Raw genomic sequence first — 72089 nt, 5'->3', positions numbered from 1 at the left:
CACTGTGGCTGGGACCTGGCACGAGGCACACGGAAAGGGTACTATAAAATTTCCCACCTAAGCTAGGCGGAGTACTGCTGACCCGTAATAGACTACATAAGGCTTTAATCTACATATCGTGAATATTGAACCTAAAAAGAAAAGAAATTGGTATTATATACCTTTTTTTCTGCTTCGTAATCAACGAAGATATACATTCGAGGACTACATACAGAACGATACCCTCGCTATGAATGAATGAAGGGGAATTTTAACGGCTCGTTTGCGTTTGCTAGACACAACAATAATTAGAACTAACAGACAAGAAAGCCCAGGACAATATGATGTATATGTGAAGAAAGTAAAGTAGACGAAAAAGTAACTTGCCGCAGGCAGGGACCCAACCTGCGACCTTCGAATAATGCGTCCGATCCACTATTACTGAGCTACGGCGGCGGTCATCCCTCCCATCACCTTTATGGGGTTTATATGTACAGACGGGTCCACTGTTAAAGGGAACACTTGTGTGCAGGGCATGTTTGAATTTCGCTCTCTTGCAAAAACATAATGGCTTATATTTGCATAAGACTACTGGTGGTTGACAGTTCTGCCTCTTCTTGACAGACTAGTGCAGCGCATGAGCAATGTTTCCCTGTCCGCTTGCTGTTAGAGCGCCAGCAAAATGAAAGGTGCTCATTGGAGTGTTCCCTTTAACGGTGGACCGTACTGTACGCCACAAAGCTGTTGTAGGAGAGCGAAAACCATCCACTCGTCCACGTGGTCCGCAACCTGAAACACGTGGATTACGCAAAAACCAGGGTCAATGCTTCGTACAATAGTTCTGCCCAGAGCGCCAGGCCTCTCATCATTACCGGTGATTTCAACGTCGATTTATCAAGACCCAACAGCGTCTGGTCCTTATACTGCGTGAATGACGGTTTGGATGTGGACAGGGCATCAAAAGACATCGCTGTCACATCCAGGACAGGAGCCATCATAGATCACTTCATCGTAAGAGGCATTAAGGATTTCCACCATCTGTTCTATACCTCGCACTTCACTAGACTTACGCTCTTCGTAGCCGCGATCACGAACAGGTCCGATTACAAGTCCGGTGCAGCTGCTGGTGAACATTGATCATGATGACCTTGTTCAAGAACATTCAAGAACCCCTTCCAAACATGCACACGGGTTCGTGTAACGTGCGTGCGTTCTCCGTCATAACAGATAAGTGTAAGCATAACAACTGCAACTATGACTGCAACACACGTGCACTGCGCCCGCATGTGCCGCACGGCTGCGTATATATCGGGGGAAACTTTCCTGAATGAAGCTTATTTGCAAATTATGCCTGTTCTGTGCATCTGTGTTCCTTCGTTGTCCTGTTTGCATTCGCGCTGTCCAGTATTCAAGAATATAAGCACTACATATAAGCGTACCGCGTCTGGTGTTAGTAGCACCCATGTTGCTGTTGCCATCGTTACGTAACTCTAAACAACTGGTTACGTAATACCTATGTAACTGTTCAACATGTGACTGTGCGTATACCACTTCCACATTTCTCCAGCGTCATTCTGGTTCGCTTAATGTGAAAAATTACGCCCCTAACCATCCTGCGCATCCTTTGCATAACATCTATTCGCACGTACCGGAGGTCTGCGGAATTTTTTCTTTCTCTGGCGCCTTTAGACGTCGAAGCACGGTTTTCCCACACGCCAAGCGTCGCTGGCCTCCGTGTACTCAATAAGGCAGAAGCTCCTATAATGATTTTTTATCTCACGCCTTCCCTCTGGCGACGAATTTAAAACCGCCCCACAATAGTGTTTTAACATTTGGGCCCCGGACTGTGCATCGGTGCTTTTGGCAACCTGAACATCTCAGAAACAACAGAAGCCGAGCGGCTCTGTGACGCCACCTCTGCTGTTCACCTAAACCCCACACGCCGTTTTTGTAGCAAAGTGCCCCAATTCAGTAGCAACCCCATGCGGAAGCGGGCAGCGTTTGTAGTGGTAGTCGCGGCCTCGTCGCGCCAACTGCTCTCAACAATCAAACATTTGAAATAAGGTGTCGCGTTTCCCGCGGAAAATAGCCTCGTTGTTTGTCTAAGCCAAGCGGACTTTCAAATTAAACGCACAATCTGAGAAAAAAGGTTATCCAACAACCTTGCGCCACAGCTACTGATGAAATGGAAGACTAGCCTTTTGCCGCTTCCATTAATTCGGCTCCATTGACAGTGGATACCTCTCGTTCGTTGCTCACACAGATAAACTGGGACAGCTTACTGCTCTCTCAATGTTGAGCATGCAGTCAGGCTAGTGAAAGAAACCCACGTGACCGGCATGGCAAATTCACGCGCCATCTATTGACTGGGATCAGAGTTAAAATCTGCGTTCCGTATCTTTCCTCCCAACTCTCTTCAACCCCCTCTCTGGTGGGATCAATTCCCTTTCCTGCGGGAGGCGCGCTTTCCGCCGCCTTGCTGGCGCCGCCGACTTTAAAATCCGTTAGAAAGTTTCGTGTCTGGCGTTGGTAAGGCATGTGTTAGCCGTCGCGCGTCCGTTTCATGGCGCTCGCTCGCTGTGTGCTTGTGCGACGCGATGTTTTACGACTCGCGCTGTTCGTGCATAGTGATTTGTTGCTCGAATACTTCCAGAACAAGTCCCGGAATATTTGTGCCGGCCCCCAAAAGAACGACAGGTGAGCGTGCCCTTTGAGTCGCGGTCTTCATTGTGTCAATTTGAATTCACGTACCGTTCACGTACTGTTCTCTGCAGCTACTCGGTAGTAGCTGCAGAGAACAGCTACTACCGAGTAGCTGTTCTCTGCAGTGGGGCTTCAGTTAATGTTTTGAAAAATGACTGATTTGAAATGGGCACGATGCTGCGTTTAAATCGTTATACGAACAAGCTGCGTGCATGAAGCCCATGCGACGTAACTATAGTCACAGGTTCACAAGTCTCACAGAACCGCGTGTTTGAGTGTGTGCTTTGCATTTGTCTCCGGTTAATTACTCGCCATCGCCTATAACCACGTTTGTGAGACATTAGGTAGATGTATGAAAACTTGTGCTGCTCTGAGACTAACAAACGATTTCACTTTTGCACGAGTCGACGGCGCTCTTTATCTGATTGAAACTTGCCCTTTCCTTCAGGGTGTATTTCGGAACGCAACACGGCTGATCGGTGCGCCCAGAGAAAAGCTGAAGAATTACAGAATCGGCGCACTTCAAGAAGAGATGCCATGAATCATCCGATATCAGTCGTTCGTTTTCTCGGCGTTTATCATCACCATAGTTATATGAAAATCAACGTTTTTGGAAATGTAGTCAATAAAGTGCGGCCAATATTGTTGTGTTTATGTGGAGTTCATTTTGACATCTTTAAAATGATATTTATATTATTATTCTATTTTTAGATCAAGAAGGGAGCCGACGGATGGATACACGTTATAGATTTCAAAACAGGAGAAGGTGCCTCAGATCAGGCTGGCCGACGTTTCGATAGGGGACCTATCTTTGTCAAAGGGGCCTTGTCATCCCTGGCGTGTTAGTTTTATGGGGTTAGTGATGACGTCATGTCCAGCGGCGGCGTGTCTGTTGCTGTTGGTAATTGATGCCTGGAAAGAGAGAAACTCGAAAGCAGAAGAGTAAAGCCCTTGCCCCATTTCAAGAGAGTTTGCAAACACGTTCGGGTCTGCCATGTCAGAGTTAAAGGTAGCTGCAAAGAAAGAAAAAAAAAGAGAAAAAAAGGGGGGGGGGGGTACAACCAAGCGAGAGGGCGAGTGCAGCCATCACAAAGAGCTGCAGAAGGTGCTGAGGAAGGGAACTACAGGCGGGGAGAAAAACCGGGCGGCTTACGTTTAAATGTCCGCCAAGGAGCTGCAGAAGGTGGTGGGGAAGGCAGCTACAGACGACCAAAAAAAAAAAAGGAAGGTACTCGGGCGGCGTACGTTTAAAATGCCGCCTGCCTGCTTTAAGTGATATTGAAAGGGTTGCCTGAAAACCAAGCTCCTGCTTAATGGGTGAAGTAATTGGCTGGCATATGCATCCAGTGTCATCGGTGGCTTCCAAAAATTGGGCGCCCGTCAACTAAGAGGGTGAAGTAATTGGCTGGCATATGCATCCAGTGTCGTCGGTGGCTTCCAAAAATTGGGCGCCCGTCAACTAAGAGGAAAAAAAAAAAAGTTGGAAGGTACGAGGGGCGGCCGGGGGGGAACAATCGGAATAAGACTCGTAGAACTTCCTGAGAAAGCGAGGGCTGTGACAATGCTGGCCAGAAGCGGCCTTTGGAGCGCGGAAAGGGAAAGGGGGAAGGAAACCGTGGCTCGGATTCACTAGAAAATGAAAACATCTTAAGAGAATAATATCTACACGTATGTGCACATTTATACATGCAAGGTTAAGAGATATTAAAAAAGAATATTGATAGCGTATTATGGGAGCTGGTCGGGATTTTATTTTGCGAATAGGTTAAGGTTTTTGAAAGCTGAGCGTACTTCATGTCTCTTAATATTATAGGAATCATGCTATGGCTTTTAACGATTCCAAATTACCACGAGCTAGATTTATTCCTGATGGGTGTAGGGATTGAAATTTGTGTATCAAATACGATTCCATGTATTTCCTCTCACGTGGTGACCGGAAGTTTGTTTGTAGAATGTAAAGTTTGGCTTGATCGAAATTGTGGTCTTGTTGATTGAAGTGGCTGGCTACTGCTTTTGGTAAGTTGTGCTTTGTGTCTGCGCGGTGGCCGTTCAGTCTTACATGAATTGGTTGTCCAGTTTCGCCTATGTACTGTTTTTTACAGGTGGCACACTCAATGCAGTAGATCAGGTTGTTTGAGGTGCACGTGAAGTTCGATGTTACCTTGTGAAGGTAATCGGATGCTGTGCTTTTTACGTTGGTGGCTGGCTGTATATGTTTGCACGTAGAACATCTTGGACGCCCACAGGGTCCAGACGTTGGTGTAGTTTTTGTTGCGAGTTTTGCATGTACGAGCATATCTTTAAAATTGGCGTTGCGTCTGTAGGCAACCTTAGGCGGTTCGGGGAAGATTTTTTTAAGTTTCTGGTTGGTTGTTAGAATCGGATAGTATTTTGCGAGGATGTTGTTTATGTTCGGAAGTGCGTTGGAAAATTTTGTAGTGAGAAGAGGCGTTGTTGTTGTTGTGGTTTTAGGGCGTGGTTTGAGTGTCTCAGTGCGATCTAGTTTTAGTGCGTCCGTGTAAGCCTTATGAAGGAACGCGTTTGGATGGCTTCTGTTTGCTAGTGTTTCTTTTAGGGTAGTAAGTCTGTTTACGTAATGCTGATCCTCTACGCATATGCGACGTAACCTTGTTGCTTGGCTCCTGAAAATGCCCTGCTTACAATGTTTTGGGTGATGGCTAGTGTAATCTAGGTATTGTTGCTTGTCAAATGGTTTCTTATACAGCGTAGTCTTTAATATACCATTCTCAAGATATATGGTTGTGTCAAGAAAGTTGATGCTCTCAGCTGAGGTCTCGGACGTGAACTTTATCGTTGGATGAAAGGAGTTTAGGAATGATGTAAATTTAGCTAGATTGTCCCTGCCGTGACCCCATATTATAAGTATGTCATCAATGTACCGAAGGTATGTGTGGGGTTTGTCTGCGCAGCGAGCCAGGAAGTCTGTTTCCAGAATTCCCATGAATATGTTTGCATACGTGGGTGCGAATGGGGTGCCCATGCTTGTTCCTTGTATTTGAAGGTAGTAATTTTCTTCAAATTCAAAATAGTTGTGTGATAGTACTAGTTCGAGTAATGATAAATATACTTCAGTAGAATGCTGTACATTATGTTGATTTAAAGTTTGCTTTATTGAGGTTAGGCCCTCTGGGATCGGGATATTCGTGTATAAAGCGGTAACGTCTAGTGTGACGAGGATGGCGTTTTGTGGTAGTGTGCCTTTGCTATTAATCTCTTCTATTATTCGCAGTAGGTGTGGGGTGTCGTGTCCTGTACAAATGACGGGAATGTCTTCGTAATGTCCCCGAGAAAGTGGTTAAGGAATTCGGAGAGGCTCTCGGTTGGGGTGTTGTTATTTGATACTATTGGGCGCCCTGGAATATTGGCAGTGTATAATTCGGTGGATGGTACTTTGTGAATTTTGGGGAGGAGGTAAAACCGCCCTGCTGCTTTGTTGTTTGGTTTCAGAAACTTGAATTCTGATGGAGTTATTAATTCATCAGCAAGGAGAGATCTAATTGTGTTAGTGATTGTGAGTGTGTATTGTTCTGTTGGATCGCTGTCTAGTTTGCGGTAGTGTTCTGGGTTATTGAGTTGTCTGTAAGCCTCGTGCTTGTACTTCTGTGTTGGCCAAATGACTATGCTTCCTCCCTTATCGGCTTCCTTGATGATAATGTCTTCGCGCGACTTGAGGTTAGAGATGATGCGACTCTCCGAATAAGTCACGTTCCTAGGCTTTTTAGATGATTTCGATTGATTAATGATTTCTGTAGTGATAGCTTTAAGATATAAGTCGAGTTCAATTGCCTGTTCTGGTTCGGGAGTCCAAGTAGACTGAGCCCTGAGCGTTGTAGTGCCTGTTTCTGCTCCATCGTTATCTGCAAAAAAGTGTCTAATGCGCATTCTTCGTGAAAATTCTGGGAGGTCTCTGTGGAGTTCGAATTCATCTATTGTGTTGTTGGTTGGACAAAAGTTTAGGCCCTTGCTAAGGACCCTTGTTTCCTCTAGGCTTAATGTACTTGAAATGTCTACAACATTGGACTGCTCTATTTGTGTGATGTTAGCTGTGCTTGGTATTTCTCTGTTTGTACTGTCAGTTGTTAGCGGGACTAGGGTGGTTGTTCGGGAGGGTGTTCCTTGATTGGAAATCATTTTCTTATTCTGCTTTTGCCTCAATTTTTTATTCTGTTTTTCTTTATATTGTTCTAGGTCCCTTTTTTCTTCGGTTGTTAGAATTATGTTCTCGAGTCCTCCACACTACCACCAGGAACCCGCCACAACCGAGACCGACGAAACAAAATCCGCAACCGAAGTTGTCACGCAGACGCCCACTCTCATACCTCCACACACGGACGCCCAGGCCGCAACAGTCGTCGAATCTAACGAACCAGAAGTTCAAACAGCTCCCAAACCGGAACGCGCGGACACACGCAGATCCACCCGCACTAAAACAAATAAGTGACAAACCCTTGAAATCACTGCTCCCCATACACGCCGCATTGAATTTTCACAAGCTAGAAAACTAACCCAAAAACTCACCAACTACACCTGCCACCTCAACACGTACAAGCACTGCATAAAGAACAACACAATTCCCAAAGGACTAAAACTGAAAGCGACACCCGCGTTAGGTACTCTCTCCACCCAATATGAAGATAACTGGCAAACAGCACTAGACAACGCTTCATTTTCTCTCTTAAATATACTCAAGAGCCACTGCATGGAGCAAATTGAAGAATTTTCCCAAAAACTCGAGAACATAATTCTAACAACCGAAGAAAAAAGGGACCTAGAACAATATAAAGAAAAACAGAATAAAAAATTGAGGCAAAAGCAGAATAAGAAAATGATTTCCAATCAAGGAACACCCTCCCGAACAACCACCCTAGTCCCGCTAACAACTGACAGTACAAACAGAGAAATACCAAGCACAGCTAACATCACACAAATAGAGCAGTCCAATGTTGTAGACATTTCAAGTACATTAAGCCTAGAGGAAACAAGGGTCCTTAGCAAGGGCCTAAACTTTTGTCCAACCAACAACACAATAGATGAATTCGAACTCCACAGAGACCTCCCAGAATTTTCACGAAGAATGCGCATTAGACACTTTTTTGCAGATAACGATGGAGCAGAAACAGGCACTACAACGCTCAGGGCTCAGTCTACTTGGACTCCCGAACCAGAACAGGCAATTGAACTCGACTTATATCTTAAAGCTATCACTACAGAAATCATTAATCAATCGAAATCATCTAAAAAGCCTAGGAACGTGACTTATTCGGAGAGTCGCATCATCTCTAACCTCAAGTCGCGCGAAGACATTATCATCAAGGAAGCCGATAAGGGAGGAAGCATAGTCATTTGGCCAACACAGAAGTACAAGCACGAGGCTTACAGACAACTCAATAACCCAGAACACTACCGCAAACTAGACAGCGATCCAACAGAACAATACACACTCACAATCACTAACACACTTAGATCCCTCCTTGCTGATGAATTAATAACTCCATCAGAATTCAAGTTTCTGAAACCAAACAACAAAGCAGCAGGGCGGTTTTACCTCCTCCCCAAAATTCACAAAGTACCATCCACCGAATTATACACTGCCAATATTCCAGGGCGCCCAATAGTATCAAATAACAACACCCCAACCGAGAGCCTCTCCGAATTCCTTAACCACTTTCTCGGGGACATTACGAAGACATTCCCGTCATTTGTACAGGACACGACACCCCACACCTACTGCGAATAATAGAAGAGATTAATAGCAAAGGCACACTACCACAAAACGCCATCCTCGTCACACTAGACGTTACCGCTTTATACACGAATATCCCGATCCCAGAGGGCCTAACCTCAATAAAGCAAACTTTAAATCAACATAATGTACAGCATTCTACTGAAGTATATTTATCATTACTCGAACTAGTACTATCACACAACTATTTTGAATTTGAAGAAAATTACTACCTTCAAATACAAGGAACAAGCATGGGCACCCCATTCGCACCCACGTATGCAAACATATTCATGGGAATTCTGGAAACAGACTTCCTGGCTCGCTGCGCAGACAAACCCCACACATACCTTCGGTACATTGATGACATACTTATAATATGGGGTCACGGCAGGGACAATCTAGCTAAATTTACATCATTCCTAAACTCCTTTCATCCAACGATAAAGTTCACGTCCGAGACCTCAGCTGAGAGCATCAACTTTCTTGACACAACCATATATCTTGAGAATGGTATATTAAAGACTACGCTGTATAAGAAACCATTTGACAAGCAACAATACCTAGATTACACTAGCCATCACCCAAAACATTGTAAGCAGGGCATTTTCAGGAGCCAAGCAACAAGGTTACGTCGCATATGCGTAGAGGATCAGCATTACGTAAACAGACTTACTACCCTAAAAGAAACACTAGCAAACAGAAGCCATCCAAACGCGTTCCTTCATAAGGCTTACACGGACGCACTAAAACTAGATCGCACTGAGACACTCAAACCACGCCCTAAAACCACAACAACAACAACGCCTCTTCTCACTACAAAATTTTCCAACGCACTTCCGAACATAAACAACATCCTCGCAAAATACTATCCGATTCTAACAACCAACCAGAAACTTAAAAAAATCTTCCCCGAACCGCCTAAGGTTGCCTACAGACGCAACGCCAATTTTAAAGATATGCTCGTACATGCAAAACTCGCAACAAAAACTACACCAACGTCTGGACCCTGTGGGCGTCCAAGATGTTCTACGTGCAAACATATACAGCCAGCCACCAACGTAAAAAGCACAGCATCCGATTACCTTCACAAGGTAACATCGAACTTCACGTGCACCTCAAACAACCTGATCTACTGCATTGAGTGTGCCACCTGTAAAAAACAGTACATAGGCGAAACTGGACAACCAATTCATGTAAGACTGAACGGCCACCGCGCAGACACAAAGCACAACTTACCAAAAGCAGTAGCCAGCCACTTCAATCAACAAGACCACAATTTCGATCAAGCCAAACTTTACATTCTACAAACAAACTTCCGGTCACCACGTGAGAGGAAATACATGGAATCGTATTTGATACACAAATTTCAATCCCTACACCCATCAGGAATAAATCTAGCTCGTGGTAATTTGGAATCGTTAAAAGCCATAGCATGATTCCTATAATATTAAGAGACATGAAGTACGCTCAGCTTTCAAAAACCTTAACCTATTCGCAAAATAAAATCCCGACCAGCTCCCATAATACGCTATCAATATTCTTTTTTTATTATCTCTTAACCTTGCATGTATAAATGTGCACATACGTGTAGATATTATTCTCTTGAGATGTTTTCATTTTCTAGTGAATCCGAGCCACGGTTTCCTTCCCCCTTTCCGCGCTCCAAAGGCCGCTTCTGGCCAGCATTGTCACAGCCCTCGCTTTCTCAGGAAGTTCTACGAGTCTTATTCCGATTGTTCCCCCCCGGCCGCCCCTCGTTCCTTTCAACCTTTTTTTTTTTCCTCTTAGTTGACGGGCGCCCAATTTTTGGAAGCCACCGACGACACTGGATGCATATGCCAGCCAATTACTTCACCCTCTTAGTTGACGGGCGCCCAATTTTTGGAAGCCACCGACGACACTGGATGCATATGCCAGCCAATTACTTCACCCATTAAGCAGGAGCTTGCTTTTCAGGCAACCCTTTCAATATCACTTAAAGTAGGCAGGCGGCATTTTAAACGTACGCCGCCCGAGTACCTTCCTTCTTTTTTTTTTTTTTGGTCGTCTGTAGTTGCCTTCCCCACCACCTTCTGCAGCTCCTTGGCGGACATTTAAACGTAAGCCGCCCGGTTTTTCTCCCCGCCTGTAGTTCCCTTCCTCAGCACCTTCTGCAGCTCTTTGTGATGGCTGCACTCGCCCTCTCGCTTGGTTGTACCCCCCCTCCTTTTTTTTCTCTTTTTTTTTTCTTTCTTTGCAGCTACCTTTAACTCTGACATGGCAGACCCGAACGTGTTTGCAAACTCTCTTGAAATGGGGCAAGGGCTTTACTCTTCTGCTTTCGAGTTTCTCTCTTTCCAGGCATCAATTACCGACAGCAACAGACACGCCGCCGCTGGACATGACGTCATCACTAACCCCATAAAACTAACACGCCAGGGATGACAAGGCGCCTTTGACAAAGATAGGTCCCCTATCGAAACGTCGGCCAGCCTGATCTGAGGCACTTTCTCCTGTTTTGAAATCTATATTCTATTTTTAGGTATTTCAACTGCTTTCATTGTTTTGCATTCCACGAATGTTCAATTTTGTTAGTTATGATAATTTTGTGGAATATTGTGCGCATATATCAGAAGTTGTTCTGCACTTTTGTCAGCATAAAAATTGTGTTTTTGAATATGTGCACTATAGTGTTATGTTCTGTTTTTTATTCCACTGTTCTTTAAGTTCTTTGCCGAGAACTTTCGTGTTGTTTAGTGATCATGAACACGTGTATGTTAATCTCCTGTTGATAACTTCTGTTAATCTCCTGAGCCTGTATCGCACCACATTTGATGAAAATGATGATTTTCGGAAACGAGGACAATAAAACGAGACCAAAGATATTTTGTGTTGTGAGTGCAATTCATTCTTTTGCGTTCTGGCACATGCTGCACGACTGCAGTGTTTGCAGAAGGCCTGATTGCAAATTGCGCACATTCAAACGAGCAACAAACGTGCGGCGCAGTACGCGCAGCGGGTGCAAAAAAAAAGCGCCCGGTGCGCTGCGCGGCGCAGCACGCGAAAAAAAAAGGATAAAAGAAAGGGATAGGGCGATAAAAGAAAGAGAGAGGGCGCCCGCGCACGCAAACAAAACAAAAAGAAAAAAACCCGGCGCGCGCGAGGGAGCTAGGGGAGGAGGCGCGGCTGGTGTTAGTGTTGCCATGACGACGCATACCGTGTGCGCCGCCATTCTGCCGTTCGAGTCTCTGAATCCCAGCCGCCAGGATATTAACTGAAGGGACGTTTGGCGCTGCCAGCGCTGACGTCATGAATTAAGGCGTCCTACGGGAGGTATACGGAGTAACCTCCCCCTGATGCAGTTCTCATAATCGAGAAGAATTTTCGTAAAAAAACAATTAGGGCACATTCGCACTAATTGTGCTAAGACAGAAGAAAGTGCGGAGCTGGCCGTCTTTGTTTCTCTTTAGTTTTCCATTTCTTTCGCATACTTTCATTCCATTTTTTTCGGTCTTTTTTTCTTTCTCTCTCTCGATATGTTTATTTCTCTCTTGCTCTTTCTATTTTTGTTTCTATTAGATGTGAAGCATCTTATAGCTGAGTTGAATGCGGTTGTGGTGGTGTGCGGCGTGACCACCTTTACTGCGCATGCGAAAGCCCTCTCCACACACCCCTCTCCCCCTCGCCTCTCTACTTCTCCCCTCCCTGCTTCTCTCTCCTCCCTCTCTCCCCTCCCCCGCTCCACTTCCTCGCTCCCTTCCCCTCTCTACTTCTCCTCTGAAACGCGGGCTCTACATGCCGAAACGCTGCTTCGCATCGCCTCATGGTCCCCTTTAGTGGGAGATGGTGTGATTTCTTGGGGGCGAAGCTCCTTATAACATCACCTGGTCGGTCGTCGCTCCATGCGGCGTTCCCCCGCCGTCGCGTCTCCCGTATCATTCAATAGGTGTCGCTGTCCCATAGAGATGCATGCAAACTACAGTTGGGTGACGATATTCTAGATGACCCTGTCCCGTAGAGATGTGTGCAATAAGGCGGTTGGGTGAATGCACGCTAGAAGGCGTTATAGTTGCCGCTACTCTCAGACTGGCTGCTGCGCCCGTTATCTCTCATTCTCCTTGATCGTCGCCGTACGTGGAGGAGTGCGCTTGTCGGATCGTGCTGCTTGGCGGACCATGGACGACGAGGAGCGCCGGGTGCGGAAGGCCGCTGCGTCTCGTGCTCGTCGGCAGGATCCCGAGGTGCGAGGTCGAGAGGCTGCCGCCAAGCGAGCGCAGCAGTAATCAAAGCGGCGTATCGCTTTCATTACTGCTGGGCGAAAGCACTCAACATTTCACGGTGTAACCATGATTGCTTCAGGAGCTTCGCCCAAGCTCTTCATCATTCACCCGTGGATATGCTGTAATTTTTTCTTTCGTTTATCTCTTTTTTTCTCGCTTGCTTCCATTTGCTTTTTTTCCTTTTTTTCTCGTTCTTTTTCTCGTTTGATTCTCTTTCAATATTTCTCTTTCGACATTTTTTTCTGTCTATTTTTATCTTGCTTTTTCTATCAATGCTATGCTTTACTGTTTCTTGTCCTCCTCACCTTCACTTCGCTTTCTCACTCTCTACTTTGTGACCATCACTTTCTCTCTCTCTTTCTTCCATTTATTTCTCTCTCTCTCTCTCTTGCTTCCTCTTTATTTCTATATTTTTCTGTCATTTCTTTATTCTTTCTGTCTTTCTTTTCCTCTCTATTTATTTCTGTGTCATTGTTTCTATGCTATCCTTTATTCTCTTCCGTCCTCTTTTTCTTCTAGTCACCCTCACATATCTCCTATATCTCCTACCCAACCTCATTTCCTTTCCAACCCCTTTGCTATACTAGACTACAAAAGGCTATGCTATGTTCCGCTAGGGCGCCTGGATAGCCGAGTAGTAAGGATGCTCGTTTTCGGATCGTGGAAACACGGGTCCGAATCTCGCCTCGCCAAGAAGTTATTTCACCAAAAATGTTTGTCTCTTTTCCTCCACATCTTTCTCTATCTTGCTATCTTTCTTTCTCTCTCTATATATATATTCGTTCTCTCGCTCATCAGGTGATTGTATCCCGCGACGGAGAAGACAGCGCACTTAATCAGGGAGCGAAGCAGAAGAAGGCGACGACGATGAAGCAGAAGAGGAAGAGAGCGCGTGCCAGTTGATGATGATGATCATTTCTCTTTCCGACAGACAAATTACGACGAGCATCGACAGCTCCACTGTTAAAAATGGAAATGAAAAGGTTTAATCGCAAAGCTACTATTTAGTTTTCAAGCTTAGCAAGACGGCTTATCACAGACTCATAGTAGAGCGCATATTTTCAAATGCGAAGCATTTCTTAGCGACCCTTTGGCACTTTGAGCGTTCCTATCTATCTATCTATCTATCTATCTATCTATCTATCTATCTATCTATCTATCTATCTATCTATCTATCTATCTATCTATCTATCTATCTATCTATCTATCTATCTATCTATCTATCTAGCCGCCTACGTCTGGGTGCTCTCATGATCGCTTCCAAAACTTGGTTTAGACGAAAGTTGCCATGGGAGGATAAGAGGATTTGACGAATATAACTGTCGAGTCATGACATGAATAACGTGAAAATCCTGTCGCGTACGTCGCCAAATCTTTCCTCCAGACACGCGTGGCACATGCCCGCTTACCACAGGCCGCGGTGTACGGGTATGCGCCACAGGTGATTGAGAGTTTACATCTACCCAGCAACGGTAAGGAGAGATAGTGGTAATTAAATACGACAGCGTTAAGAAAATCTCGGTCATAAGCTGCTTCGCATCTAAAACCGACATCGGCAGCGTTGATCCGATGAATTCAAAAAGTAAAAAAATTCGGAAGATCCCACGTACCGTGGGAGTCAATGTTATGCGAAGCATGCGGCGAGAAAAGGACTGTGGCGTAATCATTTAAATGCGAAGCATTTCTTAGCGAACCTCTGGCACTTTGAGGGTTTCTATCTACGTATCTATCTATCTATCTATCTATCTATCTATCTAGCCGCCTACGTCTGGGTACTCTCATGATCGCCTCCTTAACTTGGTGTAGACCAAAATTGGCATGGGAGGGCAAGAAGATTTGACGAATATGACTGTCGGGTCATGACATGAATAACGCGAAGATCCTGTCGCGTACGTCGTCAAACCCTCTCCTCCAGACCTGTGTGGCACATACCCGTTTACCAGGGGCCGCGGTGTACGGGTATTCGCTACAGGTGTTTGACAGTTTCTGTCTAACCAGGAACGGCGAGAACAGACATTGGTAACTTAAATGGAAGAGCGTGAAGAAAAACCGACATCGGCAGCGTTGACCCGACGAACGGAAAGAATGAAAATTAGGACCGCAGCAGGAATCGAACACAAGCATTCTGCGTGGCAATCAGGTAATCTACCACAGAGCCACGACATCGTCTTCATCGTCGTCGCTGAAAAAACTGCTTATAGAGGCGTAATGTCGGCGCAACGTCAATTGTGGTTATGGTGCTGGCTATCTAATTTTGCAACAAAGCAATAAACACTACATGATACTCCTACGATACAGGCGTCATATCAGATTAACGTCTGTGGTTCGGGTGTTGGCTCCGGTTTTATAGCAGTCTAATAAACATTACATTTGTATTCCTATGATTCAGCAAGCTATATTGATGCATTGCACGACCCCAGAGGAATACATTAACGAAAGTGACGTATGATATTAGCCCGCCAGAACGCCGCAGTGTATTCTTCATTTCTTAAGAGGCTGGGCTATGGCCTAATGCTGACCGAGGATGATACCAGATTTAATGACAGCCGCTTTGTAGACTAGGCTACGTAGGCCACATAGGCCCAGGTAGTCTACGAATACGACAAGCGCCATCCAATTATGTTGGTCTACCTAGCACTATCCAGGCCTACCAGCCTGAACGGCCTATACCTCACCAACGCGAAGGGTGACTTCAGGTTCCGACATGTCGCCGGCTCTATCGACAGACAATTTGTTGACGAAATGACCGAGGCATCCACAATTTCCAACAGGTGCACAATACGTCATATTTCACTACACATGGACCCTTCGTCACCGTGATCACGACCGGAGCCAGTTACAAGTCATGACGAGCTGTTGGTGTACACTGACCACGGTGATGGTGACCTTGTTCAAGAACTGTCAGGAACTTCTTCCACTCATGCACACGGGTTCGTGAAACGTGCTTACGTTCTCCATGACAAGGACAAACACCACATATCAGCTTACTGCTTCTGGTGTTGGTAAACCCATGTTGCCGTACGCAGCGTTACCCAATTGTAAACAACTGATTATACAGCACATATGCCGCTCTTCAACGTATATGTGTGCGTATAAAATTTATGCAAATCCTTAGCTTCACCTTGTAACGTTTCGCTCAGTAAAAAATTACGCCACAGTCACCTTTCCGCCGCATGCTTCGCATACATCGACTCTCACGGTGCGTGGGATCTGCCGATTTTTTTTACTGAGTGAAACGTTACAAAATGACGCTAAAGATTTGTATAAATTTTATACGCACACATATAAGTTGAGGAGCCGCATGTGTGTTATATAACCAGTTGTTGACAGTTGGGTAACGCTGCTAAGGGCAACGTGGGTATTACCAACTCCAGAAGCGGTAAGCTGAACACACGCACGTTTCAAAAAAACCGCGTGCATGTGCGGGAGAGGTCCTTGAGAGCTCTTGAAAAAAGTCATCAACATCGTGATCAGCAAACTCCAGCAGCTGGCCACGACTTGTTATTCGATCTCGTCGTGATCGCGGTGACGGGGAGTCCATGTGTAGTGAAGTATGAGGTATATTACAGCTGGTGGAAATCGTGGATGCCTCGGCCATTTGGTCGACAAATTGTCTGTCGATACAGCCGGCGACATCTCGGAACCTGAAGCCACCCTTCGCGTTGGTGAGGTATAGGCCGTCGAGGCTAATAGGCCTTGATATTGCGACGTAGACCAGCATCCGTGGACAGCGCTTGTCGTATTCGAAGACTACCTGCGCGTATGTGGCCTACGTAGCCTAGTCTACAAAGCGGCTGTCAAGCCATCTGTCATTGTACCGGTTAGCATGAGGCCATCGCCCAGCGTCGTAAGAAATGAAGAGGACACTGCGTCGTTCCGGCGGACTAAGTGCACTTTACGATGCGATGATGATCGTACGTAATTTCCGTTAATATGTTCCTCGGGGGTCGAGTAATGCTTCAATATAGCTTGCTTAATCATAGGAATACAAATGTAATGTTTATTAGACTGTTATAAAACCGGAGCCAACACCCGAACCACAGACGTTGATCTGATATGACGCCTGTATCGTAGGAGTACACATGTAGTGCTTATTGCTTTCTTGTAAAGTTAGATAGCCATCATCATAACCAGAAGCGACGCTGCACTTCCATTACGCCTGCACTGACTGTTTTTCCAAACCAGTTTATAGAGCTGGCATGGCTATCTGGTAGAATACCTGATTGCCACGCGGAATGCTTGTTGTTCGTGTCCTGCTGGGATCCTAATTTTCATTCTTTCCATTCGTCGGGTCACCGCTGCCGATGTCGGTTTTTCTTAACGCTCTCGCATTTAAGTTGCCAATGTCTGTTGTCACCGTTCCTGGGTAGATATAAACTGTTAATCACTTGTGGCGCATACCTGTACACCGTGGCCCGTGGTAAGCGTGTATGCGGCACACGTATCTAGATGAGAGGGTTTGACGTCGTACGCGAGTGAACTTTCACGTTATTCATGTCATGAACCGACCGTCATACTCGTCAAATCCTCTTACCTCGGATTCCATGCCAATTTTGGAATACCCAAAGTTAAGGAGGTGATGATGAGAGCACCCAGACGTAGGCGTCTAGATAGATAGATAGATAGATAGATAGATAGATAGATAGATAGATAGATAGATAGATAGATAGATAGATAGATAGATAGATAGATAGATAGATAGATAGATAGATAGATAGATACTTTATGTATGTCCGTGCGCCCGTCTGCATGTGTGCGTGTATATATACACATGCAAAACTGAATAGTATCGAGGGGGGGGGGTGAATCACCCCAACCCCCTTCCCCCCACCCCACCTGGCTACACCAGTGGTTCACTGCCAGGGGAGAAATTGGCTCTACCCTATTCGACCCGGGCAACAGGAGGAATCCGTTCCTTCTGGTCCTTTAGTGGTCTGGCTATCTTCTCCTGCTCCGCCTTTCTTAGTCATGCCGGAAAGACACTCAGGAGAGTGTTGATTCGACAGTGGACACTTGACTGGCCGTGCAGAACACGGGAGAGGCCGTGTTCTGCGAACCGCGCGGCACAAAGCACATTTGAACGGCTATATTCAACTGTTGGCGCCTTTGTGCGACCTTAAAGGGCCCCTCACCAGGTTTGACAATTTTGAGCTAACTAGCGCAATGCATACACTGGGCGTTCACGATCACGTCTGCCAAAATTTGCAGACGTGATCGCGGAAATGGGTCAAATTTCAAGGTGAACGCTGCTTGCCCTTCCTCTCGCGGGCGCACGCTTTAGAGAATGAGGGGATGACGTACATGAGAAAATGGCCCTACGTAGATTGTAGTGCTGTGACGTCGCTCCTCTACGTAGACGACTGTGCTCTGACGTCGCCAACAGTAGCACGTGACACTGCAATAATTATTTGACACAACATGTGTAGTTTGCGTAATTTGTTGCTTGAATAGATTAATAAAACTTGAGAGAAATAATGAGACACACAAAAGGGAATGTGTGCGTCTTTTTCATTTTTTTTGTGAATTTCAGCGAGATGCGGGGCTAATGTGCCTCCCTTTCCCATGCGTTCGTGTCCCCGCGGTTAGCGCATCGAGCAGACGCCAGCCCTGGAAACGAAAGTAGTGTTCTGGCGCGTTCGAGCACTCATTATGCTCATTTATTCTACCGCGTCCAAGTAAACGTTAATGCGGCACTGGCTCATGATACCGCCACTCTCGTGCCTGTACAAATGTCTCAACTTTCATGCCCGTCCCGCAGAAACAGGCAGTACACCACAGAGAACGCCAACAAGACGCCCATGACCGCTACATAAAAGAAAAAGGTACTCGGGCAGCGCCCTCTAGAATATTTTCAGGCCTGCTCACTACTCCGGGCATGGCCTCTGACGTCAGTCATTTTTGACCCTCGTCTCCTGCTGAGTAGACGTGCGCATGCATGCTCACGCCGTTCGAGAGAGCAGGATTGCTAAGCCTGACGAAGCCTGCCATGGTATACTGGTGTTTCTTTTGGCGTCTGCTTGAAGACCGTGGTCTGCGTTTGTGAAGTGCTGCGTGGTGATGTGATGTGCTTCGTTCACGGATTGTTATACACCTGCAAGCTCTCCCAATGGAGCAGTGTTGTGGGCCCAAGTGTCGCCGATATTGGCGATGTACCGAAGGTTCCAGTGGTTTCATTCTCCCAAGGCGACCAAAAAGAGAAATGAGAGCGTGCCGTTCATCGGGATGACATCGATATGCGTTCTCTCCGTGATTCAAAGGTATGTGTAGTCTATGCTATTCAGATGTTTTAAAGGTACCACCTCTAACACGTTCAGTTATTTCGACAAAATAATGTCGTGTGCACTTCTGACTTGTTAGCGTAAGCCTTGACATAAGGCACATTTAGCTGAGCGTCGCAGACGCTCACCCCCGCGATGATGTAGCGTCTCTAGAGAGTGCATAGACTTCCCGTTTTTGACGAGCGCGTCTTGCCGAGACCCGGTGAGCTTGTCTGCAAAACGACGGCGAAACGAATTATACGCCCCTTCATGCTCCAATCAACCGACCTCACAAGCGGTGCCAGAGATGCGTTTTGCGTTCCACTGCTCGCACGCCGAACTCATAAAAATGGAGCAATAAACGCGCGTGGCAGTATATTCTCAGAACAGGCGTGTTTTCCTTCAGGGTCGGTAAACATTTCGCTATTTGCGCGTAGCACCGCGGGCTTCTTTCGACTGAGAAAAGCTAAGGAGTGTCGGTGCGTGGCGTCGTGCATCTGTTTTGTACATAGTATTTCTTACCGGTGCTCCGACCACTTTTTGCGGTATTATAATTATGCGCCAGTCACGCCAACACCTTCGCCTAATTTGTTTCCTTGAAATGTGTACTGCGGCAAGTCAGCCGAATTGGGATGCCTGTAGACGCCTCATAGATTTTGTTGTTTTGTAACTGAGCAAATAAGGAACACTGTGGAGCGGAAACCCTGTGATAAACCGCTTTCTTAAATGGTTTTCAGGTGTGTGAGCTCGATTTCAAGCCAGAACACTTAAGGACGACTACCAAGTACACCGATCCAAGAACCGGCAGGACAGAAGTAGCTCCCATGGGGGCTACTCGGCTGACTCTGGACGCAGTGCCGACAATTTTTCTCAGTTTACCAAATGAGTAGGAACAGTTTCTGCGCATCTTATGGACAGTGTGACGTGTGTGTGTGTGTAAATAAAGAATGAAGTATGAATCAAAGTTACCTTATTTATTTCGTCACTTTTCCGAACCATCTACCTTCGCATTTTTAAATCGGTGACATTTTCGATAGCGCACAATCTTTTCTTACCGACCAATCACCAAAGACTCTAAAGCGTAACACATTCCTTAAGCCGGCGCCAATCCCGACGCAAAAGGCAAAATAAATCTGTTACGCATGTAAAACTAGCCGCGAACGCTTTATCATTTCATAGGAGACGATAGTGGCAATGGCTTCACTGTCTCCCGCGCGTTCGCTCGCTCGGTCAAGACGCGTGACGTCACGGCGGCAGTGAGAAGGCCTGAATTTTTTTTCTAGGTGGCATTGACTCGGGCTGGCTCGGGCACTTCATGCGCACGTGACCATGCATGCACATGACGTGTTGATGCGTATGTGTCAAGTGAAGAGGGCAGGAAAGGGATTTGGCTTGCGAAGGTTACACGGGGCGAGTGGCAAGGGTTTGAAACTCGCCTCCTCGCATCATGAGTTCGCGCCACTACAAATTATTGTTCTTCTCAGCTCGTAATGAACCGATTTGAAAAATTCTTGAGGCATACTGCTCTTCATTCGGCACACAACAACTTCCAGCGTCTAATTAAATTTGCTATGTGGCCTGGTGAGGGCCCTTTAAGCAATAGCATTCTTGTTTCCTGTCGTAGATAAAGGTCGCACACGTCTTTGTTTGAAAATATTTCCATTTACGGGAAATTTTATTGCGCCTGCATTGACGATATTGTAGGCCGAAGAAACTGTTTTGCCGGCCTATTTTTGGCGCCTAAAACGAGCTTTTTTAATGCCTAAAAATCCGGCCTCTACTAATCGTAAGGGTGCGAACGGTACCACGCGCACCACTGCTGGCGTTTCATTTGGGGGCAATAACAAGTTTTAATGTGCATCCAACTCACCCAATCTAAGCTTGTTGTCCGCAATAACCCGCTGGTCTAGGAAACTATCAATTTTATTTTGTAGATAAACGTTCTGTGTACTTACTGTAATGGGAGTGGAGTGTGAACTTTCGTTCAAGTCTGTTTACATAACGCTAACTTTTGCGAATAAGCCGTGAAATTGATCGCGCTACGCTCCAAAGCAGCGTAGACTCTCTTTAACTCGATTGGCGGGACATTCACGCTTTCACGTAAGCTATTTCAACGCCATCCAGTCCAGTGAGTGACGCTACGAACTCGGTGGCATGATCCTGACCGCGATGGCTTTGTGTATATAGAAGATACGTTAAATTATAAAGTTTCTTAACCTCCAGTAATGCTAGCAGCCATCTAAATTACGATCATTAAACCAAAATACAGCTAGTAGTCGAGGAACGCCGTGTGACGCGAGTGAACTATAACGAAAATGCTGCTGTTCTAGCTGCACTCTAGCAGACGACAAAAGCCGAATCCCCGCCTTCGCGTCACCGGAGCGCCGTTCGCAGCGCCGCCATCGGTGGCTCACCAGGCCAATCAGATGCTTCACATCTAATAAATTTCGCGGCTGCGACCCACTAGCTGAGGTGACTTTGAGACCCCTGCTCTAGGCCAACTGCCCGGAGCCAGCAAGTGCCACGGGTGCCAGAGTGCATCGTTTGTAGCAGTAGTATCGGCATTGTAGCGGCGCGTGCCGAAAAAAAAAGAAATTGAAATAAGGTTTTGCGTTTTAAAGGAGAAGCGGCCTCGTTGCTCTTCATAGTCGAGAGGACTTTCAATGTTGACGCATATTCTGTGAAAAACCTTGCCAACAAACATGCGTGAAAGTTAGTGCTGAAACAGAAGACCAGTCGTTTGTCGCTCCTATTCATTTGGCTTCATTGACAATGCTCCGAAGACCTTCAGCTACGGCGACAAACGGGACAACTTACTGTTCTCCCAGAGTTCAATACGCTGTACTATAAATTGGCAACCACTTTACTAAAATAATTCAAACGAAAAATGTCGCCCGCATCTTCCCACGGGGGGAACTCGAGTAAATGCGTCGCAGAGTGGTGGGGGTATCGCGTGAATGTTGCGAATTGGGGTTCGCAGAAGCGTCGCGCTGCCCGAGTGATGGATCCGCTGCTCGACGTTCTCGAACGGTTGCTGCTTCTCGAGCACGAAGTTCAGGATCCACAGCCCGTCGTTGCCGTTTCCCAGCTGCTTCTCGTTCCCCGAGTGAAGGATCCACAGCCCTTCGTTGCCGTCTCGCAGCATCTTCTCGTGCACGAAGTTCCGGGTCCGCAGCTCGCTTCAAACGCTTGCGTTCAGCGTCGTATGCTCGTCTCTTGCCAGCAAAAGTGAAGCCAGCTTTTGCCCACCAAAGAGCTCTGAAACATGTTCTTTTCTGGTGGTGCCTACTTAGAGATCAAATGGCTTTGATATATTAGTCTAAGTACTACGTTAATTATAAAATAAAAGATCGTTGTTACCGACAAAAGTAACCTGTCGAGTGGAGTACTGGCGATTGATCTCCAATAAAACTTGCCATGACTTTGAGGCTTATTAATGAAAACTAGTAACACAATGACACACTTGGAGCAGTATCTGAGCCGTCAAAGTTGCCGTATCAAACACGTCTGGCGCGTGCGGAAAACGCTTGCTTTCCTTCGCCAAACGCCGATGATTTAGCCTGACCCAACTAAGATGGCAGACGCAGCCGCCATCTTTTGCGGGCCACGGCTTCACTATTGCGCAATAATCGCCACTCACAGAGGTTACAATCGATGGTGTGTGAACTCCGATGCTTGCCACTTCTACACTGCCATGCTGTGCACTACCTTAAGCTTGAGCCGCGTCAATTCTCGATAAAGACATAAAGTAAGGTTTGTTTCTGCCTGTGCGTTTCTGGCAGTTCCATCGGGCAGGCCATTGCCGGAGATAGAGTGACTCGGTAACCACTGCTGTGACTCGGTTACCACATACACACCACATCGTGTCCTTTTTTTCAATCACGGTGTGGCGTTTTTAACACGAAAGTGTTTTATGCCGGGGTCCACCAAGTACATCCGTCACGGATATGACGTTGATAAAATGGACGCCAACGAATGAGAACGAAAAAACCAAGAAAAAGATACCCCGCTGGGAATCGAACCCACGACGTTGCGGCCGCGACGGCAAGCGCCTGACGCACTACCGACTAAGCTAACTCGGGAGATGCTAGACACGGCGCGAACGCGCCTTATATCTTTCACACATTCTCTTTCGCGGCGGGCGGAGCGGGGCGGTGCCGCCGTCTGTGAGATGTGAAAAGAAGTAATGTTTCACGCTCGACACTTACTAGCGCTTACTCCGAGATTGCACGCGATATCGGAGGTCATGGTTAAAGCGTCTCGATACCAGAGCGGTAGACTGGCCGCGCTGGCGTCGCCGAGGCACCCTTGACGCAGTTACGTTCTTTGCCTTTGGCTTCGTGTTAGCGTGCGTCGGCTCATCGGAGTCGTGCAGCTCCCACGTGTACCAACGGGATTTCTCCGCCGCCGACTGCCTCAATTGCGAGAGCACCGACTAAAAAACTGCTGCAATATGCGTTGCAGAAAGGACGCGATTTCGACGGGCGAATGTCGTGCCTTGGTGGAGCGAGAGCAGCGCCTGCGACACAGAGGCCAGCGGGACGCACGCGTTTGCGGCTGAGGCTACGAACCTTTACCTCCCGTGTTGCTGAAGCGCAGTGTGTGTTATGTATGCATGAGCACAGGCGTCGGCTACCCTTTACTAGAAAGCGCACACCGTGCCGTTTCACTCCTTAATTGACGACGCTTTGAAGAAGTGATTATTGGGTACCAACGTTGATTATGAGCTTGTTGATATCATCCTTACGCGGGATTCACGATTCGCTGTGTCCAAATATATGTTCACACCTTCAGCTACCGTGCGCTTCAGCTACCGTGCGCAACGGTTTAATCATGATCATGGGCGTTAGTCGTCGCGATATAGACATGCTGTCAACATCGGTGCATCCACGTCAAACGGTGCTATAGCTGCCAAGCACGAATGGACATTGTACAAGCTCTCATATATCACTACACAATAAGCAGTACTTCTGTGAAGACACGTGTCACTTTCGTGTTATACCGATTCCTATGACAGAGGGATCAGCCATGTTTTTTTTGTATCTTCGACAAAAGTTGTTCGTAGGATCCGCGACCAATTGCTGACGAAAGACATTGAGGACCCGCCCTTGAGTCGTAGAATACTGCCCATCGATTAGCCAGTTGTTGTTATATTCGACGGCACCTCGCAAGCCAATAAGCTCCGAACCAGTCGACGTGCACACGAATCTGGTGAGTAAGGTTGATGTGTCGTGATAGGCTAACGGCCGCGTCGTTGTAGCTTGTCTGGGTGGCAGAGCCAATAGTGGAGACGTTAATTCTGCCAGCATAGAAAGTGTACAAACAATACAAGGCTGCTTGCTTCAAGGCCAGGGTGAGAAGGTCTGTCTGCACGTAACGCAGTTTTACGTTGCATCCAGGATCGGAGACACTGCAGGCTTTCTGCTTAGAGCGATTCCTCTGGTTTTGTACTCCCTCCTTGACCGGCCCGCAATTGACTGTGGGAAGCATTCGTCTGATGATCTCATCAAGTGACGAGTAGTGACGTCCTCACGTACACGTAGTTATTTTTCACATGATTCATGCTGACGCCGTCCTCGAGGGACACCGATGCTGGCGGTGAACTATCGCGTTTAGTGCCCCACCTAAAACTTGCATTTTAGAAATATTTCCCAAAAAACAAACAGCTTCACGTGCGGATACACGATAGGGAGCGATATGCTTTCCAGAAGCGTTCTTTGCCGTATTCGTTGAGGCTCGCGCGTGTGGGACCGTCCTCCCCCTTCTCACAGAAGGGGGGGGGGCAACATCTGCAAGGTAGATTGACTTAGTAAGGGGGGGCGCTACGACAAACCTTCACCCCCCCCCCCTGATGGTCAACCCTGCGCACGCCTGTGGTTGCATGGATGGTTGGTATTTTCGATTTCTCATTGTCGCTAACACAAACACGTCAACGATCGCCTACTGTAACGCCGGACGCATCAGCGCTCACAGCGGGAAGCGTTAACATGTGAAATATGAAGGCACTTTACGGTGGTGCAATTACCAGTGTGATGCTTCGCATGTGGAATGCCTCCTCCTTCTTTTTTGTCAAAATAGAGGCGCTGGCCTATGGCACCAGTCGCATTCGCGTCCATAGTACGGTTGACAACGTGCTCGTCACTGTGCTGCCTGCCACGGAGGTCTAGTTGGCATGGCGCTCGACTGATGACGCCCAGGTCGCACGATTGCTCACGCCCAGGGATATGCCCCTGGGCGTAAAATTATAATCATTATAATGGTACCATTTTCGGAAGCTGATTCTACTCCGCCATACAAATCTCCTGCGAACAAAGACGCCTCCCTGCAAGCCTGAATCTCAGGAAATGCTCGTAAGGCATTCTATTTTGTCATTAGCCACTTTTCGCATGGCGAACCTACTGATGTCGACTCTAGCGTGACTTGTGGCTACGGTGTCAGTTTTGGTGGCTTCGAGCACCAGTACGGCTAATTGTATGGCGTCAGGTACTAAAACGTTCAAAATGGCTACTTGTGCGTCACAATAGAGCCACGGAGCGGAGCAACCGTGGAAACGTCACAATGGCTTTCGCGAACACGTTACGAGTAGCTCATACCGAGCAGTCACGTCAGGGCTCTAGCAACCGTAAGTAGCTTTAAAAAAGATGTCTTGAATAAGTTTTCATGGCGCACGCACGCTTACCTGTACACTTGCACGCCTCTTGATGGCATGCAGCTTTTCATGTGACGCGAAAAAAAACATCTGAAACTGAAAATTTCCATGTCGCTATCCCTTTAAAGTCGCCGTCGCTTTATAATGTTACTGATTTGCTAAGAAGACATTTTTTTGTCCAGAGAAGTATAAGTTATCCTAAATCAAGATATGAAGGACGTAGAAGCTTCTTTTGGTATTTGTTAATTGTTGACTATTGCCCAGAGCCACCCGCTTGCACCGTTGCCATTCCCGTAGCCATTCACTTCGCCTTTTTTCGTAGGCAAGTTGCTTTTCGAGAGTCCTAACCACGGTGGTACAATATACAAGACATTCCTATGGTTCACGTCTAATTTACATTTTACAAGCGAACAGAAGGGGTGATGTTGTGCAGCATTGTTCGTGAGCTGAATCGAGTTTTGAGAGGGGACCATTTAGAATTAGGCGTGGCGAACGAATCTAATAGCAATCTATGACGGGCTTAAACAAACCTGGAGCCATGAATGGCTTGTGCAAGAAGAGAGAAATAAAGAAAAATTACACCATTTCCCGCTAAAGGGGACCATGAGGCGATGCGAAGCCGGATCACTTGCACGATCGCGTTCCGTTGGCGTTCTTTGGGCATGCTACCGACCTCGCGTCGTGGAACGCGAAGAGGAACGCTACGCGCGTCTTGTCTTCCCTATAGCCTGGCCGTTAATTCTCACAGGGCGAGCGGGGAATGCAGTCGGCAGGCGTGCGAGAGGGGGCAGCGTAGGAGAGGAGAGAGAGGGGGAGGGGACGCACATGCGCTGGTTCTCATCGCGGCGTTGCGCAGGAGAGAATTTCGGCATGTCTAGCCCGCGTTTCAGAGGAAGAGTGGAGAGGGGGAGAGGGAAAGTTGAGAGGGGGAAAGGGGAGACGGGAAGTGGAGAAGGGGAGGGGAGATGGGAAGCGGAGAGGGGAAATGGAGAGGGGAAGGGGAGAGTGTGAGTGGAGAGGGTATGCACATGCGCAGTAAGGGTGGTCACGCCGCACACCACCACCACCACCGGATTGAACTCCGCCATAAGATACTTCGCATCTAAAAATGAATGACTCACACGACGAACGGCCTTTTTGAGGTGGTCCTCTAATATTGCGAGCTGCTTTTGACAAGCGTAGCAGTACACTCAAGGACTGTACGAGTGACGTGTCTGCTGTTTCGCATAGAGCGACGCCTAATTCCACACGTCTGATAAGATCCAATGAGAACTCACATCGCAAATTGCAACCGATTTGATGTTTTTGCATAGTTGATGTAATGAACATTTTACAGCGATATTGGTCTGTAGCCCTCAAAACAACAAAGTTTTCTTTTCTTTTACTATGGCTTCTGCTAACAGAACTGGGAAACGTCTCCAAATCTCACAACTTCTTCGTTAAATATCCAGCCATATGGGTGCAAAGAGCGTTGAGCGAAGCTTTTATGACTAACAAATTTTAGTGGCGGCGTTGTACGCGAAATACCCGACGCCGGTGAGCGTAGAGAAATGCGGCCGTCGAAGATGCGCCAGTCACATTTGTATTTGTAAGCGTCGTTTTCCTGTACATGAGGCTCTTTCGATTGTGGGTTGGACGGTGATGATCTGTTTTAGGGGCGAAGCTCCTTAAGGCAGCACCCGTTCGTCCCTCGTAGTCGTAGTCGTAGTCCGTAACCAGTCTTACGCTTTGACCTCCAAGGTGGTGCCGGTGGGAGATTTTTCCTGTGCGTTGTTGAACAATAAAAAATTCGCAGCGGTAGCTAAAAGCCGACTTCTTCTGTCTCTCATTCCCCATTAGCAGCCATTGGCATGTTCCAGTAGGAAACGTTAGTAGAAGTAGAAGTGTAAGTGTTAGCTAAAAGCCGACTTCTTCTGTCTCTCATTCCCATTAGCAGCCATTGTTTACCTCCAAGGTAGTGCCTGGTGAGATTTCTCCTGTGCGTGATTAAACAATAAAAATTTTGTTCAAAACGCCGTTGATTGATGAAATAAACCAACGAAAGACGCCAGATGTTTTGTAAAAGCAAAACGGAAGAACGCCAGATGTTTCTAAAGCAAAAGGAAAAGACGCCAGATGTTTTCTAAAGCAATGGTTTTCTAAACAATGAAAATTCACAGCGTACATGTAAAATTAAAGTGAGCTGCAAGTCGTCATAACTCATCGAACCTTTAGTATAAACGCGCCCTATCTCACGTCGGTGATGATGTACTGGGCAGAATTCACGGAAGATCCACGGTTTACCGATTAACCTCCGCAGCTTTGCCCACTCATCATCATTCACTCCGTGGATATGCTGTGATTTTTTCAGGCAATCCGATGTTTTGCTGAGGTCACTTGTCATATCACGTCGGCACATTTCATTGGTACCTGATTATGAACGCATGACCGTTGTTGGTGTCTGTAGCAAGTGATGTGTTGCGCTGCTAAGCAAGTGGGTCAAGGTCCGGTCTCCGGCATGGAGGAAGGAAACAGTTACGAAGGCACATAGCTCAACGCGAAAGAAAGAAAAAGAAAGGAAGAAAGGAAGAAGTAAAAAAATAACAGTAATATATCAGGGGCGGACACGTCAAGCCAGACAGTTAACATTCTACAAGAAAAGCTGGGCCCAAAGAGCACCGACCACGAGAACAACGCCATTACCCTACCATTGTTATTGTTGCCCTTGCAATTCTTTAGAGATCTGCAAAAATTAGTGCTAATGAATGTTCGTAATACTGGTAATATAAATCAAGCGCGGACATTTCGACGGATGAGAAACATGGGGACATACTTTGATGTTCAATTACAAGGTTTCTGGGAAACGTTGAAGGCTCGATGGTGCCGCCATATCCACTTGTGCTCGAGATGGCGACTGAGTAGTGAGTCGCAATGTGTCGTCGTCTGCGTTTTCTGCTCACATTTATTAAGGCGAAAACCTTTAATGTCTCACACGCGCAGTCCGTCGTCCGTCCGTGCGTCTGTGCCCTGGAAGGGTGCCAGCTATGGCCTCTCTTCCTCACTCTCTCACAGCAATCACGTGACGGCACAGCGGCGCATAGAAACAGTTGCGCGTTGCTCCTTCCAACGCGCGTTGCGCTATTGTTGCGCAACGCGGCGGCGTCCGTCGGTCGGGTCCGTCCGTGCCCCCTCACCCTCTCTCAGCAATCACGTTATGGCACAGCCGCGCCCGCGGCAATGCTCCTTCATCAGACGTCTCGTTGGAGCAGTCGAGATAGTGGGATGACTTCCAAATGGCCCGGTGATGACTCCACGGCAAGTGGTTCGGAGAAGCGCCCCACGAATGTGCATTACCCCGATACCATGGCATAGTAAGTCGAATGGCCACAAGCTTTCGCTGAACATACTTCGAATTTACAAAGTGTCCTTCCATTTTTGCAACTTCACGTCAGCTCACTTTCAATAATTGCGATGAAAACAGGATACCACCTTCAAGGCTAGCGCGCGTTTCGGGGGCTGGTAACGCTTGCGGCTGTAAAACGGCAGCAATGGCGGGGCCCTTGTGGCCGGATATTCTAATGCGTGGGTCCTATGGGGCACTTTCGCACTACATTCTGCACTAATTCTATGCGCCAAGCTTCACTTCCCTCCATTTACCCTATAGGCGATGCGCAAAGCGCCGACGACGCCATCTGCCGCCACGCCTCGGAAGCGCTCGCGGGGCCCGGCGAGCAGTGTTCCTGCGAGCGTCTATACGCGAGTGCACGGATGTATGTGTTTTTCATCGTGATTTAACGATTCTGGCGGGCCTCAGCGATGTCGAAAAATAACTGCTGCGTTGTCGGCTGCTCAAACACACACAAAAAATGGCCAGGAACGCACATCTACAGGTTTCCGGTGCTATTTCATGAGCGAAAGCGACGGCGGCGGTGGATTGCGGCTGTACGACGTAGAAGCTAAGCAATCGTGCTTTGTTTACGGCAGTGTTAGAGTGATTACCGTGTTTTTATTTCTTCTTTTTTGTCGCTACGTTTTCAGCGAACGCTACTACGTTTACACTTGGTCGCCTCGCCTGCATTGTAGACACTACAATTCACATTAGGTTGTTATCACTGATAAGACGCGATACCTTGGCTCTCTTGAAAAACGAATGGCGCGAAGCGCAATGCGAGAGAATGTAGGGCAGGTGACGGCTGCTTTAAAAAAGCGCCGTGGAATCACACGTGTGCTGTACGAAATCTGCTGCATTCTACCTATTGATGGCACTGGAATGCGATCATCGGTGCAGAATGTTCGCTGTGCGCTTCTGCACCGATGACGACAAGCTTATCGTTTATTATTGCGATAGCAATTATATGGACAGTCTCGGCTGGAAAATGTCCGCCCCCGTCGCCGTCATGCACCGTATATGTATAAGTATGTATATATATAAAAGCCCCAAAGAAAAATAATTCAGAAAAATGCTTCCGAAGCGCGGAATAGAACCAGGGACCTCTTGCTCCGCAGCGAGTGGCGCTAGCCTCTACGCCACGGAACGCAGGTCCTCCGCATAGCTAACGGCGAGCGTTATATACACACCCTTTGCCGCTGGACGGACTCAGAGATGGCCGACGCTCATAAGCGTTTCTTCATTATCAGCGAGATGGCGCTAGGAGCGCGACGAGCGCATTTAAAATTCGTCGGCGAGCTCGCTCGCTTCTTCTTATATTTGCGCAAGGAGAACCTTGGCCTTCCGCTGTCTGCTCGCGCGGTTTTCTCGTGGTGAGGGCAAGAGGGATGTTTCAAGCTTTAACCGTGATGTCCGCGCTCATGTTACGGAGCGCCGCTAAACGACGCCGCTAAACGAACAAACAGAAGATGAGCGCGAACTATCAAGTGTCACAGCTCGACACTTGAAGCACGCTAGTTTCCTTCGCTGCTTCGGCCGCCTTTGTAACAGGAGCGCTGTTCAAACTGAGAGTATCCATTGGCGAGCCTCACTTCGTATAGCATTAGTTTCTTGCTATCGCATTCATTGCTTCGCCCTTGCGGCGAAACTGTGATTTTTTTTCACAAGTTTATCGTGCTGGTTTCAGTTTTACCAACGCTGACCCTTCACGTGGCCGACCCTGTGAAATCTATACGCCGGTGCGACAGCGCTCCCTCAAAATCTACTATATCAGCACATGGCACGTAAACGGAGTTACTGCGTCGAGAAAAAACATTGGTTCACGCGTCAACGCATGCAGGCGTTAGTGATCGGGACGTTATAAAGAAAGCGGTGTACTTACGATGAGCTCCACTTCGTAGAAAAAACCTTGTTGTCGATTGTCTGTGACAAACACTTGTCGCGTATGGGGACATTGTCGTCCCACACAGCTGTGACATCGGACACATGTCCACTATTACAAAGTGCGGCTCCTTTGCGCACACTGTTGCCGCAAAAGTAATTATCTGGGACGCGCACAACCGGCGAATCGCACGAGCGCAAATGAGGCGTCTGCTACGCGACCCGCGAGCGGTTCCAACCGCCGCCGCTGCGCGGCTTTCAGTGGCGCCCCTATAGGCGCTGCGCATCGCGGATAGGGTAAAAGCTCATGTAATTTTCCTTCGTCTCACACGTTCCCTCTAGGCTTCTATTTCGAATAGCCCCAAATAAGGTCGTATTATTTGGGCCCTGGACAGTGGTATTGGCTCCGATAGCAAGCTGAGGCCCTCAGAGACAACAAATGCGTGAATGTCTGCAGTATGACATTTTCTTTGATTCAGCTAAACCTTACGGCCGTTTCTTTTGGCCAACTGCCCACATTCAGTAACAGCCGCGTGCGCGAGCGGGCAGCATTTGTAGTGGTAGTTCTGGCCTTGTAAGCGGCGTCCGCCCCAAACAATCTAGAATGTTAAGTAAGGTTTCCTGATTCTTGCGGAAAATACCGTCGTTGTTTGTCATATTCTAGCGGGCTTTCAAATTAAGCCCATAATCTCAGAAAAAAGCAATCGAAGAAACTTGCGCCACTGTTACTGCTGAAATAGAAGACCAGCTTTTTGACGCCCCGGGTAATTCGGCTCCATTGGCGGTAGTGCGTGGTACGGTGTTCATGTTCCAGCGCGAACTGGGACAGCTTACTGCTCTCCTCGGGTTATCCACGCAGTTCTCCAAGCCGGCAACCTCATAAAATAAAGAGGAAAACGCTTAACAAAGCTACTATACTGAATTCTGCAGCGTAGCAAGGCGGCTTGCCGCGGACCCGTAATCGACGACGAAATATTTTAAACGAAATAACATAAGGTTGCTAATATGCGCATATTCTATTTTAGCCTCTAGCGTACAACAAAAGATAAGGGCAGAGTGAAATGCCTATGAAGAAAGCGGCCATCTTTGTCGGTTGTCACTCTGTCCTTGTATTGTGTTGTGCGTTGTGCGTAAACGCACTAAACAGTTTAGTGTTTCTTCTATACCTGGTCATAACTTTGTACTGTCGCCCAGCAACTCATCGCTGCCTAAGCCCACAATTTTTCACTAAGCTGCTGCAAGCAGTCCTCGAAAGTAGACCTTTCTAGATTACGTAGCATCAGCGAAAACATATTAGCCATTTCTTTATGGTGAAGATTTCTTGCATTGTGGGAAATCTTGTCCCTTGAAGAATTTTCGTTTTGTTTTCCTGCTTGTAGTTATGTGTTATCGATATCGCGTTTTCCTGCCCTTGAACAACGATGGCGCCGACGGGTTGCAGCTAAGCCGTACCCAGGAATTTTTTTCGGGAGGTGTATGTCTGTAGAATGGCTAACTTTGGCAACTGATGGTCGCTGTGAAGTGGTGCAAGCATTTTAGTGTCACCCGAAAGGTTAAAGCATTAAAAAATTTCGGGGGGTGTCAGAACCTCTTAAACGCCCCCCCCCCCTTTATTCTCGGCCCTGGTTGCAGCAGGCATGCATCGAGGCTTGCAGGCGAGCATGAGCGATTGTTCTTGAGTTCATGTATTCAAGGAAAGGACGAAACGAATACTTGAGTGCGTTCCGAAACATTTCGTTCTCCGAATACGTACTCGAGGAAAGGATTTGTAATCTACGCAAGTGAGACTACCTGCGCAAATGGATCTCTCTCATCGCGATAACAATATCGGCGACGGCGCCCTGGCCGTCTTCAGCAAGGCCAACCCCTTGAAAGCAAAACTGCAACCACAAACAGTACGTGACAGCATGAACGCATTTTATCAATTGCAATAAATAAATGGTTGTGCGGTTAATTATTATCTCTAATACAAACAGATCAAATATCGCGTAGTGTAACGCCAGACAGATTAGCGTTTCAGCGAGAGGAGTTATTATGTGATAGATTTGATATTACAATTACCAATGCGATGCTTCGCTTATGGAACGCCTCCTGTATTTATGCAAATTATGGGAGGCGTTGGTCCGTCACATCACGTGCGTTCATGTCGTTTGACTAGCAACGTGTTTGTCAATGTGCAAGAATAGCGTTCTTGACCCTCACAGATGTGGAGCGTGTTTTAGGGGCGAAGCTCTAAAGGGTGTGGGTCGTTCCCTCCTCTGTAGTAGTAGTAGTATGTATGTAGCCAGCTCTACTTTAATGAATTGCTCAATAGATGGCGTTTCATGTATTTCTTAGAGCTCCAGTTTAATTAAAAAATTGCTGAGTAGATGGCTTTTTATGTATTCCTTAGAGTTCATGTTTAAAGATGACAGATGGCGCTTGTATAATGCGAATGCCGCATGTCATTGGATGCCTGCGATCATAAAAGGCGCTCGCTCTTGGTGCGCTTTCTCTTTCGCTCGGAGTCGCCGGATGGAGGCAGGCAAGGCGCTCGCTCTTGGCGCGCTTCATCTTTCGCTCGGAGTCGCCGGATGTAGGCATACAAGGCGCTTGCTCTTGGCGCGCTTTCTCTTTCGCTCGGGAGCGGACACTTTCCCTGCATTTCACCGATCAGAAAACGGTGATAATGAAGGGACCACGTAAACCAACAGTGCAATAAAAGTTTGATGTTTAATATATACACGGTTTTTCACACTCTTTATATGATGTACTGGGCGAATTTCAAGGAAGAGTTTCATGGTTTACCGATGATTGCCTCCGGAACTTCGGCCCACTCATCATCATTCAACCCGTGGATATGCTGTGATTTTAAATGCGAAGCATTTCTTAGCCAACCTCAGACACTTTGGGCGTTTCTATCTATCTATCTATCTATCTATCTATCTATCTATCTATCTATCTATCTATCTATCTATCTATCTATCTATCTAGCCGCCTACGTGTGGGCGCTCTCCTGGTCGTCTCCATAACTTGTAATATACCAAAATTGGCACAGAAGAGGATCAGTGTATGACGAACACGATTCACTGGTGATGACATGAATAACGCAATACACCTGTCGCGTACGTCAAGAAACCCTTTCCCTCAGTCACGTGTGGCACATACCCGAATACAGGAGTTCATGTTATGCGGGTATGTGCCACAGGTGATAACTGAGTCTCAATCAACGCATTAACCGCGAACATACACATTGACACGGAAGGAAAGTGATAATAATAGTAATTGTTGGCGTTTTATGCCCCAAGACCACGATATGATTATGAGAGACGTCATAGTGAAGGGCTCCGGAAATTTGAACCATCTGGTATTCCTTAACCTGCACTGACATCGTATAGTACATGGGCCTCTAGCATTTAGCCTCCATCGAAATGCGACCGCCGTGGCCGGGATCGAACCCGCGACCTTCGGGGCAGCAGCCGAGCCCCGTAACCACTACACCACAGCAGCCGACGCAAGGAAAGTTATGGAGCTGAAGACAGAACACCCCTGGCAGACGCTGGGCGACCATCCTCTCGTCCACGTGGTCCACAACGTCGACAACGTGGATTACGCAGAAACCAGGGTCAATGCTTCCTACAATAACTCTGCCGAGAGGACGATGTCCCTCATGACTGCCGGTGACTTCAGCATTGATTTATGAAAACCCAAGAACGCCTGTTTCCTAGACGGCATGAAAGCTGGCTTGGATGTGGTCGGGGCATCACAAGACCTCGGTGCCACGTGCAGGAGAGAAGGCATCACAGATCATTTCTTCGTAAAAGCTACCTGCGGTTTCCACCAGCTCTACTATACCTCGCACTTCACTACACTTAGATCGTTCGTAGCAGCGATCACGAATGGATCCGATAAGAAGTCCTGTCCTGCTGCTGGTGCTCACTGATCACGGTGATGGTGACCTTATTCAAGAACTGCCAAGAACCCCTTCCACACATGCACACGGGTTCGTGAAACGTGCGTACGTTCTCCGTCATAACGAATAAGTATAAGCATAACAGTTGTAACGCAACTCAACAACTGCAACTGTGACTGTAATGTACGTGCAGTGCGCCTGCGCTTGTCACTCGGCTGTGCATACACCTAGGAAAAATTTTCTGAATAAAGCTTAGTTGCGAGTAGTGCCTGTCCTGTGCATCAGTCTTCCTTCATTACGCTATTCGAATTCGCGCTATCCAGTATTGAAGAAATTGAGCACTACACATCAGCTTACTGCGTTTGGTGTTGGTAACACCTATGTTGTTGTTGGCATCGTTAAGCGACTATAAACAACTGGTTGTATAATGCATGTACGACTCTTCAAACTATGTGTGTGTATATATCATTTGCACATTTCTCTAGCGTCATTCCGTAACGTTTCGCTCAATAATAAAACTGCGACACAGTCACCTACCTGCGCATGCTTCGCATAACATCGATTCCCACGGTACGTGTGATTTGCCGAATTTTTTTTCTGCCGTGTATGTAGAGAATGTTGTATCCTCTTTGAAAACGGCTCGTTGCTAGTTCATGTGCTCGCAAAAAATGTATGAGCGACCGCAAGTAGCGCAAGTAGCGCTTCCACTTTCTGAAGCGTCCGACCCGCGTCTCGCGCCGCTAGTTTTCTTTTCCGACACTGTGCATGCGACTGAATTTTGTTGCGATAGATTCATTTCGAAGTAATCCATTTGTGCTCTTACAAATGAAATTACTTAGGATAATACGCCGGCTGCTTTTTTTCATTTCCTTGGCATGCAGCGTTAAAGAGCCTGTTTACCGCTCAAAACGAAAAAAAATGTATCGTGGTGAAAATCGCAAGACTATTTGCCACATCGGCAGAAGCGAGCATGCCCTTGTCCCATAAACAAAGTACTATAATGTGGGTGTGAAGGTTTTAAAGAAATGACCTCTTACCTGAACCAACAGCGAGAGATTTGGGTCAACGTATCGGTAGAGGTAAAACAGCCAGGCAGATGGACCTGTTTTTCTTGAAAGCAAATACCTGAAACTTAAAACTGTTTGATACAATGTTCGTACATTGTGAAAGTTAGTATTGATATGTCTTATTGCGATAGCGAATATATAGACACTCTCAACGGGTTTTTGGCCGTCGCCGTTATGTCCCTTATAAAGTCTAAACAGGCAACATCCCCCGCGCATTTTATGGTCCACCATTTGTAAAAGCGCGCGAGCGGCAGCGACGCAAGCGGCTGAAGCAGAGAACAAAGAGCCTGCCGATCTCCGACTCTCGGAGGGCACATGCGACGCGACCCAACTCTGGAGGCCTGGCGTGAGAACAGAGAGGAAACGCCCCGCCCGTCTTGAAAGAGCACGAAATGACGCGAGGGGGAGGGGGGTTCGCTCAACTCGAGCAACTTTGAACTTTGATGCTATATGTCGCGGTCGCGATCTCTGGTGCACGCGCTATGTCGGCAGCCATCAGCTCGGCACGTATACCCTTCTACGGGCTGCGCCCTCCACGCGAAGAGACTGTGCGGAAAGGGCATCTCTCCCTGAAGAGGCCGTACTCTCATACACCAGCGTTTTGCAGATTTACGCGAGATGAGATGCAAAAGAGTTAGCTGCCAGCCTCACGAAGTGAGGCTGGCAGCTAACTCATTACAGTTCCTTGCCATCGCATTCATTCCTTCGCCCTTGCGGTGAAGCTGTGACTTTTATTGTGATAGCAATTATATGGGCAGTCTTCGATGGGTTTTGTCGTCGCCATCGCCGCCGTCGTGCACCGTATGTGTATATATATATATATATATATATATATATATATATATATATATATATATATATATATATATATATATATATACATATATACAAAAGTCCCAAAGCAAATACTTCAGAAAAATGCTTCCGAAGCGCGGAATCGAACCAGCGACCTCGCGCTCTGCAGCGCGTGCCCCCAACCACTACGCCACAAAACGCACATTCTTCAAGTAGTTAAGGGCGAGAGTTATATACACACCCTTTACCACTGGCAGTTCTCCGCGATGGAAGGCGCTTGTAAGTGTCTCTTCATTACCAGCGAGATGGCGCGAGGAGCGCAACGGGCGCACTTAAAAGTCGTCGACCATTTCGCCCGCTTCTTCTAATATTTGCGAAGGGAGAACCATGCCTCACTGTCTGCTCGCGCGGTTATCTCATGGTGAGGGGAGGAGGGATGTTTCGAGCTATCACCGTGATGTTCGCGCTGGTGTTACGGAGCGTACGAAAGAAAGAAGTGTTAATTTCAAGGGCTCGTTTTCTTTGTTATACACAATATTAATGAGAACTAACAGACAATAATGCTAAGGAAAGTATAGGGGATCTTTTTAGTAGTAAATATAAGGTAAATGTGACGAAAGAAAAGTGGACGAAAAGGGCAGGGACCGAACCTGCGACCTTCGAATAACGCGTCCGATGCTCTACCAACTGAGCTACCGCGGCAGCCATCCCCCCGTCCACTTTATAGGGTATATATGTACATTTAAACGTGGGAGCGTCAGTCAGCGCCGCCAGAGCGTACGAAAGTCACTCGAGCTCAAGGGACGTCGCTAAACGAACAAACAGAAGATGAGCGTGAACTATCAAGTGTCACAGCTCGACACTTGAAGCACGCTAGTTTCCTTCGCTGCTTCGGCTGCCTTTGCAACAGGAGCGCTGTTCAAACTGAGAGTATATATTGGCGAGCCTCACTTCGTATAGCATTACACTTTCTTACTATCGCATTCATTGCTTCGCCCTTGCGGCGAAACTATCACTTTTTAGGGGGCGAAGCTCCTTATAGCATCACCTGGTCGGTCGTCGCTCCGTCCGGCGTTCCCCCGCCGTCGCCTATCCCGTACTATTCAATAGATGGTGCTGTCCCATAGAGATGCATGCAAACGGCAGTTGGGTGCGCTTGCCGGATCGTGCTGCTTGGCGGACCATGGACGACGAGGAGCGCCGGGTGCGGAAGGCCGCTGCGTCTCGTGCTCGTCGGCAGGATGCCTAGATGCGAGCTGGAGAGGCTGCCGCCTGGCGCCTCGCTTGGCGGAAGCCAGGCACATCCCGAGACGGTGCGCCTCAAGGGCGCCGCTGCGAAACTGGCTCAACGAGAAGCGGATCCCGAGACCATGATTGCTTCAGAAGCTTCGCCCAAACTCTTCATCATTCACCCGTGGATATGCTGTAATTTTTTTCGAAACCTGCCGAAAAATCCTTCACAATGGACCCACATGCGGCATTGGGTGAAATTTCGATCAGACTCTGCTCCCCCCCCCGCCGCTCACCCCCCTCGTTCCCACTACCTTCACTGTCCCGGCCTTTGTGGGACTAAATTTCGCGGCTGCAACCCGCTAGCTTAGGTGCCTGTGCCGTTTGTGTTGTCAGGATTGTCGCGCCGCAGAGCATGTGACGCGTTGAAGATCGAGGAGACGGTGTCCGCTTCTAAAAACCACACGACAATTATATTGGGCGGCATGCAGATACGAACTTCAACTAGGCGATCGTTTCACGTGGTGGTGCTAGAGTCCGGGAGGTTGCTGGCTGGTAAAGTCCCGGTGGTGACATGGTCGCGGGCATGTAGCTGCTCGGCGTAGCGGAAATGGAGAGGCAGCAGGGTTCATGGAGAGCGTGAGCGACCCACAACTCGCTAGCCCGTAGCCGCCATTATCGGTAGCAGCCATTTTCGTCAGCGCCAGGCCAGGACCTTCTGACGCTCGGTGTCCTGAATGCGTAACGAAGCCCGGTAAACGGAACCTCAAGTGTACATGCGGGTTCCCCGACAGCAGCAGGCCGCGTACCAGGTCTTGCGAGGCGATGAACGTGAGGCCCTCGCTGTCCCGAAGACAGACACCCTGTGGGAGCGAACCCCGCGCGAAGGTGCGTGTTCGGCAGTCCTCCGACCCGTTGTCACCGCGTTCTAGAACTCTCTCGCTTGTGCGAGCCCTCTTTCTGTTTTCTTTCTTCTCCAGCACAGGCTCCTTCGTTTTCCTCTTCTTTCAGCGATCGGCCGCTCCGTCGTCTGCTCTCGTTAGCTCGAATTTAGGGCCCCACACCAGGCCAGATAGCAAGCTTTAGCTAGAGGCTGGAAGTTGTGTGCCGAGTGAAGAGCATTAGGCCGCAAGAAATTTTCAAATCGCTTCATTACGAGCTGAGAAAAAACTCCAGGCCTGCGCTGAAACCGCAGCACAGTCACAGCGAAAGCTGGAAGAGCGGCGTTTCTAGAGCCCGTTGTAAGCTCTCTTGGGACTACTAATACAAGTACACTAGCAAGGTGCCCACTACGCCATAATTCACAACTTTTGTGAAGCTGGGAAGCACCTACTAAGCCATTATTCGCCATTCTGCGGAGAAGCGAGGTACCAGCCTCACATCTGTCAGGCATTATGTGCACTTTGTTGACGCGACGACTGATGACGGTGAAGAATTATGGCTCATCCTTTTGTAATGGGTTGGACGCTTTAAACGGCCCACCAGTTATGTAATTTGCATTGGGTGACGCCCGGTCGCTATTTCCCTCTCCCGTCATGCTGTATAACATACGTTCACGTGGGACAGAGAGGGGGGAGGCGAAGAACTTTACTGAGATCCCGAGGAAATGGATCATGCGCTTATGGGCTTCCTTGGCAACCAATACAAGTGCAGTTGCGACGAACCCACTACGCTATAAATCATTGTAATTTTAGGGGCGAAGCTCCTTAAGGCGGCACCCGTTCGTCCCTCGTAGTCGTAGTCGTTGTGCGTAACCAGTCTTACGCTTTGACCTCCAAGGTGGTGCCGGTGGGAGATTTTTCCTGTGGGTTGTTGAACAATAAAAAATTCGCAGCGTTAGCTAAAAGCCGACTTCTTCTGTCTCTCATTCCCATTAGCAGCCATTCTTTACCTCCAAGGTAGTGCCTGGTGAGATTTCTCCTGTGCGTGATTAAACAATAAAAATTTTGCTCAAAACGCCGTTGATTGATGAAATAAACCAACGAAAGACGCCAGATGTTTTGCAAAAGCAAAATGAAGGAACGCCAGATGTTTGTAAAGCAAAACGAAAAGATGCCAGCTGCTTAACGAAAGACGCCAGATGTTTTCTTAAGCAATGTTTTTCTGAACAATGAAAATTCACAGCGTACATGTAAAATTAAAGTGAGCTGCAAGTCGTCGTAACTCATCGAACCTTTAGTATAAACGCGCCCGATCTCACGTCGGTGATGATGTACTGGGCAGAATTCACGGAAGATTCACGGTTTACCGATGAACCTCCGCAGCTTCGCCCACTCATCATCATTCACTCCGTGGATATGCTGTGATTTTTTGAGAAGTATGAAAGCAGGCATTATGCCATTTTTCGTCAATTTACGGAGAGCCGTGGTGCCTGCTAAATGCATGTAAGGCTGCGCACTTTGTTGATGATGTGCCTGATGACGATGAAGAATTATGGCGGATCCCTTTATTATGGGTTGGAAGCATTCAACAACCTTCTCGTTGCGCAATTCGCATTGTTTGACACCTGGTTACAGAATTCGCGTTATGCGACGCTTGGTACTTATTTTACTCTTCTACCACGCTATATTGCACATGTTAATGTGCTTCCTTCCCGACATGAAGCATGTATAGGACCTTTTTGCAAAGCAGTTTCAAGCACCGGCATGGCTCAGAGGTTGAATACTGGGCTCCACGCAGAGGACCCACGTTCGAACGTTCCATCGTGGAATTTTTTTTTCTTATTTCGTTTTTTTTTTCTTATTTCGAGCGATAGTGGTTACGGACACCGGCGGCGGCGGGCAACTATGGCGCCAAAAACGGCCGCTGCAACGATCTCATAACAGCTTTCGCTGTAAAAAGATGGCGGGTCCCTCCTTCATAAGAATCGATATAACACGAAAGTGAAACGTTTCGTCAGGGAATTAAGTGATTGGTTATAGTGCATTCGTATATGAAAGCTTGTACAATATCTGCTGTTGTCTTGCAGGCATAGCACCGCTGCATGTGGACGCACTCAAGTTGGCGCCTACTGCATATCTCCGTACCGACGACTAACGCCCATGATTATGATTGAACACTTGATTTATCATGATTTAACAGTTTTTTACATATACATGGATACCGCATATGTTGAATCCCGTGCAAAGGTGGCATCAACAAGCACATAAGAAACCCTGATACTCGATATGCACTCCTCCAAGGCGTCATAAAATGCCAAGAGAAACGCTTCGCGCGTCGTGATTTCGCTCTAGCCTGGCCGTAAATTCTCACAGGCCGCACGGGGAACGCGGTGCGACAGCCAGGAGAGCGTCGGAGAGCTATTTTTTGATTCGAATGGATGGGATAAGTGAGGCTTGGGCTAAAGCCGCCACCTCGCGGTGTGTTAAAGCGTTGATAAAATTGTACTTCAATTGGAAACGCGCCGAATGGGACGGGCGTAGCAATGGCACCATTTAGATGCGAAGTATCTTATGGCGGAGTTCAATCCGGTGGTTGTGGTGGTGTGCGGCTTGACCACCCTTACTGCGCATGCGCATACCCTCTCCCCTCCCCCTCTCCACTTTCCCTCTCCCCTCCCCCTCTCCACTCTTCCTCTGAAACGCGGGCCAGACATGCCAAAATTCTCCCCTGTGCAACGCCGCGATGAGCACGAGCGCATGCGCGTCCCCTCCCCCTCTCTCTCCTCTCCTACGCTGCCCCCCTCTCGCACGCCTGCCGACCGCGTTCCCCGCCCACCCTGTGAGAATTAACGGCCAGGCTAGAGAAGACAAGACGCGCGTAGCGTTCCTCTTCGCGTTCCACGACGCGAGGTCGGTAGCATGCCCAAAGAACGCCAGCGGAACGCGATCGTGCAAGTGCTCCGGCTTCGCATCGCCTGATGGTCCCATTTAGCGGGAAATGGTGTAATTTTTTTTTCCCGGGCCTGGTGGCAGACATGTCCCCACGCCATTATAAAGCGGGCGCTCATAGCATCCATCCATCCATCCAAGTGCACGGTGAGAGGAAGGCGTCAAAGATAAAAGACGCGTTCGGGTACCTTCCGCAATTTTTTGGCGGTAGTTCAGTGGGCTAAACGCCCGCAAGACATTGCCGCTGATCGATAGGTCATGGGTTCGACTCCTGTCAACGGAACATCTTATAATTTTTCTTTCTGTGCCATCTGATGGGGTTCATATTACTGACGTATTTCCATGACAGAAATACGCCATGAAAGTCTTGGTGAACCCGGGCATAAACACTTTCGTGTTACAATAATAATTTGCAGCGGCGCTAGACCATGATGCAAGGAGTCAGGCTTCAAACCCTTGCACTCGCCCCCTGTAGCCTTCGCTAACCAAATCCCTTCCCTGCCCTATTCACCTGACACCTACGCATGAACACTTCATGCTCATGCATGGTGACGTGCGCATGACGTGCCCGAGGCAGCGCGAGCACGTGGGCGGCGTTGTACGGCCGCTACCATTTTTTTATGTAGCTGTATAGCACACTACAGTAGCGGCCGTGGGCGTTGTGGCGTCGTTCTCTCTTGTGTACTGCCTAATTCTGCCGGACGGGCATGAAGGTTGCGACATTTGTACGGGCCCGAGACTAGCGGAATCGAGATACAGTGACGCATGGACATTTAGGTAGACGCGGGAAAGCAAATGATCCTAATGAGTGCTCGAACACGCCAGAATATTACTTTCGTTTCCAGGGCTGGCGTCTGCTCGATGCGCTAACCGCGGGGAACGAACGCATTCGAAACGGAGGCACATCAGCCCCACATCGCGCTGCAATTCACGGGAATAAATGAAAACGACGCACACATTCTCTTTGTGTGTCTCAATATTAAAGACGATAGTCTTTCTTGGGGAACTTAAACGCAGAAATTTTGGTCTGTCTTTCTGTCTGTCTGTCTTTCTGTTTGTCGGCACGTCCCTCGATTCAGCCACTCGGCTAAAGTTGAACCACTTGCCCAAGGGCCAGCCGTCTTGAACTGGTGCGGCTGTTCATACTTGTGAACGTTGTCGATCAAAAAGTAAATATCATGCATATCTGAGGTGCAACATCACTAGGTAAGTATTAGGTGGCGTGTTCCTTTAATAGAAAATGCATACATACGTAATTTTAAGGACCCTAGTTTCTTAAGCTGCGCTGAAAATGCATAAGAATGGAAGCTTGAGCGAGTTGGTATGCGTTCATCTTTGTTGAAACAGCGCTCACTAGACGACGACGAAGTAAAAGAAGGCACAGGACAGGCAGCGCCTGTCCTGTGCCTTCTTTTACTTCGTCGTCGTCTAGTGAGCGCTGTTTCAACAAAGCTGAAAATGCGACTGCGCTGACATTTGCCTTCCTCCGTGCCCTTCGCACGAGCTCATTGTTGTGTTTCGGTTTCGGTTCTGTATTGCACTGTACGAATGCCATGGATTGGTGTTGAAAAACTTTAGTTTTGAGAAGGCCAAGAAGGTGAAAATAAATATTTAAAAAATGAAAAAGCAGCGTTGTGGGCGGCCTTCGGCTGCCTGTTGTGGGCGCCGCTCTGGCGCTCCTGTTTTACCCAGGCGACGTGTAAATAAAAGAGTGTGTGGAGAGTACTCGTTGAGTGCGGACGTTTCTCTGCTTCAGCGCTTCGCGCCAAACCGCGTTTTCGGGCTGGCTGGCGTCCCCGCCGGTCGCGTTGGTCACCGCCGGTCTTCGCCTGCTGCTGCGCCGGGACTACCAGCACGCAACACAGCACTCATGTTTCCCGACGTATTGCCAGATGGCGTCTATATCTCACACAGCGCCTCTTCTATCGTCTTTACACGACATTTGCAGCGAAGCACGCAGATACGCGGCCAATTTTTCTCTCGTTTTATTCATCTATTCAAGCAACAAATTGTACAAACAACACATCTCGTGTCAAATAATTATCGCAGTGTCACGGGCTACTGTTGTCGACGTCATGTCGCAGCCGTGTACGTAGAGGACCGACGTCACAGCACTACCGTCTACGTAGGGCCATTGCATTGTGAACGTCATCCCCTCATTATCAGGGCGCGCGCCCGCGAGAAGAAGGGCAAGCAGCGTTCAGCTTGAAGTTTGACCCATTTACGCGGCGCGTGGCGTTGCAAATTTTGGCAGACGTGATCGCGAACGCCCAGTGTATGCACTGCACTGGTCAGCTCAGAATCGTGAAGCATGGTTTGGGGCCCTTTCACTTGCTTCTTCACAGTGACGTTGAGACCCCTGTTCTGGGTCAACTGCCCCAAGCCAGCAAGTGCCACGGGTGCCAACGTACAGCGTTTGTAGCGGTAGTCTCGGCATTGTAGTTGCGCATGCGCGAAACAATGAAGAAATTGAAATAAGGTTTCGCGTTTCATAACGAAAAGCGGCTCGTTCCTCGTGGTAGTCGAGAGGACTTTAAAATTTCACGCATATTCTGAGAAAAAACTTTGCCGACAAGCATGCGCGATAGTTAGTGCTGGAACAGAAGACCAGCCTTTCGTCGCTCCTATTCATTTGGCTCCGTAGACAAGAGCTTTGAGTTGCTGAACACCTGAAAACCAGGGCAGCTAACTGCTCTCCCAAAGTTGAGCTCGCAGTCAGAGAACACCTATACACTTATAGAAGTGACACTGTGCCTTTGACAGTGCAATGGAAGTAATGGTAGCTGTACCGTTATGAACTAAAGTAGCCGACCGAAAGATGCCGTTGTACAAGAGGAAACGGAAATGAGTTTTGTGCAGTATGGCTGCCGTTTCTCGTTTTTAGTTGCTGTGCAGTGCGCTCCGGTTGCCTGTGCAAGTTAAAAATAAATAAATGTGTATGCCACGTTTGATTCATTTACCGAGCCCTGCGAGTGTCGTATTGAATCTTCTGAACTGTCTTTCGTGTCTGCTCCGTGCGCCAACTGTGTGAAATGCTACAAAGGCGCCAGGAGACGCCAAAGCCTCAAGTGGCATTAACGCACACAACACCGGCGATGAGTAAGCCTAATAATGTTTTGTTACATATTCATAAATCATTAGGAAACAAAGTACACCACTGAGCGTTCACATAAGCAAACAACGTGGTTGCATCGTGAAGTATGGGCTTATAAAGTGCGAACGCACAAGCAAAAGACCTGAGCTACGAAACGTATGTATACGCTCGTGTACACAATAATAACTTCCCTATTTTCTCGTGCCAATTTTATGCAGCTTCTTTGGGACATCACCTGGGCGAAAGCTTTGCGGAGGGAATACGATAACTTGCAGCGCCCAACTCATTGGCTGCCTTCTCTCACCCTTTTGGCTTCACATTCTGAAACCACCCGCATCCTGATTTTCCTATCTACTGGCTTGTTGCTTGACAAGTTTAGCTTAGCAGGTGAAATGCCGCGCTGGTAAATGCGAGGACATATGGTGTGAATTCCCTCCACGATGGCTGCATTTGTTTTGTTTTGTCGTCTAGGTAAACTAGGTGACAAAGCAGATGCCGCCGCCGTGACGGGCATTTCAGGGGGGGGGGGGTGCGAAAACCGAAAACACGCGTACTTATGTTAAGGTGCACATTAAAGAACCCCAGGTTGTAAAAACTGACGCATGCGCTCGACTGCTGACCCGGAGGTCCCTGGATCGAATCCCGGCCGCGGCGGCTGCATTCTCGATGGAGGCGAAAATGTTTTGAGGCCGTTAAAGAACCCCAGGTGGTCGAAATGTCCGGAGGCCTCCACTACTGCGTCTCTCATAATCATATCGTGGTTTTGGGACGTTAAACCCCATATATTATTAATATTATTATTAGGGGCGAAGCTCCTTAAGGCGGCACCCGTTCGTCCCTCGTAGTCGTAGTCGTAGTGCGTAACCAGTCTTACGCTTTGACCTCCAAGGTGGTGCCGGTGGGAGATTTTTCCTGTGCGTTGTTGAACAATAAAAAATTCGCAGCGGTAGCTAAAAGCCGACTTCTTCTGTCTCTCATTCCCATTAACAGCCATTTTTTACCTCCAAGGTAGTGCCTGGTGAGATTTCTCCTGTGTGTGATTAAACAATAAAAATTTTGTTCAAAACGCCGTTGATTGATGAAATAAACCAACGAAAGACGCCAGATGTTTTGTAAAAGCAAAACGGAAGAACGCCAGATGTTTCTAAAGCAAAACGAAAAGACGCCAGCTGCTTAACGAAAGACGCCAGATGTTTTCTAAAGCAATGGTTTTCTAAACAATGAAAATCCACAGCGTATATGTAAAATTAAAGTGAGCTGCAAGTCGTCATAATTCATCGAACCTTTAGTATAAACGCGCCCGATCTCACGTCGGTGATGATGTACTGGGCAGAATTCACGGAAGATTCACGGTTTACCGATGAACCTCCGCAGCTTCGCCCACTCATCATCATTCACTCCGTGGATATGCTGTGATTTTTTATTATTATTATTATTATTATTATTATCATTATTAAAAACTGATGCGGTGTATACCCTGTGATGCGCCTCATAATCGCATCGTGATTTCAGCACGTAATTATCCAAAAACAATGAATGTATTAGATTAATATGGATGCAAAACAACTTAACTGGTGGAGCGAACCCAATAAATTCGCTCGGGATGAAACATTATCCTAACATCTAGTTTCTCTCTGCTGAGGCAATCGGCAAAGTTTTGTTCAAAGGAGGCAAGTAATGGCTCGGAGTAACAAAAATTTGTTGCAGCTTACCCCAGACATATGGGCCGGGAAAATTCCCACCTTTCTTGGTAAAGAGCCCACTTCACAGCACGGCAAGTGCCCAGAAACAAATAGGTACGGTCTAATCATTCTGTGGATTCCCGCTTTTTAAGTAACCACACGCTTAATACACAAGACAGATAAATTATAAACACTTCTTGGTCCCAACGATTGCACAAACAAGTCATGAGCTCCTTAGATTGCGTATCATTTTTTTGCAGAACAATGATAACGCAACCTTATATGAGCACACAAACAATAGTCTTGAACTGCTCAGTCAGTTTTTGCAGCTTTCTTTTTGCAGCAGACTTCCTAGTCTTTGCCTAGCTTAAGTCTATGTTTTCAAATTTCAAATACCAGAGAATCCTAATATGTACAAGCATTTGCAGAAACACTGTCAACAGTGAGCACTGCAAAATGGGCCGTCACCTCCACCATAATACGATGCTATTTCTCTGACACCTCTCTCAAGTGTGCTACAGAACCTATTTGGACAGATAATGCTTTTTCCAATTTTCTGACAAAATTGAAAGCTGCTTCTGTGGGCAATGTTAAATTACCTAGTCTTGTGCTGTATTTCCTCTGCTTTGAATATTATGTAGACTTAGTTTGGCGAAGACAAATCTTGGCTTTTGTCTTACAAGAGATCCCTGCTCTGTGAGCATCGGGCTTTTTTCAGAAATGCTTGTACTGGGTATCCTGACACCTAACAAACTGTTAGATTCAAGTGCACCTATTGGCACTTCGGTGCCTTCGGTGTCCGAAAGATATGACCTCAAGGTGTCGGCCACAGTAGGACTTTCTTGATCGAGTCTTAATTTCTTTAGCTCTGTCAGAAGAACAGCCTTATCTGCTTCGCAGTTGCTGCTATCTGAAAGCTTGAATAGCTTCCCGACTTTGGTATGCCCGAGAACGGCAGGGAGCTGAAATGTGTTTGGAAACTCATTACGGATGTGCTGCTGTGGAATGATCCCAAACAAGTTCTCGAAAGATCATGATTCAGACGACGAGGGAGCAAAAGCTTGAAGTTATAGGATTCCTGCAGATCTGCCCACAACATACAAATCGCTTTAATCGTCACCTGCCAGCCCAGAATGGTTCTTGGTTGCCCAAGGTGCTTCGAACTTTCAAGATTTATTCTATGCAATTCAAGGAAGCAATGCGCCCTGTTAGGTTTTGCCGCTCATAAGTCGATCGTGCAGAAGGGACGGCGCGGCACTGTACGTTGTAGAAAGCTTCTTTCTCTGCTCTCTCTCTGCCTGGCGTCATTGGCTGTGCAATTATCAATGGAAAGCAAACGGCTTCCTTTGAGCAGCTTGTCTACCCCGATGGCCCGTAGGAGTTGCGGTTAAGCGACGTTCTCTTCTCAGAGGCCGGCTTGGAGGAGAGCGGCCCGAATGCGTGGGAAGATGAGGCGGGCAAACAGCTCCTGCCCTCCGCCGTAGTTCGAGGGGTCACTTTAACGACCGACGTGTGCTTTCGCAACAATGCAAGGTCCGAATGCGTGGGAGGCAGAGACACGCAAGCGCCTTCTCTTTCCTGGAACCGTTTAACGACTGGCCCCGTGGGTTCAGCTCGATGAGTGTGGGAAAATGGCCTGAATGCACCAGGCCTACAATACCGAGGGATTTCGACCGTGAGAATCCCTGAAAGCGTGGGATAAGGAGAGGGAGAGCCATGATGGGAAAGAGTGCCAAAACGCCTGTCTACACTGTAAAGACAGTGCTGTCGAGATTAGGGACAGCCCAGTAGGGAGTGGCTTAATCTGAGGATAAACGGATTGGATAAGGGAATGTTGAGGCGAACCACCAGTGGCCACCTCCCCTTTTCTTTGTTTACCGCAAGGTACTTAAGACTGGACGGAATTCATTTCCCTTCAGTCTAGGCTGTAATCACTTAACTTATCGATCAGTAACATTCCGTACGATGCAACTTTTGTCTGGGCCGTAACCACTCGGTGGTCGAACAGTGAGACTCAGTTCTTCGTATGTAGTAACAGTGTTCTAGGCTCTAACTTAAGGAAGTTAAGTAGAAGAGTAAGATGCTGTTGATGTCTATGTTATCATCAGTGTGCTTCGGCAAGATGTACATATGACTGTAAATATTTCGCTGCAATATACCTTCAAGTTTTTATTACCTCCAACCTGCTTCCTGCTTCATCGACGTTGATCATCTCCTTGACGGGACTTCAATCCACATCAAGGATAAAACGAGCAAGGAAAAACATAACTCGCCCTGTAGAAGTACTAATTGCGTACCTCATTTCTCTCTAAGTTATCTTCACACAAGAACTGTTCAACGAATCAAACAACTGACCCACTTTCTCAACAAACTCATCCGTGCTTGTGGCTTCTGGTGGTAGAACATTAAATGCTCTGAATGCTTATATCCCTAGATAGACACTTTTGCTGAGCACATGAGAGGCCCACTTTACTTTCATATTACCAAATGCACTTTATTAGATGTGCCTGTCAGTGAGCTTGGGTAGGTATTTTAGTTTCAGGTGACGTGTTGATTCATACAAAGTCCTAATGTGCCCTAGGAAGCAACCATATCACCAATAGAAAGATCATGCTTCCTCAGATTATTCCTCGCACATTTCAACAGATGGGGGACGTCAAAAATGATGTAAATCTTCTCTGTATCAGTAATAAAGAAACGCCTGTCAGGGCTCACAGCCAGTGTCCTTGCAATAACACAATTTCTGCTACCCTGGTCACAAACCAATGCTTTGACGAAGAGGCCACATGCCTTCAGCTCAATGAATAGACTTTTCAATAACATTAAAAGGGGCCCGGAGCGAATCGTGCCCTCTTCTGTGAAAGAAGCTACTGGCTGTATCTTCGCTCTTCGAGAGACCAGCACAGGAGCTCCAGTGTTCGCTATGCGATTTGTTCTTTCTCTGGCACTATCAACATAACCATGTACTCGTATGGCGTCTTCTTTAGAGTCATACTGCAGATTTCTTTTATAACTAAATTTCGTCAAAAATCAGGCAGCAAGCTCTGTCCTGAATTTCCCAATTTCTCGACTTTTCTTTCAATACCTCAAGAATTTCAGGCAGAACTCCCGCCTTTATATTTACGGCCGACAGCCACGTTTCTAAGGACTATACTGTGGGAATGCTTAGTACATCTGATAGATATTTATATGCCTTAGGGCTCGTAAAGTAAAGACTGAGGGCAAACTGTCTAAATTGCATCGGCCATCGTCTCCCATGTTTTCACAATGGCTCTAGATGCATTTGCACTTTTAGAATTTCCAAAAATGTCCTTGTTTAAGTAGCTGCCTGCTTCAAGAAGCTGCGTACGAAATGCAATAGGTCTATTGGGCTTTTTAAGTCTTGCAACAATTTAACGGAGGCGGGAGTTCTCGTCGCGGTAGCGCTGAAGCCCCTTCATAGAACGTGGAGTGAGCACCTGCCGGGTCCTGGTCCAGGCTCTAGGGGTTCCTGGAAAATCAAAAAGCCACACCATTGATGTTAAGTCTAAGCAAGCGGCTTTAAAACTTACGCTTTTGTAAAATGGTTTGATAAGTTTGGTACACTAGACACACGTACATTTGTATTTTAATGCAACGTATTATTACCTGGAAATTTGTGTGCATCCTTTACAAAATTCGCAAGCTATGCCCAAATGCAAATACCAGGTCAGGCTAGTATAAAGGGCTAATTTGGTGTTTTTGCATGTCATTACAAGGAAATAAACACAGACAAAATGTATTTTTGTCACACAGCCACGTATATGGCTGGCCGAAAGTAGGCACACACCCAGTGGCAGATAGTAAAACAAAAAAACAAAAGTGCATTTATTTAATGAAATCATCCATTTAATGTACTAAGGTGTATTACCCATTTGTAGTGCCGATATTTATGTACTGAGGGTGTATGCGGAAATATTTCATTTTCGTTTTGTAGAACGTAGGCACACTTACTGGAATTACTATGTAATCTGCCACACTGAAATTCTTGCTTTATTAACAGGAAGAAAACCTACTCTGTGTAGTTGGTGCTGTTGGCAATGGCTCTTGTGCCCCCAGGGATGCTTGCTCTTGTGTTGGTGTTGTCATATGGAGGGGCACTGGAAAAGAATGTTGTATATCACTATACAATTTTAGGCAGGGACAGTGGCACTGTGTTTTATTTTTGGAAAGCCCCAACTTACTGGTCTCACGCCTTGATGCTGACAGCTCTGGAGAGAAGTCGGGGAAATCTTGGTATTCTGAAAGTAGACATCATTACATTAATTCTATATCCGCTTCAGAAAAATCACATCACATGAAATACACACTTTCAAACAAGTAAACAATGATACTTGCCATCCATGGAAGCAGCGAAAGGGAGCCTCGACACTTGTAACATATGTAACTTTATTCACAAAACCACGGCCGTTACAGGGTGGACGGCACAAAATACTCATCAGGTAAGATCTCTTAGATCATTTAGATTTTATAGTAATTATGACACCAAGTAAAAAAGTTAAGAGTTTCTGAACAGTCTCGACGGTCCCAATACACACACACACACCCCTGCATTCTGGCGAGATGGGTCTCAGATCTCAGTATCGGTGGATGTGTATGAGACCCCATTAACTCTAAGCCCCCTTGAATTGAAGCACTGCTGATAACAATCTAAATGTTTAACACAATCTAATCATTCATGCATAACCTCAAAGAATTTAAACCTAATGCAATTACCTTTAAGTTCAATATTCACCGCTGTTTGCTCTCCTAGCAGATATAAAATTTCCTTAAAAACTTGTGCTCGCTTATTAGAAGAAACGCTCCTCGCATAACCACTTGAAAGTGCCTAGGCTCCCTATTGCAAATCACGCGCAATAGACAATTCCTTTAGTACAGTACACAAAAATCAGAAACCAGTCGTGTCGCGTGTGCAAATTACACGGCAGTGCAAAGCTGACACAGAACAATATGTGGTTTATGTATTCGTCCTTACAGCATTATATTAGTGAATGTAAAAACTGCATCAAAGAAACGATGACGGACCATTGAACAAGAGCATAACTGACGCGCCGGTTTATCTGTTTACGGTGCGGTATCAACAGATCGACTCCATGAAAGCGTCAAACGTACCCCTCGATCTCGATCGTTGAGGCATTCTTAAATTTGCCGGTAAACTGAGTGAGCTACTATTGCTGTAAAGATTAAACGGCGTCTGCGAAATGAAGCGAAAGGTGCTTCCGCATGTATGTTGCCGCCCAACAATTTGAACGCCATCGACCACGGAAAAGATCGATACAAATTGGATTTTGGTCCAGTTAGTCAGTACTGAAGTCTTAAAACGTTCACACTTCAATTAAAAAACAGCTATACAAATTAAATCTAAATATTATTAACTTTATAGTTGTGTAAAGTAAAATAACATGTTTGAATAATTCATTGGCTTGCGCAAAGGAATTTCTGAAAGTGAAATTTTTGTGTGGTTTAGCGCTCGTAGCAGGGAAAACGCAAACTAAGATAGTCGACCGCTCTAAGAGGAGTCAGTAGCTCCACTCTGCGCACATATCGATAGAACTCACCGCGATTAATTTTTTCGCCCTCTGCGGCGATCGCTGGAGCTTGAGACTTTCCGAAGCCTGACAGGGTGCTCTAAATCGGCAACCACTTTATAAAACAATTCGTAAGAGAAAGGAAAACTGTTAATGAAAAGGGTACTATTTATTTCCCAGCTAAGCAAAACAACTTACCGCAGACTCGAAGGAGGCTGCGTAATAAGTTTAAATGAAATAACGGACTCTTGGAATTGTTGCATTATTCCATTCCAGCATCTAGCGCATAAGACGAGCACAGAGTGAAAAATTCGGCAGATCCCACTCTTTGTGGGAATCGATTTCATGCGAAGCACTCATAGAGTAAGTGTCTATTCTGTATTTTTTTGCTTTGGGCGAAGCGTCACGAGGTGGATCGATGTGTTTTGTAAGTGTAGAAATCATGTGCTCATCGTGGGCATACGAGCACTTCAACTACAGTGGGGTTTACAGGGTAACTTAAGGTGTTGAGTTACAACGCAGACGTCAGGATTATTGAAGCAAAGTGCACGTTACGGTGCGATGATGTGAATATTGTACCTAACATTCGTTAGCGCATTACTCCGGGGTCGTGCAACGCTTGAATATAGCTTCCTGGATCGTAGGAATACAGATGTAATGTTTATTTGACTGTTAAAAAAATGGAGGCAACACTTAACCACAATTGACGTTAACCCGACATGACGCCTGCGACATAGGAGTACTTATGTAATGTATTGCTTTGTTATAAAACTAGATAACCAGCACTACAACCACAATTTACGTTGCAACTACATTACGCCTGTAAAGGGTCTTTTCTAAAGCAGCTTCAAGACTAGGCGTGGCTCTGTGGTAGAATATGACTGCCACGCAGAATGCTCGAGTTCGATTCCTGCTGGGATCGTGATTTTTTTAACACGAAAGTGTTTTATGCCGGGGTCCACCAAGTACAACCGTCACGGATATGACGTTGATAAAATGGACGACAACGGGTGAGAAAGAAAAAACCAAGAAAAAGATACCCGGCTGGGAATCGAACCCACGACGGTGCGGCCGCGACGGCAAGCGCCCGAAGCTCTACCAACTAAGCTAACTCGGGAAACGATAGACACGGCGCGAACGCGCCTTATATCTTTCACACATTCTCTTTCGCGGCGGGCGGAGCGGGGCGGTGCCGCCGTCTGTGAGATGTGAAAAGAAGTAATGCTTTACGATCGACACTTACTAGCGCTTACTCCGAGATTGCGGGCGATATCGGAAGTCATGGTTAAAGCGTCTCGATACCAGAGAGGTAGACTGGCCGCGCTGGCGTCGCCGAGGCACCCTTGACGCAGTTACGTTCTTTGCATTTGGCTTCGTGTTAGCATGCGTCGGCTCATCGGAGTAGGGCAGCTTACACGTGCACCAACGGGATTTCTCCGCCGCCGACTGCTTCAATTGCGAGAGCACCGACTAACAAAACTGCTGCAATATGCGTTGCAGAAAGGACGCGATTTCGACGGGCGAATGTCGTGCCTTGGTGGAGCGAGAGCAGCGCCTGCGAGACAGAGGCCAGCGGGACGCACGCGTTTGCGGCTAAGGCTACGAACCTCTACCTCCCGTGTTGCTGAAGCACAGTGTGTGTTATATATGCATCAGCACAGGCGTCGGCTACCCATTACTAGAAAGCGCACACCGTGCCGTTTCTCTCCTTATATGACGACGCTTTGAATAAGTGCATACCGGGTACCAGTGTTGATTATGAGCTTGTTGATATCATCCGTACGCGGGATTCACGATTCGCTGTGTCCAAATATATGTTCACACCGTCAGCTACCACAACGGTTTAATCATGATCATGGGCGTTAGTAGTCGCGATAGAGACATGCCGTCAACATGGGTGCATCCACGTCAAACGGTGCTATAGCTACCAAACACGAATACGCATTGTACAAGCTCTCATATATCACTACACAGTAAGCACTACTTCTGTGAAGACGCGTTTCACTTTCGTGTTATACCGATTCCTATGACGGAGGGATCAGCCATGTTTTTTTCTTTGGACTCATGGGGTCAACGCTGCCGATGTCGGTTTTTCTTAACGCTCTCGCATTTAAAATACCAATGCCTGTTCTCGCCGTTCCTGTATAGATATACTGTCAATCACCTGTGGCGTGTACGCCTAAAACGCGGCCCGTGGTATACGGGTATGCGCCGCAAATGTCTGGAGGAAACGGATTGATGACGTACGCAACAGGTTTCTCACGTTATTCACGTCATGACCACACAGTCATATTCGTCACACCCACTTGCCCTCCCATGCCAATTTTAGTCATTGGCGGGTGTGCATTTTAGTCGTTTGACGAGCACTGTACACTTCGAAAGTAAACGTTTTTAGATTACGTAGCATAAAAGAAAGCGAATTACCTATTTGTTTTCATTTTTGTATAAGCTATAGCTTTCTCTTCGGTATATCATGTTCATCATGTTTCGGATTATCGGAAAGTTTACCTCGTGAAGGATTTCAGTTTTTTGCTGTTTCTGGTTTTCCCGTGTCAATTTCACTTCTTCCTGTCCCCTCAAACAAGGATAGCGCCAATGGGCTGAAGCAGGCACGCATCGAAGCTTGTAAGCGAGCATGAGGGATTGCTCATGAGTTGATAAGTATTCATCGAACAGGAAGAAGGGAAGATTGTGACGCACTGTGAAACATTTTGTTGTCTGCGTCCACTCTAGAGGAAAGGCTTGTACTTTACTAAGTGGTGACCACCAGTGGAAATTGATCTGTCTCAACGCGAGAGCGACATTGAAGCCGGCGACCTGGTAGCTTCTGGAAGAGCACCAGCTTGAAAGCAAAATTGCGATCACAAACAGAACGTGAGAGAAGCGACGCATTTCAACAAGTGCGCTGTATAGATGGTCGGTATTTCCGGCTGCTTATTATCGCTGATACACGCACATCGAAGACCGCTTACTCTCACAACGGAAGCGCCGGCGTTTACTGGAGGAGGCGTTACTATGTGAGCGATGAGGGCACCCTTTGCGAAGATACCAGTGCGACGCTTCGCCTGTGCAGCGCCTGCTCTATCTATTCAAGTTAGACGAGGCGCTGGCCTGTGGCAGGAGACGCGTTCATGTCGATTTTGCGGTTTACTGCGTGGTCGTCACTGAGCACAATGAGCGTTCGTGATAAGGAGCGTGCTTCCTCCGCCTTGAATTCCGAGGGCCAGACGCACCCTTCTGATTGGCTATGGCCAAGATTGCTGTTGCCTATTCACGCCGACATGATCCCTGCCTGGATAACGTGCGCATAATGTATAAATAATACGTCAAGTTTTACATCACAAAACCCCGATACGATTAATAGGCACGCCGTAATGAAGGGACGTGGAAATTTCTGCCACCTGTTGATCTTTAACGTGCCCTGACATCACACAGTACATGTACGTCTAGGATTTCGCCTCCATCGCTATACGACCGCCGCTGCCGGGATCGAACCCGCGACCTTCGGGTCAGGAGCGAAGCACCGTAACTGCTACACCACCGAGGCGGAAAAAGATAACGTAATAGCCTCGGGAAAGTTGTTGCTCCTACAAAAGTCGACAAACGACAATGCTGACACTGTATGCAACAAAATTCAGGAAACGACTTGTTGCCTTTGCCTACAATGTTCAATTGAGCAATTCCTGCTTTGCGATTCTTTTTAGTGGCACCAACATCGAATGACGCACTTGTTTCTCTTCCAAACACTTCTGGTCGAGCTCTTACTTCAGCTTTTCCGATAATTCTATAAAGTATTGAAAAAATAATAACAGATGCTTCTGGTTCAGGTTAATCAAGAAAATGATAGAGAAAATGCACGTAGGTTACCAGGTTTAATTCGGCCATTTTTTTTTCTTTCCCGAGAAATGCGAATCAGCGAGCTTTTCGTGTAAATACATAAATAAAAGAAATGTTTCTGCGTGTAACATCGGCAGTTTCTAACTATCCTTGAATGTCATCTGCAAGTAGAGTTGCGAAGTGGTCACTACGCCATGATTCTCCCATTTGCGAATTGGCGATGTACCCACCAAGCGTCCGTAAGGTGCCACTCGGGCCTGAACCCTTTGTAGAGCTTGGGCAGCTTTAAATCACCCACTCGCCGTAGAGTTCACATGTTTGCCACCTTTTGCGATACTACGATTGAGTCACGCAATATTAGATGCGTTAAGGAGACTCCTCCGACTATATGGCATTCTTATAGCGTATTTTTACGAAGCAGATCCTAGCACTGGCCTGGCTCCTTGGTAGAACATCTGCGTGTCACGCACAAGGCGTGTTTGCCATTGTTAGTGGGAGCGGCGATTGTTTCTTATTCATTTGCATCTATCTCGAACTTTTCCTCACGCACAACGTCAACTTTTCGCTCACAACCAACGACGCTCCCGCCGACACCGACGCTAACGAAGTCACCAGTGCCGACAAAGGAATTTCTGTGAAACGACCTTTTTCGCAATATCACGTTAGCACAAAGACGCGTACGATCTTACCACTTTGTGGCCGCCGCATTTTTCCGTTTCCACAAGGAAGTGCGTGGCACCGTGCAGCTGATATACGGGCCGGCGTCAGGGGGAGCGCCGGTTGCGCAGCATAAAAATTCGTATTTCGCTTAACTCTTTCGGCCCCGACGTTATAATAAAAGAACACGAGCAAGTATTCGCATAAATTGGGACATAAATAACTACGAAGGTCAATAATGTGTCTGAGGTTTCTTAAATGCGCCTATGTTCGCACATGTATGCTCTGCCAACATTCAGTGTAGATTACTCACCATTGCCTTCCTCGGGCCTCTGCACAGTTGAAAGCAAGATGGCGGAGGATGAAAATGACGCCAAACTGCGCGACCAAATATTTGATGGCATTCTGGTATTTCTCTTTCAGCCATCATAATTTTCTGTGATGTTGCTAAGGTGTTGAACGGCTTATTTACAAAGCAGGTATTTCCTAACATTTACGCGTCGCCCGCTGCGATGCACAATCTTCATGTCCTATATATCGGGCAACAGTGCTCAGTGGTTGTCAGCGCTCTGAGAGCATTACATACTGATACAGAGCCGTAGTGCTTGTCAGCTTCTCATTTGTTGTTTCTATCTCCGGAACATCAGCCTGGAGTTCTTTTCTAATTTCAAGGGAATTTGAATAGCGAGACTGTGCTCAATAAATCTGAATACGCTTGCTACACTATAAGAATGTTGCAGGAGGAAACTAGAAGATAACGCGTATAAAGTGCAGTTCTATTAGTATGGCCTTACAGGCAGGGGCAAAAATAATTTTTGTGCAATGGAAAAAAAAATTGGTATTTAATTATGTCATAAGATCCGACATAAGGTCCAATAATTATGTGCAGGCCGTTCAAGTGCGATGAAGAGCTGTTTATCACGAGCGCAAAAACTTGTTTTTGAAGCTTTAAGACGCAGTTAATTATTAGTAGTTGCAGGCATACAAGCTCCACAACAATCTGACGTCTCAACAGCGTAAGATAAATGGCAGTGTTGAAATTTACCGTATTTCACTTCACAACCACTTAGCCATGGTGTGCTATACATAGGACATGTCGTCATTTTTTACACACTGATCGGATGCTCAGAATACATTATTTTTGTGCTCCTGAGAGAGAGAGAGAGAGAAAAACTTTATTAGCAAGTGTGTTTGGACCCTCGGGACCCTGGACCACTGCGCGGTCCTACGCCACGTCTACACGGTCATGCCTCTCACTGCGATGACATCGGCAGCCCGAGTCACCACAGCAAGTTGCAACGCCGGGTCCCCGGACGAGAGCAGGACCTCCGAGTCCTCCCAGCTGGAGAGGGCAGGCTTTCCCTGCGGGGGAGGATCAGCAGGGCAGCCGAAAAGAATATGGGAAAGGGTGGCGTGAGGTTCGCCACACAGGGAACTTTCAGGGGAAGTGCCACAGTAGTGGGACAACAGTTGAGGGAAAGGAAGAGTGCGGGTCTGGAGATGTCTCCATAGGATTTGTTGGAAGTGGTAAGGGAGGGACTTGGGGGAGGGTATGTCCGACGGTTCAAACGGGGTATTTGCGTGAGCTCGGCAAAAGTGTGCGCCCGCTCCTTCGAGAAGCCCGAATCGAGGCTGTCCTCAGCCCGGCGTATTAATCCTCGGGCCAATTTATCGGCAGCCTCGTTTCCGGGGTTCCCTGAATGAGCCGGCACCCACTGTAGCTCTACCATGCGTGGTAAATTTTGCGTGGGGGTGTTCAGCAACTGCCAGGCAGGCGGGTGTATCCTGCCCCTGGCGTAGTTGTACAAAGCAGTTTTTGAGTCAGTGAAGATGTACTGTGCGTCTGATTGGGCAAGGGCTAGGGCGATGGCAGCCTCCTCTGCCTCCTCAGCTGTAGAGCCTGAAGGAAGGCGGTGAATCAGAGGATGAGGCAGATAGGGTTGTAGGCAACTGCTACAGCTTCTTGTGCTGTACAAGCAGCGTCTACCCAAATGGCATCCTGAGCTTGTCCATAACTCTGGTGAAGAGTATTTGCGCGAGCTACGCAGCGAGCGATGTGATGCTGAGGGTGCACATTGCGGGGCAGGGGTTTAACTATTAGACAGGCATGAATGTGTCGAGGAATGGGTATAAAGGTTGGCTGATTAGCGGGTATGTTTATGCGAATGGAAGCGAGTATATGGCGGCCAGTGGCGCTCGCGGAAAGTCTTAAATACTGCGCCTGAAGATGTGCCTCAACTAGCTCAGACAGGGCATTATGCATGTCCAGTTCAAGGAGTTTGGCTGTGCTTGTGCTGCGAGGAAGGTTCAGGGCTCACTTAGTTGCGAGGCGGATCATGGCGTTCACGCGTTCAGTTTCTGTACGGTTCAGCTTGAGATATGGGGTGGCGTATAAAATTCGGCTAAGCGTGAAAGCATGTACAACTTTCATGTTGTCCGCTTCGTCTAAACCCTTGTGCATGGAGGATACGCGGCGTAAAAGCTGCAACACGGATTGCGTGGAAGCCTTGAGTGTTTTTAGGGTGTGGTCATTTCGTCCGGAATCCTGCAAGTAGAGGCCAAGGATGCGCAGTGTGGGGGTGAGGGGGATAGTGGTTCCTTCTAAAGTGATTTCAATGGGCGAGTTAGCGGCTGATTTTGGTCTCATGAGAAGGAGCGCGGATTTAGAGGGGGAGCATCCGAGCCCAATAGATGACGCGTGAGCTGAGATGGTGTCGGCTGCTAATTGAAGAGTTTCCTCTATTTCCCCGTCAGAGCCATGAGTAGTCCATGTGGTAATATCATCGGCGTACAGTGTATGCTTTAGGTGTGGGATGAGATCGAGTTTGTGGGCTAAGGGGATAAGAGCAATATTAAAGAGAAAGGGGGAGAGGACCGCGCCTTGAGGAGTTCCGACCTCGCCGAGAGTATAAGGGGCTGTGCTCAGGTTATCAATGTGCAAGGAGGCAGTGCGCCCAGAGAGAAAGGCACGAACTTAGTTATAAGTTTTGGGGCCTACCTGCAGTGCCTGCAGTTGCCTTAAGACGGCATCGTGTCGAATTCTGTCAAATGCCTTAGTGAGGTCTACCGCAAGGATAGCTTTAGTGAGGTGAGGTATGGTATCGTCAAGCACGTCGTGCGTAATTTGGAGCAGGGCATCCTGCGCAGAAAGATTCGCACGAAATCCAATCATACTGTGGGGGAAAAGGTGATAGTCTTCCATGTACGTCGTCAGGCGAGCAAGAATTATGTGCTCGAAGACCTTGGCAAGACAGGATGTCAATGAAATGGAGCGAATATTGTCGATGGTGATGGGTTTGCGAGGTTCAGGGATAAATATTATTTTGGCGTGCTTCCAGGAGGCAGGGAGGGTACCAGCTTCTCAACATTCGTTAAAGTAGTTCACTAGATCAGATATGGAAGCATCATCATGATTGCGGATGGCAGCATTGGTAATTTGGTCTTCACCGGGTGCTGTATTGCGTAATTTCAGTAGGGCTGCACAAAATTCTGATTCTGTGAGGTGGCAATTCTCACCGCGTTCCCCGCTCGCCCTGTGAGAATTAACGTCCAGGCTAGAGGGAAGACAAGACGCGCGTAGCGTCCCTCTTCGCGTTCCACGACGCGAGGTCGGTAGCATGCCCAACGAACGCCAACGGAACGCGATCGTGCAAGTGATCCGGCTTCGCATCGCCTTATGGTCCCCTTTAGCGGGAGATGGTGTAATTTTCTAGATGCCGCTGTACTCAATATGTGTCGTCATCACCATTTCTCGTCTCATTTACTAGATGGCATTGGTCCAATAGAATTGTATGCAATATGGCGCTTGTGTGAATCGACACTAGATGGCGCTAGAAGTGCCGCTGCTCTCCGATTGGCTGCTGCGCGGGCTTCGCGGGGATGCGCGGGGAGCGAGCGCCTCTCTCATTCTCCTGGATCGTCGCCGTGCGTGTCGGATCGTTGGTGGAGCATGAACGATGCGCAGCGGCGGGTGCTCGCTTGGCGGCAGCAGGCTGGATCCCGAGACGGTGCGCGCCAAGGACGCCGCTGCGAAACGGGCTCAACGAGAAGCCGATCCCGAGACCATGATTGGTTCAGGAGCTTCGCCCAAGCTCTTCATCATTCACGCGTGGATATGCTGTAATTTTTTTTCAAACACGAAACTTCGCTAGCAGGCGCCGTCTGCGTTGGCGTCGTCTCTCGCGAGCGAAGGCGCGTTCTCTGTCCTTGCGATCTGTTGTAGTTCAGCGTTCATCGCAGACAGATCGTTTCCATAGTCAACGCGCCGTTCGTTCTCTCTCGACACACGGCGACCGCTGAGGCGGTGGCGCCCTCTCTTGCACTCAAGCAAATGGACAGGACAGGACGATGCACGCAAGCAAACGGACAGAACACGACGATGCACGCTGTGAAATCAGATGACGATACTCGCCGCCACACTGAGGTGCTTCATCCCTAAAATTTTTACGCTCGGTAAAAAAACATTCAGGGCTGAAGGAAAATTTACATAGCGGGAAAAAAAGATCAATGGACGAAGGAGGCGATATGGATCAGTCCGTTCGTGTTTACTCCGCGCTGTATTTATTTCTTGACGATGAATTACCAACTCACCCAAAGGCTCACGTTAATCAGTTAGACCTCGTCTAAAACAAAAAAAAAATCACCGCCATATCCACCAAGTGAGTCATGTTAGAGGAGCTTGCTCGGAGGTGATCGGATAACCCGCGAATTCTCCGTGCACATTCCTCTACCATCATATATAGATGTGACAACGTTGTTATATATACATTAGCCCTCTTCCTTTCGGCCTCCCGGGCTCTCACCACAGGGTCTTGGCGGAGAGCCCGCCACGCAGCAGCATGAACATCCCGCCTTGGCTTGGTTGTTCATGCTGCGGAGCGGCAACGCAGAGTGTTCACTGAGTGAGGTGCCGGCGAAGAGAAAGGAAGCGCGCCAAACGCGAGCGCCAAACGAGAGGCGCGGCCCTCTAGCGGTCACCTATCTAACTAGCGCATGCGCGAGCGTGGTGTGCACCGCCCTTAGCGGCAGCGCGCCATCTAGTGAGTATTCTTGAAATCACCGGAGAGTGTACACGCCGGCGACAACGGACAAGGCGCGAGCATAAGAAGCAACCTCATAAAAAAAATCACTCCGATTAAGCTTCGACATGTGGTTTGCCTTTGTGCACCCATCCAACTAAGCGGAAGCAGAAATTTTACTTTGTTATCTTTTGTGGAGGTGACTGGTACTTTCACGCTCCCACTTTTACTGTTGGCAGGATATGAAAGCGTGACTGTCTTTGTTGTCTCTAAGAACAGCAGTGTTGTCCTGCTAAGCAGACGGATTAAGTCGAAATTCCCTGCATGGAGGAAGGTAGCAGTTAGGTGGGTGCGTTGCGCACTGGGATAGAAAAAAAAGAAAGAAAGGAAGAAAAGTCCTTCGTGAGCAATGCACACGCCATGCTTCACCTACGCCTCTTTTTTGTATAGGGCATATCTCACACTTTCTCTCTAGCCTTTAATTTCGAACAGCCCTAAGTTAGCTCTTTCGTGACCGCACCAGTGGAACGTGGGTCAGGGTTTTTGCTGCTGTTTGTCGCGGTTTTTCTGCTGTTTCTAGGACAAGTGACTCCGATGATGATGCCAAATCATGAAAATGTAGTTCGGATGATAAAGAACCGTAGAACGAGCCCCCATCGTAGTCAGGTGTTGATCAGTACGTTACGCCTCATTAATTTTTTACTCCGATTGAAATACTTTGAGGATGTTTACACTAATAAATCTTTTATTTGTAGTGTCTCAACACCATATGTTAAAATTTTGACGACATAACCTTCACCTGTAGAGAGTAATGTTCAGCCCAAGAAGGCTACCCAGCAGTGACCTCAGAGTAGTGTTCGCAGTGTAGCGATGTGTGTCATAAGAAAAATCGGCGTTTTAGGCATCGTTTTCACGGCGGAAGTAGTAAACAGGATCTGTGTTAACAAAAATGAGCGTGCGTGGTTGCGAATCTTCTAGAAGCAGTCTTATGCCAAAGATGATGATTATTGCGAAATATTCACGGCCCCAGAGAGGGTGAAGTTCATTTGCCTGCTGATCTATATGGGCATCGTCGAGTTACACCTCCCCAAAACAATTACATTCAGAACAAGTCCTACCGATTGACGAAGAGGTGAAATTACAAAAAAACATGCTTGATCCCTCCGTCATAGAAATCGGAATAACACGAAAGTAAAGCGTGCCCTTACAGAAGAAACCGAATGTTTACTGTACATTGATATAAGAAAGCTTGTACAATCTATATTGATGTCTGGCAGCTATAGCACCGTTTAACGTGGATGCACCCACTTTGATGATAAATCTCCATCTCGACGACTAACGTGCATGTTGAATGATTAAAGAAACCCTTGTGGTAGCTGTAGTTGTTAAAGGGACACTAAAGGCAAATAATTTATGTCAGAGTGAAATCTCAATGTATGACAATTTCTAAAACGGCAATATTATCAACAGCAATGCCCTACTTACCGAGAAATAAGCTTAATCTATCAAATGATGAGCGCCACGAGTGGGATATTTTCGAAGTGATGCCGACGACGTATGAGAGTCTGCCTACAATAGATCACTAGTAACCAAACTAGCAGCAATAAAAAAACAACCTTCCGTGCATCAAAAGACGTAATAAAATGCTGTTTGTTCGTTTCCGTTTGATTCATGGAAAAAAGAACCTCTGTGGGGTTGCCATGGGGAAAGGCGCGCGTGGTTCAAAGGTTCCGTTTTCGCCGAACTGCGCTTCGCCCGGCGCCCTGCTTCGCTCACGCGGTCGTCATACCCCTGACACACGGGCATCCTAAAGTCTTTTAGACAAGGGACATCTTCCGGAAAGGCGTTCGGGCGCAGTGACACACGACAAAGGAGTAACTCCTTTCCGGCAAAGATCCTTTTCGGAAAAGCTGATCCCGCATCTACTTTTCGGGCAGGAAGGGAGTACTCTCATACAGTGTGCATAATTTATCAACAGAAGAAAACGTGTCGCAACACTGCGGTGCCTTGTAAGTATCTTTTTGCGCTGACAAAATGTTTTCATTTTCACCAGTAATGCGATTTGTTGAAAAGTGAAGGTTTATAGTCTGCCTGTACTCTCAAACGCCCGCATCACGTCACTAGCGCCGCCACGTTAGGGTTGGCAGGGGCAGCTGTTGTGTCGGCGACATTACAATAGAATCGGCTAAGTCGGTGCGGAAAAAACCACGCGTCCAGTGGACCGAGAAGGAGACCTGGGCGCTGATAAAGCTCTGGGAGGACCACTTGGACGCCATGCGAGGGCATAAGCACAACGGTGGGTTGTACCAGGCGATTGCCGAGTGCCTCACTGACGCCGGTATTCCCCGTACACGGGCGCACGTGCACAGCAGAATTGACAACTTGACACAGACATTCAGGTAAGACGGTCACTTATTCACGCTACGTCTTGTCGCGCGCGTCCCGCTTGTTTGTTTAGTATGTGTTGTTAAGATCGCGCCTGTAAAAAACGACATGCTTGGGCATCTCGCATACCGAAGAACGCGGGACTCCACGGTACCTGCGAGTGCGCGGCGAAAGACGCTCACTGGCGTCCCTGCCATATACGGTCGGCGTTCCACAAAAACGCTTGGTGAGAAGCGCATCGGGTGTGCGCTGTGCTTTCTCTGACCTTTGCTGGCACTCTCTTTTCTCTTGCGTGCACTTTTAAAGACTATAGTCTTTTAAACGCAGAAATTTTCGTCTGTCTGTCTTTCTGTTTGTCGGCACGTCACTGAACCACTTGCCCAAGGGCCAGCCATCTTGAACTGGTACGGCTGTTCATACTTGTGAACGTTGTCGATCAAAAAAGTAAATATCACGCATATCCGAGGCACAACATCGCTATGTAAGTATTAGGTGGTGTGCTTTTAATAGAAAAAGCATACATACGTAATTCTAAAGATCCTAGTTTCTTAAGCCGCGCTGAAAATGCGACTGCGCTGAAACTTGCCTTCGTCCGTGCCCTCAGCGCGAGCTCATTGTTGAGTTTCGGTTCCGGTTCTGTATTGCACTGTAGGAATGCCATGGGGCGCCGCTCTGGCATTCCTGTATTAGCCAGGTGACGTGTAAATAAAAGAGTGTGTAGAGAGTACTCATTGAGTGCGGACGTTTCTTCTGCTTCAGCGCTTCGCGCCAAATCACTTGTTCGGGCTGGCTGGTGTCCCCGCCGGTCGCGTTGGTCACCGCCGGTCTTCGCCTGCTGCTGCGCCGGGACTACACTCTAAAAAAAAGGGAGCGATAATGGAGCAACGGGCTCCGTTCCTCCTTCGGAGCAGCGACTTTCTCCCTTGCGGACGCTTTACTCGTCGCGCCCTCTTGCGGCAAGCGCCAATGGAGAAACTTTTCTCCTCAACCACGTGGGCTTGCGCGCGCGTATGCGCGCGCCGAGTTACGTCGTGATTCTTCCGTGCTGCGGAGAGCGGCCGCCCTTTCGCGCTCACTCGGCAGCCGTCGCTACCCGACCTCGACCAGCCGCGTGCAATTACTTGTACCTAGGATTGATGCGAGCGATGCACGAGTGACGTTCATCGTTTTTGTTCTATGAGTTGAGTAACGTGTGTGGTGTGGCGTTTTTTTTTTGTTTCTTTTTTTTTATCGCCTGGCGTGTGCGCGATGCGCCGCATACTTTCGTGTGTCTCGTGTTGTTTGTATACGTTTGCGCACGATCTGCTTGTCATAAATACAGTAAGTCCCGCTTCACAAAACAGTCTTGTTTTAATGAACACCTTAGACTGTACACAAATATTTTGATTTTTTTCGGCGTTAACATACTTGGCAAGAGCACGCGTTTTAAGTTTTGCACAGCACCTATAGCACTTATCTATACAAGCATGAAAGTTAATTTTTTCAACATTTTAGCAAACGTGATACCACTGGACAGTGCATGCGTGATAGTACGATAATATATAATTGCTAGAGTTTTACGAGTCGAAACCACCATATGATTATGAGGCACGCCGTAGTGTGGGACTACGGATTAATTTCGATCAACTGGGGTTCTTTAACGTGCACCTGAACATAAGCACATGGGTGTTCTTTGCCTTTCGCCCCCATCGAAATGCAGCCTCCGTGGCCGCATTTTCACGTTAAACTGCATCATAATTGCACATATCTGAAAAATAAGTCAATGACTTCTGTCAATTAGGCCAAAATGCTCAATCAAATGCGTTTTGTATTACGCATGCCATCACTGAGAATTAGAACGGACTTACGCACGCGTGCAGTATGTATCTCTCGTTCTCAGGATTTTGCTTTGGCGTGCGAAACTCAACACAAATTGCGCTTCTAATGACGGCTGTGCACAGTAGGTAATCACTAACACTCTCACTCACCTTTGTGAAAAGAGTATTCCAAATCCAACGCAAGACTAACCACCGCCACAACGACAACTACACAGTTGTCGCACAATGACCGCAATTTGACACGCCAGACGAATACCGTGACGTAACAGTAGCAGAGTAGTATGTAGGTAAAGCGTACTGAAATATTGCAGAACACGTAGTGTTGGTAGCGTTCTTTTCCATAATTCGCGCGGTGTAGCGCTAGTTTTTCTCAAGTAATCGAGCTGCCGCGACGCCAAGAGCCACTGACATTGCTCTCGAAAGACCACCGTCCGGTGCGAGGCCATCTTGTCTTGTTTCTTCGCACGACCCGCGTTGTAACGTACGTATACACAACCGAGACCGCCGTTACCGCATCAGAAGCATTGTCTTTGAAAGGCTAGAAGTTGACCGAATCCATGGTTCATCGTCATACTTGTGGTCAACGCTTAAATAGAATGTGAACAGATGTCAACGCCAAACCACTCAACGAAGTCGACGCGACGAAGGCGACAGAATCTCAACGTCTCAACTGCATGTTGCGCTGGTTGCGCCATCCCACAGTAACTATAAAAAATAAAGAAATCAAAGAGGGAAATTTTATCTGTGGCCGCTGTCGAAAGATGGCGCTACTTTAAAACGGCGTTGGAATAGTATGCACGGTTCTCGATTTGGTCGTTTTCGCATTAACTTAATCAACTCTGTAATTATATCGTTCATTATTTAGCGGCTTTAGGTTAACTGGTGCGCTTGGCTTAGCCATAGCTACAATTTAATAATGTCTGCGTATATTGGGTTGCAGCCATGAAATGGTAAAGAGTTCAAGGAAAATGACGCATCCCTTGTGCCGCCATCGTCCACCGTATTTCAGTGACTATATAAGGGCCTGCGCTTCATAGAGGGGTATGTGTAAACACGTCTGTACGTACGCCTGTGTTGCAAATTGTTCATGTGATAGGTTGTATACATATGAATGAATGGTGAATTGAATTCAGTGAGAGTGTGTACTATGTGTCTGCGTAGTGAACGTGTGCGTATTAATAAAATGTGTATCAACCTTCCGGTGTCCTTCAGCAATTCATGAATGGGTCCACCTCGCCGAAATGCCATAGCGTACTATCATATCAACGTACGCCGCCGCAGTCAGAAACGCCTTTTTTTTTAGTATCGTTTAATCTCTCTAGATAACGCCAGCTACCACCTATTTCACGGCTGTGGTGCTTTCACAGCTCCACCTACTTTTATGTCGTTTAACATCTATCTATCGAAACTATGCTCTGCTGCACCGGAATTGTTTTGATGCTACAGAATGCACATTTTGGAGGCACATGTCGGGGCCTATTGCCCCGTAAACGCGTGGATAACGTCGCCACACCGTGTGATGCTTCGACAAATAAAGACAGCAAGCCTAACGTACAGCCTCCGGGTGAGAGCCCCTTTGCAGTATCCGTCTCTTTTAAAGTGAACGCCGTCTCGCTGGCCGAGCGAAACGTACGAGTTACGTCGTTACGTTTCGCGAGGTTTTCATCACTACAGGTTTGTCTACTTGATTTTATTGTCATATCATTCGATATTAAGCTCAGCGGGACCGTTTTTTGTGATTACCAGTGCCGCATACTCTTTATCAGTCGAGAATCGATGCACTCGCTAGGCCTAAATCTATTGCTCACTTCACTGGCTTGGCGTCAGCCATCTTGATTTTGACGGGGGAGGAACGGTTTCTCCATTGAAAAGGGAGGAAAGTTCCTCCATTTGAAGACGAACATTGGGGACATCGCCGTTTCTCCGTTAAAGGAGAGAGGGTCACTCCATTTTTTTTTAAGAGTGTACCAGCCCGCACAGCACTCATGTTTCCCGACGTATTGCCACATGGCGTCCATATCTCACGCAGCGCCTCTTCTATCGACTTTAGACGACATTTGCAGCGAAGCACGCAGATACGCGGCCAATTTTTTCACTCTTGTGATGTAAAGGCGCGTCTCTGCGCTCTTTTTTGAAAAACTCTTGTAAATATGTAACTTAAACGTGTGTTCACCTTCGTAAGAAGCGGGACAAGAGTCTTTCTGCGCCGGAAACTGGGTTCCAGCTTTTACCCCTCCTCGAGTCACATGAGTGTTTATGCTTGAAAGTAACTAGACATTCTATCGCTCAGGTCGAATTTTTAAGATCGGTGCCCTGCGCCGCGTATGAACCATGTTGCTAGGTACCAGCTGTATTGTATCACCTGTAAGCGAAGGTTGCAACAAAATTATGAAAAGCTTGCATATGTTGTATTCATATATTTCTGTGCTGCTCATAATATAATGGAGCGTTCCTTTGTTACTTGACAACTGAAATCGATTGTGGTCTTTTCTTTGTAGAAAAATTGAGCGAGAGCTCACAACAGGCTCTTCACCACCAACGTGGCCCTACTATAGTGAAATCAAGAGGTTCATTGGTTGCCTACCAATAAATGATCCGTCCCTCATGGAGGAGAGCTGCTGTAATAGCAGTAGCGACACTGTTCAGAAGGTGTGTAACAAACACATCACCATTGTGCCCTTTCCCTGCGATCAATACAAGTACTAGTGCATGTACACTGGTAATATTGTATAGGCTGATTTTTTGAACTAATTGGACTCGCAGAAGCTATCAATTTACCTGAAAGTATAAAATATCACGTATCATGGCTTATATACATTAATGACATACCGACCAATATTTACTCACACATGCACATTTTCGCAGGTGACTGCATTCTCTATCGTTCTATTAGACTAACGATGATCACCAAGTCCTCCACCGACATCTAGAACTTGTTCCTCTTTGGTGTGCACTTGGCTAATGAAGCTTAACGTTTATGAATGTAAAATTGTCTGTTTTAGCCGCGAACGTACTACACCTACCTTTTTGTACCATATAAACAACACAAATATCTTGCATGTAACACAATGCAAATATATTGGTGTAACTTCTACCGTTTCGTGATCCACTCACATTGAACACATATGCGCCAATTCTTCCAGATCATTGGGCTGCATACGCTGCAAGTCGCATAATTCTGCTAATGATATTTTAAACTAGCCTACATAACATTTGTACGACCTCAGCTTGAATATGCAGCATCGGTCAATGTTGTCCTGCATCATGAAAGTTTATCCTCATTTGTGCAGTTCATTTCATCAATGTAATTATCAATAGATACGATTGTGGTCACTAACGAAGTGGCCGTGTCTATTAAGACGAATAGATCACTATGTGCTGCCTCTCTTATCAATTTCTATTGTTTGTATGATTTTGTAGCTGTTTTCTCTTAAATCTTCGCAGCTTATCTACGAAATGGAGAGCGGAGTCAGTTCCGAGGCTACTGAAACTGATAGCACACCAGTGCCAGGAACACCAACTGAACCGCAACCACCACCTGCACCCACCACGCAGTGGGCTCAGAGCCCTGCCACAAGTACGGCAGCACGGGCAACAAGGAGGCCACGGCGGCCACTGAGCGCCGCACGTGAATTTCAAGAAGCTATGCTGGCTGAACAAAAAAAAGATGGTTGATCCCTCCTTCATAGGAATCGGAATAACACGAAAATAAAGCGTGCCCTTACAGATGTAACTGAACGTTTACAGATGTAACTGAATTGATATAAGACAGTTTACACAATGTATATTGATGTCTGGCAGCTATACCACCGTTTAATGTGCGCTTAGCTTTAGGTGCACGTTAATGAACCCCAGGTGGTCGAAATTTCCGGAGCCCTTCACTACGGCGTCCCTCATAATCACGTCGTGGATTTGGGACGTTAAACCCCAGATATTATTATTATTATTATTATTATTATTATTATTATTATTATTATTATTATTATTATTATTATTATTATTGCACCGTTTAACGTGGATGCACCATTTTTGATGATTGGTGGTACATCTCCATCCGGACGAATAACATCCATTAAACAAACCCTTGTGGTAGCTGTAGTAGTTAACGGTCAAAGCGCTATCAGAGAACGAGGTGTGATAGCCAGAAGAGCGTCGCATATTGGACACGGAACTTCGTCGCCATCCCGCGGCATGTTAGAATGTCATTGAACACTACGGTCGGACTAGAGGGAGACGCAAAGCACGTCGTGCCGCCCCGGTAGCCCGGCTGCGATTTTTCTCGGGACGAGGGCGTGAACGGAGAACGCGGTGGTTACAGCCAGGGGAGGCAGGCGCAGATCGATACTTTTGGTTTGGATTAGCGTGATGCTATGAGCGAGGCCGACGCTTTTACGACGTTTGGGCCAAGATCGCCACCTCGCGATGTGTTAAGGCATTGACAAAATTGAACTTCTACTCAAAACGCGCCGAATGGGACGGATGTGTAACGCGTTGCAGGTGCTAAGCGCGGAGGCCAGAGTAATGACGAATTACTTTACTTTACCGCTCCCAGAGGGCAATAACCCCGCCGACCGGGAGAGTGGTAGATATAAAAAGCGCGTTTGTAAAGCCTCTACAGTCTGTGACCGTGGCGCAGTGGATAGCGTGCCCGGCATCTGTTGTTGCGGACCGAGCGGTCGTGTTTTGATGCCCGTTGACAGAACATTTTTTCTTTGCCCTCTGATCGTGTAAATTTTTTCGACGTCATTTCCGTGACGCAAATTTGTCACTGAAGTTTTGGTGGACCCCGGAACAAAACACTTTCGTGCTAAAAATGGGGGGACGCTTAAGCTTCGCCTTTAAGAATTGAACGCGATAGCGATATCCGGCCCCATCCTCATCGTGTTCTCTTTCGCTTGTCATTATGTTCAGACGCCCGGTCTCAAACACACGCACACACACGCACACGCACATACACTCGACATACCTATAGTAAAGGTAAATGTTTCCGCCCTCTTCAACAGCACTTTTATGACAACAGTGTACCCACTACGTGTGTGTAGGAGAATGCGCGGACTAATGTGTGTGCCCTTTGTAATGGTTGGCATGCTTTAAACCAGAAGCAATTACGCGCGTGATACTTTTTCGAAGTTTCGATGCATCCACTACGTGTTCGTAAGGGAATACGCGCAGCGACTCCCTTACGCCCAACTCCCTACGCCCAACTCCTTATGGAGTTCACATGCTGTGAGGCCCGATGGCAATACACGCTTGCACCCCGTTTTACTGTGATATTACATCTCGTACTGTCACGGCTGTACACAGGACGCGTATGTTTATCAAGCATTAAAGTTAATTTCACGGCAGGTCCAAGCAACGGAGTGGCTCTGTGGTAGCACACTGCTTGATACGCAGAGAGCCCGTGTTCGATTCTCACTCGAACCTAAGATTTTTTACAGCGAAAGCTGTTATGAGGTCATTTCAGCGGCCGTTTTTGGCGCCGTAGTTGTCCGCCGCCGCCGCCGCCGGTGTTCGTAACTACTATCGTTCGAAATAAGAAAAAAAAAACGAAATAAGAAAAAAAGTCACAGTTTCGCCGCAGCGGCGAAGCAATGAATGCGATAGCAATAAATTGGAATGTAACGCGAAGAACGGAAAGCAGCTCGAAATTGCCAGCGCGTCACTCGAGCCCAAAGGACGCACGAAAAGAACGCACACAGGACGAACGCGACCTAATGCGTCACAGCTCGACACTTGAAGCGCACTGCTCAAACATAAAGCAGGACGCACAAAACGAACGAACAGGTACACACAAGACGAGCGCGAACTAATTGTCACAGTTGTTACTTATTTCTGTTTGAACAGCGTGCTCCTTTCGCAAACGCGCCCGCTGCAGCGAGCTAAGCGAAGCACCCCACCGGCCGCCCCTTCTTTCCTCGAGATAAGCGCACGAAAGCGACCATGCCCTGTAGGACGAAGAGCAACGGCTTTCGCAGGAGCGGGGCGACGATCTTTAAAGCGCGCCACACGCTTCTCTACCACACGCGCGCACATCACGCCATCTATGTGGTAACTAAGAAAGCATGCTGAAGTACATGGTGTATATAAGTAGCTCGCCGTTAGCAGGCTGAACGACAGTGCTGTCGTGGCCTAACTTCTAACGCGGCGGGCTGCAAAGCGAGAGGTCGCCCGTTCGATTCCGCGCGTCGAAAAATATTTATGAATTATTTTTCCTTGTGAAAATAATATTTATAAAATATTTTTCTTTCAAGTTTAGAATATTTTTATGCGTGCGGTGAAGAATATTCTTGTGTGCTTTATAATGTTTTGGAGCCGTGTTCAGTGCTACCTTTTGGTATCTCATTTTTTCTGTGCTGCTATATAGCATAATTTGCTAAAATACCTATGGCTCAATAGCA

At 47.3% G+C, this 72089-nt stretch overlaps 1 protein-coding gene across 1 annotated transcript; it reads left to right on the top strand.

The window, feature by feature from the left end:
• Positions 1–38601: 38601 nt before the first annotated feature.
• LOC125759958 (uncharacterized) lies at positions 38602–69366 on the top strand. The gene is made up of 5 exons (XM_049419500.1): positions 38602–38713; positions 44001–44062; positions 63614–63888; positions 68190–68340; positions 69136–69366. Exons 1-5 carry the CDS (start codon positions 38602–38604, stop codon positions 69364–69366), a joined length of 831 nt encoding a protein of 276 aa, XP_049275457.1.
• The last annotated feature ends 2723 nt before the right edge of the window (positions 69367–72089 follow it).

The sequence above is a fragment of the Rhipicephalus sanguineus genome, chromosome 9 (genome assembly GCF_013339695.2).
Source record: "Rhipicephalus sanguineus isolate Rsan-2018 chromosome 9, BIME_Rsan_1.4, whole genome shotgun sequence".
NCBI classification, from domain to species: domain Eukaryota; kingdom Metazoa; phylum Arthropoda; class Arachnida; order Ixodida; family Ixodidae; genus Rhipicephalus; species Rhipicephalus sanguineus.
This window is presented reverse-complemented; position numbering and strand designations above follow the sequence as displayed.

What these genes read in the sequence shown, in the direction of transcription:
- LOC125759958 (XM_049419500.1), top strand. Translation starts at nt 38,602, where the DNA reads ATGCGGGTTCCCCGACAGCAGCAGGCCGCGTACCAGGTCTTGCGAGGC. An exon ending in AACTTGACACAGACATTCAG is followed by an intron (nt 63,889 to 68,189) that starts GTAAGACGGTCA and finishes TTTTCTTTGTAG; the next exon opens with AAAAATTGAGCGAGAGCTCA. An exon ending in GTAGCGACACTGTTCAGAAG is followed by an intron (nt 68,341 to 69,135) that starts GTGTGTAACAAA and finishes AAATCTTCGCAG; the next exon opens with CTTATCTACGAAATGGAGAG.